Consider the following 70,192-nt stretch of genomic DNA (forward strand, 5'->3'; position numbering starts at 1 on the left):
AACTTTACATAAACTTGTATTCCAATGCTGAAACTAATTGACTCTGTTGAAAAAGATGAAAAGGGTCAATGAGAAGAAGAATATTAATCGCGTGCGAGCCCGGCACGAAAAAGGTCTCTTTACACGGTCATTGCCGCCATTCCAAATTAACTTGAAAAAATAAATGTATTAAGTTTTCCCCCTTAGTATACCAAGTAAACCCTTTGTAAATCCCAGCAGCTGTGAGTAGCAGCCTTTGTTTTATATGACAATTATGAGACCAATAATGTTGTTTTCCATTACCAGGTGTACCCCACGCAGTATGAAACTCTTAATGCTTAATTGAAGGCACCTGTGCATCTCCAGAAAAAGATGTTACATAAGATCTCTAACACAATCAACAGAAATGTGTTCATCTGCTTCACATATTTTGTTTACAATAGAGTGTTTTATTTTAAAATACACGTAGCGGCGATGAGGCAAGAGTCGTCAAATCGATCAAAGAACTGGATTATTCTGCTGAAGAAGGTTGTAGTCAAAACAACTAAAAATTTCAGCTGAGCCACTTTTAAAGTGTTGTGAACAAAAGTTCGAATCTTCATTTATTGTTCAATTGTTCATAATATGTGATGTGATCAAGCAAAATTAGTCGGAACTCGGAAATATTGATTTTGAGATATAGCCAAACAAAAGTAATATTTCCTTTTGTTTCCTCCTGTTTTGGAAACTCTTTAATTGCTCATATCTTTGGAAATGGTTGTTTAATTTCAATGGGGTTTTCTGCAAAATACAGCTTTGTAAATGCTTTTTACTCTCCTACCAAACTGAAAGTTGATATTTTACCTTCGAACTGGTATAAGTAGTTTGTTTGTGAAAAGGTATTCTGTGAGCACCAACGCATAATTCACTCGTCTTCACATATTTTCATGAGAAATCCTTACACATAATTCTATGCTTTGAAGAAAGTAATCCTTAGATATGAATTTCCTGATTGACCGGCCAATTATCAAATCGGGAATATTAAAAAAGGAATCTGACTGTCTATGTATCTTTGAGGTGATCTCAATGTTTATCAACAAAGGCAAGGGACTGGTATATCGATATGTTTGACTAAACCCCGTGCAACCACTACACTGTTCAATAGCCTTATTGTGATGTCGGGAGTTCTAAAAACACAAGCCCTGAACAAAATATGATGCGCGCGCATACTGCCAGGCAGGGGCGTAACAAGAGCATCAGGGGCCCATGGACAAGGAACAGTACGGGCCCTTTTAACCAGGACGGGATTTAGCCTACCTTATGGGCCCTGGGCTAGGCCAAAATTTGGAGGCCCCGCACTCACGTGCCGAGGAAGGCATGTGCACTCAAGTCAGTGGCCAAGTTTTGGTTTAACTTAAAGGGGACTAACATATTTTGTTCAATTCAATTTCAGACTACTTTGGTCCCGGATCAACATAAATTTTGGTATTTGAATGCGCGCGAAGCGCGGAAAATTTTGCAATTTTGCCCTATTTTGACCAAAAACATGATATTATTGGGGTTAAAAGAAAGATGCATAGGGCAATTTTGGGGGACCAAAATTGCCCTGGACCCGGGCCCATCTGGCCCAATGGTATAAAAATCCGGCCCTGCTCTCCATTATCAGCCCTTATTTAATTTTTGCTTTTGTGCTCGGGGCCCCTGAACCCTCGGGGTCCATGGACTTCGTCCACCCTGTCCCACCGTTTGCTACGCGCCTGCTGCCAGGCAAAAAACACTGGAAATTGTGATGATGCGTCCGCATACTGTCAGGCATTGACGTCAGAAGTCAACCTATCTACAGACGAATCCAACGAGCCAAGTCATGGTCAGAATTTGGTCGGCCATTATTGGGTCCCCGCATGCACCCAGGCGCGTAGCAAGCGGGGGGACATGGTGGACGAAGTCTTGCATCTAAGTTTTGCATCTCCCGAGCAGAATCCTCAACATGGGAGGTTCTTTCCTTTTAAAATGTGAACACGAGTGAAAAAGTGAAGTAAAATCAATCAAAAATGTAATTGGGGCTTTAACTGGATTGTCTTTGCTTGAATTAATATACATAAAAAACATTGTAGAGTAAAATGTGAACGCGAGTGAAATAGTGAAGTAAAATCCATCAAAAATGTAATTGGGGATTTAACTGGATTGTCTTTGCTTGAATTTATATATCTAAAAAAACATATCAAAAATAGCCCAATTCCGTGAAAGAAACAACGTACACAGCCATGTTTTAAATTGTGAATACGAGTGAAATAATGAAATGAAATCCATCAAAATATGGGGATTACAAATCTTTCTTTTACCTTAAACACTTTAACCAACAATAGAGGTTATCCACTTCACTTATGTGTGACTTATAACAAAAGGCGCTGGTTCCTGTAGTATTCCTCATTCAAACCAATTCAATGCACGACCTCGGAGTTACCTGCATGACTTTGGTGGGTTATTTTGAAACAGTCATGGTTGCACAACTACTATAAGGTATAGTATACTGCGCCAAGAAAGTATCCTTACTTTTGGAAAAATAATCACAATCTTAAAACTGTTTTTTTAATATATGTACTATCTAATCCTGCACATTATGACACCACATTGAATCCAATGTGACCTCAAGAAGTAAAGTTACAAGCATTTGAATAGACGAAGGACCCGTTTTAAAAGTGACAAACTGGCCTATACAAGGCGCAAAAAGATTTCAACAAGCGAAACAAAGAGACAACACAGTTTCTTCAATGAAGCGTTATTTAAAGCAGTTTTTATTTCAGTTTTTACTTCTCTGTACTTTTCAAAGCTTTCATTTTATTTGTCAGTTCTTTTTTTCAATTTTCTTTTGTTCCTTTTGTTTTAAATTAAAGCCAAACGCATAAATTAGCCATTCACCACTCTCAAACCAGATGTCTAGTCTGTCGAGTTTTGAATAGGCCAGTTTGTCACTTTCAAAACTGGACCTTCGTCTAATCAAATGCTTGTAACTTTACTTCTTGAAGTCACATTGGATTCAATTTGGTGTCATAATATGCAGGATTAGACAGTGCATCTATTAAAGAAACAAATTTACCCCAATATTGTTGAGTTCGGAAATTGTGATTATTTTTCCAAGTGTAAGGATACTTTATTGGCGCAGTATATAGTTGTTGATAGGATATGCAGCTTATAGAACACGGATAACCTCTATTGTTAGATTTTAACTCTTTTCTGAGCAAGGTGCATTTTGGCCACCCAAGTTTTTCATATTCGTTGAGATTAGATTATGATATTTATCATATTAAAACTGATTCGAGACCTTAATCACAAAACTTACGCGGGATTTTGCTTGCTTCTTAACTAGATCACCCAGTTGCCCTATAGAGGAATCCAAATACACGCATTCCTACACCTGACTAGCAGCCTTTAGTTGGGTCCCCTGACCGCTACAGAGCATCCAAAATGTGTAATGATTCGGCCTTGGCGGAAATTTTAAACTGCATTCCATCACCCGTTTTACACCTTCAGCGAAAACACAGGTAGACAAAAGAAGTTTACAACTCAATACAGTTCCAACAGTTGTGCAAATAAAAGCCGCCTTACACCTAGAGAAGGTCGAGGAGGGTTAATAGAATAATACAATAGAGATAATTCCGCAGGTAATCCCGTAGCATCTATTCATAGATGTACAAATGGATGAACAAAAGGACTATTTATGAATAGATGCGACAGGATCACCTCTATTGTATATTATTATTCTATTAACCCTCCTCGTCTTTGCATCTTTTCTAGGTGTTAGGCGGCTTTTATTTGCACAATCGGGTGCTCAAAACCCCAGGTTGGTGCTAGCGGGAAACCAAGGATGGCCGACCAAATCCTGACCATGACTTGGCTCGTTGGATTCATCTATAGTAGCTCTTGGTCCTGATTCAAAACTGGGCGGTGAAGTATTTTTTTTTCTTACAGGTTCTTTACACAGCCGTGACGTTAGTCACGACTGTGTCTTTTTTCTTACAGGTTCTTTCTTCTTTCTTCTTCTTTCTGCCGACCACTACATTTGCTCTACCTAACTTGGTCACAACCATCATTGACCATGCCTCTGCATGTCATATGAAACTCGTGTGGTCAAAGGTCACGCAGGGGTCATAGGGGTCAAAAACGTAATTTCAACTCAAAATGCTTCTTCTCTCACAGATTACGTAGGACAGTGACACCACTTGCACACATACATGCATTGTTATTATGCAGTGTCTATGGGGTCCTCACAGATTTGGGGTCAAAGGTCATTAAGGGGTCACTTCCGGTATAAAACGAAAATCTTCCAAAATTTTTTATTTGCTAAGAAAAACATAGGACAGTAACGGTATGTTCACACATAGATTGTAGTTACCCTGTGTATATGTGGTATATTTTTTATTTACGGTCAAAGGTCAAGGACTACAACTACTGCACTGGAAATTTTATTTCAGCACAGACAACAGTCTGTGGAGTCAAAAATAAGGGAAAACCAATATTTGATCAATAAATCAATAACTACTTGCCTTGAATTGCTGAATTTTCAATGCAGTAGTTGCAGTCCTTGGCCCTATAATATAGGCTACACATCTTACTTGTCACCAATGCGCTATAATGTTTGAGAAAAATGCAAAAATAGGCAGAAAATTGGCCAGGGGTGTAGTACCCCTTTAAACTTACAAACATATAGTTACATAAGGAATAATTAGCGCCATGTGGCAAGACTGCCAGGCATGTCTTTCTAAGTCGCTTTTAATCAATTAAATATTTCGCAGTATATTTGTTTTGTGCCTATTCATTAAAGTCAAATGATGTTTTTTCCACGAATTTCCATTTTAAAAACCAGGGGAAAGGGAGGGAGTGAAGAAGGGAGGGGTGAAAAGAGGAAGGGAGGAGAGGAGATCGAGAGGGGAGGAAGACAAAAAAAGAAAAGAAAGAGGGGTGGGAGAAGGGGTGAAGGGGAGAGAGGAAGAAGGGGGAGAGAGGGAGTGATAAATTGTAGACCTATACAGAGGAGAGACAGAAAAAGAAAGAAAGAAAGAAATGAATAAAACAATAATTATTATATAAACTAATCATACAACAGCACTAGGTAGCCATTCGATGAAGCTAAAGCCTTTATGAGTTACGTAATTAAAACGTCCAGTCAGATGTATTTTATACCTGCCTCATATAAGTCACCTAAATTCGAAAACTGGACGTTGATTTGTGCTACTCTCTCATGAATATTGATTGGCAACATTTTCCAATATGTCAGCGCTCAAAGCGGACACAATACATGGCGGTGCCCAGCCGATTTGTGCTCCTTCGTCGCTAAACAAACAATCGCATCCTGTCGCACTTCGTGCGCAAAAATGAAAAGAGAGAAAACAATTTTTTCAAAATTTTGTCGATAGAATAACAAAATACAGCTTTAGAATGAACAGTTATCATGGTTAATTGACATAATTCAATTACAGTTGTTGTACTTTCTGTGCGTAGAGATTCAACTCATCCGCACAGACTTTTAATTCGGCATAATTTGGCCGCTTAAGTATTGTTGCATGCTACCGGAATAAATTTGCGGTTACGTCAAGTGACGAGCGTAGGGAATCTTGTCAGGTAAGTTTTTTTTTTTTTTTTTTTGCTTTACATAATGCAATTTTATTGTCAGATGTCTCAAATCAGCCCCGGAAATCAGCTTGGCAGAAAAATCTAGATTTCTACAGAAGAACTTGTAACCAAAGTAACTCTTGAATACTTGTGATATTATACCGAGCTGTTTCGTGTAAGAGTCGTTCCTGTATTGTCATCTTTCACCTATGCAGTACCCAACTCAATGAGTGCTAATGGTAAGCATATATATCTTGTTATATATGTGTTACTTTTTTCTAGGGATGGGGCGCAGGCCGGTATTACACGATATTGAATACACACATTCAAAGTGAGGACGCCTTAACGAAGTGCAGACAAAAGTGGTCCTCTCTACGTTAAGGGGGTGTAAATATACTCGCTTATTGTGCAGGTTTTGGTGTGTCTCAATTTGTATGTGTGTAAATTTCCCCCTCACTAGGTATGTGCTATATCACAGACACCTCCCTTGCTTTGTATGGTGCTCCAAGTGGGAGACGATGAGGATGTGTGTGTGAGGCATGGGTTGTATCTTAGCTTTACTGGTTTTTCTCGTTCTCAAAATGGAAAAGTCAGCGAAATGACCGGTAAACAGCACCATGCATTTACCTGTATTTTATGCAAGATGATATCACTCAGGAATCTCATCTGAGAAAACGTACAGTCATGTAAAATATAGCAGAATATCAGGGCAGGCAATCATTTGAAATGCTGACGAGCCAACTGTACACCGCAGCAACAGGTTCAATCTGGACCAATCAACTTGATCAAAAGTTAGCTGCTTTGTTTTTGGTACGTGTGGTTGTTTGATTTTCTATTTGTTTTGTTTGTATTTTGCTATATTTTGATTTGGTTTATCTTTCGTTAGTTGTTTTTGTTTGTTTGTTGATTAAACTTTAACCAACATTGAAGGTTTACCCAACCTGCTTTGGTTGTTCGAATGGTGGATAAAATGAGTTACCCAACGAATGTTTTACACATTGTTCTAACAGTGAATAGAGGTTGTGCATATGACGTATCATCCTGTAAATATGACGAACTACTCAAATGCATTCAACAAAAGCATGATTGCAATCTACCGCGACATTTCGTCTCACACACATAACTAATGCACTACGATCAAATAGGTTGATGACAACATTTGATTGAATGGACTGTACTGCGCCATGATTACGGTGAAGGACATCGGTTCAAATCCTTTGTTTGGAGCCAATCAATAATTTCATGCACAACCTCTATAATGTATTCGCCAGCGAAGTGTTATGTGTAATCCGATTATCACCATGCCATCTGGATCACGCTTTTTAGTTCTGCACCACGATCGAAATGATCGCAATCCAAAGTCTATGGCATGTACTACCAATTCCAAAAGGTGTGTGATCCAGTTACTAGAAAGTTACGTAACCACTTCGCTGGTGAATTACCCACTGGTGGTAATTCAAAAACTTTCAAAAATGATCATTGGCGCAAATCGCAAATCTTTCAAAATCAGATTTATGCAGATAGCTTTCATCAAAATATCTTCTAATTTCAGATTATGTCAAAAATGAAATTGCCAATATTGATATGCTTCGTCCTGACCATGAATGCTGATGCGATATTAACTGTAAATGATACCAGTCGGATTCCTCTTTATATCGGGGCTTTTCTTGGATCAGATTTAACTATTCAGGCGACTGAAACTTGCGTCAAACACGCAAATGAAATAGAAGGCATATTAGACGGATATGAATTATTTTTACGTTGGACCGACTCACCTAGGGTAAGTACAAAGCAATGAGTGGGGGTAAAATTTCCAAAACGGCGTGCCAAAAGGTACACCCCTCTTGACCTGCCAAAATACGGCCTTCCTTTTGTACATGCCAATTTTTTGGGTTTCCAAACTTTAAACAACGGCGTAGATAATATGATGCGAGCGTAACGAGCGTAGCGAGTAGGAAATATTGCATATTTGATTGTTTTCGTTTTCCTGAGCCTTTGCAAAGCACAATTTTTAAAAGGTGCCTCGTAAATGTGTGTTGCCCCCCCTTGACCTGCCAAAATCCTCGTCATTAAAATCCCTTTTGAATTTTGTTTGAATCCTTGCTAAGGCGATAAAAAAACCATGTTTCACTTGCCCGACCTACCCAGATTTTTCGTTTTAGGAGATTTTTATAATTTTGCTGAAATCATGTTAAGTTGGTAGTTTTGTTTGGCCAAAATATGTTGATTTTGACTGAAAAATATTTCTAATATGTTTGCAAAAGCTGATCAGATTTTGTCAAAATTTTTCAAGCTCTTAGGGTCATTTTAGCTTTCCGGAAAAAAAACCACCGACCGACCATATTTCAAATATCTTTTTTCTTGCATATTAAAAGCACCTTTTAATTCATGTGAAAGCAAATGTAATATCCTTTGAAGTGGATAGTTTGAAAGTTTGAAAATTCATACGACCAATCAAGTTTAAGCATTTCGATGACGTCATACATTTTAAAAATTACTTTCATCAAATTATATGTGTCCAGAACTCCCCAAAAATGAAAATTTCGCCTTTCGGTCATCAAGATAATACATTAGCATTGAAAATTTAACCGACCAATCAAAATTCAGCAATTTGATGACGTCATATGTTTTCATAAATGGCTTCATTGAATTCTGCGGTCACCAAAACCCCTAGTATAACATTCTTTTCATTTTTGTATGACGATTATGTTCCTTTGCTACTTTTGGCACACTTTGAGGTGATTGTGGACCACTGTGCGACTGTGCGAAGTCGCTTAATTAACCAATACTGAAAATTCTGTACGTACGAAATAAACGTTCAGACAACGCAGAAATTAGATAAAATCTGTCCGTTTTACAATACATTAAAGACAGTCAAGGATATTGAACATACGAAGGTAAGTCTAACTACATGATCCACTTTGTCAGAAGCAACAGCGAGGTGTGCACATTCATACGTGCGGTTTATACCCGGGGCACATCAAAAAAATTTGGTGGGTATGTTCCCCCGGAATTTTGAGATAGTGGGTCTTTGTGAGCTAACGGCGTACTGGTAAAAGAGTGTAAAATGGGGTCTTTTGGAGCTGCGAACAAGTAATTTGGGGACTTTTGGAGCTGCGAACAGTGAAAATCAAGGGTCTTTCTTGGCTTTCTGGTTGAAAATCGCCTGAAAAAAAACCCCAGAAATATGAGGAATGAGCAATTTTGGCGTTGTTTAGAGCTGAAATTATATAAATCAAGGGTATTTCGGAGTTCTATTTTGGCAAAACATAGGGGGTATTCGGAGCTGCGAAATCCAAAAAAAAGGGGGGGGGGGTGGTCTTTCCAGATGAGCATACCCGTATGGTCATTTGTGTTAAGTACCCCCCAGGTTTATACGTGCAGACTATCCATTGAAATGCGTGCGAGGTCGGTGTATAAAAAAAGAGGACGTTGATATTGACAGTTTTGAACCGCGTCACGTGGTTCATGCAACACGACGAAAAAGTATAATTTTGCAAACATTATGCATGTAGTGGTCGTTAATCTACTGAAATATGTTTTATTTATCTATTTTTTAAAAACCCTAATATTCAGATATTTGATATTTTGTTTAATTTTTGATATTTAACACTCCTCGAAGTAAACTTTATAAATCTAATGATATGTACTGAAAGTATATGTTGTTGGGAGGAAAGGCCGACCATCAATTGAAAATTCTAACCTTTCGTATTGAAGATATACATCCCCCCCCCCCAAGACCTAAATTTCAAAAAAATCTAAATTATTCCTCGTATTCAGAATACATTTTGATATGTCTGATGTGCTCTAATGTCCCACAATAAATACTGTGAAAACGTTGCTACCCATTCCCTTAAAATAGATTTACTCAACGTTTCAACGATATGTCTCACATTTATTTCCATTTACTTGTCTTGGCATTTGCAGATGATCAAATCACTAGCACTTGACGTATAATATTGATGAAAGTGTCATCCGAGCAAATAATTAAATAATTGAAAGACTTTGATCTCTAGTAAACGTAATAAGGGTTGGATAAGACAAGCGAATACTATCTTATTTGTAACTACTCGGGTCTTGTTAAGATGACAAACATGTAGCTATTCTACTCAATATGACTAACAAATAACTTGCACGGGAACAAATGATATGGCCTATTTAACTAACACGCAAATAACTAACACTAATAAGCATTTTGGGGGCACTGACGAAAAATTTCCCGGTTGCCTTATTTTATCCGGTATTACGGTAGGGATGTTCATAAAATTTTGAAGTTCAATATTTTTAGCTGAAAGCTCTTTCATGTGAAAGAGAATTAAATTACCTAAACAATAAGGGGTCAATCATGTTTCTAGTGCATATACTTTTGAAGTTACAGACAAAAATAGTGTCATCAAATTGCCCAAAATTTTGTGTGTGAAATTGTGACAGCAGGCACATGTACAATGCACACTACTGTATGTGACCCAAGATGACCTCCTATTCTTTACTGTAAGAAAGCTGTTTTGGATGGTCTTGATTTACACACAAATTGCTTTTGAGCTAAATCGAGCGTCGACTTGGTGGAACATGGATTGCACTATGTGATAGTCTATGAATCCAGTATCATGCCAGTACCAACATAAGTCAACATCACTTAGGTTTTGGTTGTCAAAATAAATTTTTAGTGATTTTCTCCATTGAGCCCCACAGTAAAGCCATTTTTGGACCGTACATGCACATTCCACTTCCCTATGGACGAATAGCGCCACCTATAGTGTGTGATGTGAGCTAGCCTAATTCCGGTGAGATATATAATACAGGTGCCGTTATAATTTCACACCACCAAATAGAATTATATGGTTTATAATGGTTGTGCGCTCTTAATTTCAATTCTCAGAAAAACACATGGACAGCTAAATTAAGCATTAAAATGAGCAGTAATTTGCATAATTTTGGCAAAATTTGGATTGGTCATGATTAGTAATGTTAAATACTGCAAGTGTACCTCAGATGGGAGAGCTCGAATAATTTTTAATGATTTTAAGCAGCCCGTTTCTTTACAGAAACACTGGCATGATTTTGCATGTAAATTAGGCGATTCCCGGACATCGTAGACTTCGAGGGCCAGACCCCAATGTTGTACAAAATGGCCCAGATAGAATCACACACTCTTAGAAATTGTTCGTTGGCATTACTCAGTAAGTTGATGTAAGTCGTTGCGTCAACTTTCCGAGTAATGCCAACGCGTACAATTTTGAGTAACGCTGACTCGATATCATTATGTTGGTCGCACTCATTTGCACTTACTTTATTGAGTTGTTACAACTCAGAAAATGAAACTAGCCTAGGTTAGCATAATTTTCTAGAGATGTGCTATAGTATACAAAATTTTGCACTGATTACAAAAATAAATATTTGAATACTGCTAATTGTGCAGAAAATGATCCAAGTACCAAAGTACCAAATTGGAATAACTCAAAACAATAAGTACCAGTAACTTAATATGAACGAGTTACATCAACTTACATGTTGAGTTACAATAACTCAACTAATTGGTTCTTTGAACCTTGTTTATTTTTCTAAGTTCCCTGAACTTGAATTGGCATTACTTAAAAAGTTGACGCAACGACTTACATCAACTTTTAAAGTAATGCCAACAAAGTTGATTAGTTGACGGAACTGTTTGAGCTTTTTCAGCATTTTTTAAGTTCGGATAACTAAAATGAATGTTGTTTTGGCAACTTTTACACTATTTTTAAGTTGTCCAAACTCCTTTTGAATAATTTGCGCCAACAAGGCGAACAAGTCATTTTCTATGAGTGCAGTCGAAAGGTGTAAAAAGAAATAAAATAAAACAACAACAACAGACAATGTATTAACATCTAGAGTGTAGATTGATTGCAGGGAATTAGAATCTTAATCCTAATACTATTACCGATTTGTGCATAACTTGAAATGAGCAATGTACATGTATTTAACTGGATTAAGTTTCAAATAATGTTTCAAGTCTATTAAAAATCTTCAGTTTAAAAAATATGTATGAGATTGTTTGTTTGAAGACCAAGACCTAGAGTACATTTTAAAGAATAATTCTGCCAATTCTCAGGTCTGTAGGGGATGTATTTTTGAAGTCACATTTTTTGAAATCCGAATTTTCATGAAAACTTGAACTGGTAGATATGTTAGAAAACATAATTGTTTCAATTGGAAAACACCGAAACCATCAAATTTTACTTTCAAGATAAGGGACAATACTTTATTTGGTAAAAATATCACTGTTGTATTTACAATGCATATTTTGTCTAGTCATGTCTAATTTAATTTATAAATCGTTGCTTAAAAACAATAGGATAAGAAATTTAATGTATGAATTTCTGTATAAAGTGAAAATAACAACCCGGCGTCTCAAAAATATTGATTCTGAAAAATTCTGTAGTGATATTGTTAACAGTCTTTCAAACACTGATTTTTCAAATAATGATATTGATTCTTGTGTGGAAAGTTATGAAAATGCGCTCCTGCAAAAACCCGTGCTGTCAAACTTTGCACTGAATCTCCGTGGTTCAATGATGATATTCGCGCAGCCAGGAAGAAACGGCGTCAGCTTGAACGAAAGTGGCGCAATAATGGAAAACCAAACTTGAGGTTTACAGGCTGGAATATCAAAATCAACGTGCCCTGGTGAAAAACATGATCCAAAATGCAAAAGTGGAATATTATTCTTCACAAGTTAGTGAAAGTGCGGGTGATCACAAGAAACTGTTTAATGTCATTGACAGACTTCTTCAAAAATCTAAAATAACTGTGCTACCGTCTTCTGATTCTGATGAATCACTTGCAATCAAATTTGCTGATTTTTTCCGTGAAGATAGAAACCATTCGGAAAACTTTCATTATAAAACCTATTTGTGCTACATCAAATCCGTCCTGCTCGTCTGTACCAAAATTGAATTCTTTCGCACCCACTGATAGTGATGAGGTTAGAAAAGTCATCATGAAATCGCCATCGAAATCATGTGAATTAGATCCTCTACCTACATCTCTAATTAAGGACAACATTGATATTTTCGTGCCAAACATTACTGACATTGTCAACAAATCGTTTATTACAGGAATTTTTCCACAAAGTCAAAAAACTGCTTATGTTCGTCCTCTTATTAAAAAACCTACTTTGGATAAAGAAATGTTCAACAACTACAGACCTATATCCAATCTCAAATTTCTTGGAAAGACAATTGAAAGAATTGTTTCTAGCAGAATTTCAAACCATATTAATACATTTTCCCTATCAGATCCTTTACAATCAGCATATAAACACTACCACGGAACAGAAACTGCTCTTCTTCGAGTTAACAATGACATCCTTACATCACTTGACAATGGCCAAATCACAGCTTTGATTCTTCTCGATTTAAGTGCTGCATTTGACACTGTTGACCATAATATTCTTATCTCCCGTCTTCACTATTATCTCTCGGCATTCAAGATCTTGCCCTAGAGTGGTGCAAATCATATCTTACAAATAGGCCGCAATTTGTTCGCATTGGCAATGCTACTTCTCATTCTACCATTCTTGATTACTCTGTGCCTCAAGGCTCTGTACTTGGACCTCAGTGGCTTACCATTTACACCTACCCTGTACGGGACTCTTCGCCATCAATTGAATTATCATGTTTATGCGGACGACACACAACTTTATTTATCATTTGAATCTTCTCAACATAGTGCTAATTCTGCAATTGCTTCTCTTGAAATTTGTATCAGTGAAATCCGTAATTGGATGAAATCAAACTTCTTGAAGTTAAATGATGATAAAACAGAATTTCTTCTGTTTGGATCCCACCAACAGCTCTCTAAAATCAACATTGAAAACGTTTGCATGTTTCCAGATCGAACCGTACGGGTGGGAACATAATGTGAAAGGAGTTTAGATAAATATGACGGAGCAATATCATTAATACATTTATATACAATCAACATAAGTTTAAAAACAATTCTTTGTGCGAAAGGAAGCCAATGCAGTTCCTTAAGGATTGACGTGATATGGCAATATTTTCTGGTAAGAATTCGAGCGGCAGTGTTTTGAATTGTCTGAAGGCGATAGATTTGGTTTGCTGGTAATCCATAAAGAAGTGCATTGTTGTTATCCAAACGAGAAGAGATGAATGGGTGAATAATTTGTTCAGTAGCATCGCGACTTAGGTTTTTGCGGATCCGGCTGATATTACGTAGTTGAAGCGCTGAACAACGAATGACATTAGAGATATGAGGTTGCATGGTCATGAAATGAAAATACCACTGGAAAGATCAAATTCTACACGTCTAAATAAAAAAAGAGAATTGTTGCAATTGCTCACAGCAAACTCAAGTTATACTCATTTGAATACAAGCACCCATTTTTGCAGCTGCACACGGTTTCACTTACCAAGGCACGACATTCACATGCAAATAAAGACTTGAATCGTTATCCCTACAAACTATAGTACCGTCATGGACTTTGTTGAATATTAATTAAAAGCAAAAGTTGTCTTTTCAACAATAAATCCTATTAGCACTTTGCTGATTCGTCGAAATTGAAATGGATGAAAATCAATCAGCCGTGTGCAGCTATAAAAATGGGTGGCTGTATTCAAATGAGTATAACTTGAGTTTGCTGTGAGCAATTGCAACAATTCTTTGTTTTTATTTAGACGTGTAGAATTTGATCTTTCCAGTGGTATTTTTATTTTTAGCAGATCTTTTGCAGATTACGAGTTACAGCCCCTCAAACATGAGAGCACTTCTTTTTGACTCAGCCTGTACGTCATTAGCTGCGTGAAGCTCCCGATAATCATGATCATAATAATCAACGCGCTAAATACACGCATTGTAGGCGCTGGAATGAAATACCAATTTTCTTCGTTTTACCTCATTTGTTTGGCTCGATATTAAAAGGGGAGTTTAGGGGACAATGCGATCTGTAGCTATCAGTGAAAACTAACATTTAAATAGGAATCTATTTTTATGCAAGTCGCACATTATTGCTTTAAAGTCCTCTATCGTCCATCCACATCGTTAAAATATGAATGCTACACTTAAAGGCCATAATATACGATGTCCGTCAAATTTTAATTTTGTTATTCTCTACCCAACATGTTGAAATAATATTAGTAATAACTGTAAGGAATGGGTTCTGCCTATTTTAAGCAGAAATGAGGGATTAAATATCCGAATTATGACATTATGTCAAAATGGCTGTTTATCTGACAAACACAACGAATTTGGCTGATTCCATTTGAGGTTTAAGTTAGTGTATATTTAAACATTACAAATAGCCTAACAAAATCAGGTTTGAAAAAAAAAATCAATTTGTACATTATGACTTTAATGAAATTTAAGTTTGTTGAAAAGCCGAACACCTGTTCAAAGAAGCCAGATAATGTGACCAGTGTTTCTAAATACGAACATGTATTTGTTCAGAATTTATTGAACTGACCAAATTATGCAAGTAATGTGACCTTCGTCCAAATTATTTGATATAATCGACAGCTGATCAGACTTTTGAGCAAAAAGAAATACAATACAAATGACAATGGGACAAAACAAAAGGGCAAGACATATATGGATGGAAATTTCGAATTGAATCACAATACGGGACCTACTATTTTTAGCAATGCTACGTTGCGTGTGATACCATCACACTTCATCAGACAACTGACCCGCTGGACTGGTCATGTGACATCATAGACCCTGGTGACATACAGCTAGGGATCGGCTTGATGGGTCTGTCCCATGCGTGAGATAGGTTGTATCGAAGTCCTCCCCTTTTGAGTGATGGTGATTCTACTCTCTTCCAAATAGCCTCTCCCAAAGAGCCATCAAGCCGATCCCTAGCCGTCTGTTGCATGACCATTCCAGCGGGTCAGATGCCTGATGAAGTGTGATGGTATCACACGCAACGTAGCATTGCTAAAAATAATAAGTCCCGTATTTTGATCCAATTCCAAATCTCATGTTACTATTTTTTCACTGTGACATGGAAAAAAAGTTTAGTCATTTTCAGCATTTATCCGCAAAATAAATGGCGACGTCAGACGAGTACACCGCCTATTGCATTAATTTGTAGATCCCTGTCCTTTAAGTCACTTTCCTCTCTGCCACTGCCCTGTCTTAAATTATACTTTATAGTATTTGGTGTTTTTTCTTCAGGATGTTCCCGGACTTATGCTACAACGTCTGTATGAATTTATTTATAAACCACCGGTTGTTTTGGGAATAATTGGTCCAACGTTTTCAAGTCTCTGTATTGAGATGAACGAAGTAGCCTCGTCTTACGGTTTAAACCAGGTAATGTACATGTATTGTATACCACCTCCATCACCAAAGATCACGAGATGATGTAATTTGATTATAGCCAAAAGCAGCCCCACTCATCCCACAAACCCGCATGATGGCATATCACCATAACAATAGGATCCCAAGTTTCGATATTGGAACTAAAAACGAGACCCGAACACCATAAATGACAGGGAGTACACCGCCAGGAACGTAGCAGGCGGGTGGACAGGGTGGGCGAAGTTCATGGGCCCCGAGGGTTCAGGTGCCCGCGCAAAGGCGAAAATGGTATAAGTGCTGATAAAGGAGATGTTAAGGCCCGCACTGCTCCTTGTCCATGGGCCAGAGGCTCTTGCTACACTCCTGCACACCACCATGGGAAGATAAAGCTACCGTTTTTGTTTGTTAATACCTTGTTTTTATATCGAAGGTAATCTATGCATTAACAACAGTTTTCTAATATAACGCTGACGGGTTGACGCCTAGATAGCTATTAACCTTTTGAAGCTCTGCCAATCTTGATTGGTAGCTACATGAGCTTTCCAAATGCCTGCAGGGCATGGCAGAAATGATCTTCTGTGGGAGACATTTTAAGATATGTTCACGGCAAAGTTAGAGCGCCTTAAGCGAGCGTTTGCAGAGGCCAACTGGAAAATGTGCTACCAAAATGAGCTTCTCCCTGCAATTTTTTTTGCAAAGCGTACGCGATAGTTAAAGCACATAGCACACACTTTGCGGGTAAAACCTTGTTTTGAGATGACTGTGCGATCAGCGAATAAATCTATGCTAGAAAAGTAAAATAAAGTTATTTGACGCGCCGAATTATTGTTTCAAAATATGCCATATGACTTCATTGCAGGTAGTCGGTGCTACTTCACCATCTTTAAAGAACCGAGATAAGTATCCATTAACGGTTCAAAGTAATTATGAAACCTCCATAGTTACACCTGCGAAGGTGGCATTCATAAAGTCTATGGGATGGAAACGAGTCGCTATGGTCAATGAAAGAGTAGACTCCTTCTTACAGGTAAGAAAAACTGAAATAAAGTACAGAACAGCTGAGTATCGACGGATTTCAGTGAGGTGTATGTGTAGGAATCCTGGTACATAGCAATGACGTCAAATGCGGCCAACAAAAATTTGGCACATTTTGGCAACTGTTTTACATATCGTCAGCCTACGCTTATTGCCTAAGTCATTTTTTGCAATTTTGAGAGCAATGAACAAAATGTGGTTCAAGCATGTGAAGCATGCAACAAGTTACGTAATCACCCTAGTTATTTCGGATCATAATTATGTTCCTGTGAAACAATTGGTGAATAAATAAAATTAAATGCATGCTTGAACTATATTTTGTACTTTGTTCTCAAAATTACAAAAAAATGAGTTAGGCAATTAGCGTAGCAGGCTGACGATATATTTACATTAATTTCTAGGACATGTTATACACAGGCTGTATTAAAATGGAGTTTTTGAAAAGCCTACTTCTTCAAAATTCACCAATGGAGCCACTTGAAATGACCAGACTTTATACTTTATATTTAAAGGTCTGGTCATATCGAGTGGGGGGGGGGGTCTTCGAAAAAAAAAATTGATCAGACTTTCGGATGCTGACTTTCTCTATACCTACTTTTTGGTGATTAGTGCCAGCCACAAATTTGCCATAATTGGGCGCTTTTTAAGGGGCACTTTTGACCAAATGCGCCAAAAAAATGGGAATAGACGAAAAACACTAATTTTGATACACTGCGCAAACTACGTGACTGCGTGAACTACGTGACTGTTTTCATGATAATTATGTGACTTGTGACTCGTCTGGAGATATGTTTCATGAATTTATGTGTACTTAACAGCGTGTTTGCCTTGCCAAGAGGGAATACAGGGTGTCCCAGAAACAAAATACCGAGCGAATACAATTGAACGTAAGTCGAGAAACAGACATCAGAATCAAAAAATTTAAAATGTAACGCATAGCCTATTTTATTGTGCATCACATGTGAAAATTTTATTTGATTCGGTTGACTGGGTGCTTAGAAATTAACGATTACATAATGCGCGCATTAATCCAGTTCATTCCAAGTATGATCAACAGTCGTTTTTTTCATACTCGCTCACCGCTTCCTAAAGTTTGTGTATCTCATTAAAGTGAGATCACATTACATATTTTATAATCCGACGGTGTTATGTTATTCATGCTTTCATTGAAGATGAATAACAGTTTGACCGATAAAACTTTGATTTTTGCAATTGGAAGCTTTACAACTGTAATTCTTTAGGTTGTGCAACTATATATGTTGTATTTTAACTTTCCAAAGAACATTTGAGCCAAGAATGACAATGATCAGTGCTTACAGTTTTACGTGTGATCTTTGATACTATGCAACATTAATGTTGAAGTTTTAAAAGATTTAAACTTTGCATTACAATTTTTTGGAAATATTCCTAAAACATTAATTAATGTGTGTGGGATTTTTTTAAAGCCAGCTGGAATTCTTTATGCAATTCTTTATGCACCAGTGATATCAACACTAACGAAAAAAGATATTTACAAGTACCGACCATCATCTTGCATACAAGCTTTCATTTTCAATATCGTGCAGGTTTTCAAATTTGAACAAAACCTAATTAAATGTTTTTCAAGAAATAGAATGTTTAAAAAGAATGAAAAGGATTTCACAGAACAAATTATACAGTCCATTGATAGCTTAATTTAATTTGTGCACAATTGATAGATTTTCATAACTGATCTTTTCAGTCACCGTACTCCCATGATGTAATTCATCTTTAAATGGATCTGGCTTGTGATTGGTCGCCCAGATCGCGTTATGGTTTAAATCCTCCGGGCACCTGCCAGTACCATTAATAACTACAAGGTACACGACTATGCGGCCTTTGCTTAGAGGGAATAGTAGGTGCATGAGCGCGTCTTGTACCATGCTTGTATTTCCAGGCTTTGTGCGTGAGGTTAAATTGGATTGATAAACAAGTATGATTGACAGTGTTTGTGTTAGGGACTTTGCCCGATCAAAGTCCCGTTTAAAATGATTTTTAACTCGGACTTTCGCGATCAATAAACTGGTAGATTCTGAAATCAGAATTGTTCAGTATTGAAGTGCTAATATAATTATGACATTATGATATGTTGCATTCAATAATAATTATAAGCCTACGTATACTTTACTTTTACTGTTACTAATATAATTATATAAACTTTTTCATAACAATTTTATACTAGAAGTAAAAAGATTAAAACTTTCAACCGCACTCACCAGGTTATTTTCCCCAAATATTTCAGAACCAACTGGTTCCTTCCTCAGTGGGTGATGGTGTGTGAGATGCTGCTGAAATCAGTGTTTCTAGTCGATCTTCTACTAGAGTTGCCAGTTGGTTTCACTGATTTCAGCAAGCTGTTGTAAACTGGAGATACTAGTAGTTCGTACCCCTGCGAGGTGTTGATTTTGGGCTGCGGGTCTCTCCTAATGTGGATCGCTTCGCGAATTTTCCTTGTATCGTTCCTGCTGTCCTTTTCCAAAATAGTAACTCCGTCCCAGTCAATATTGTGACCGGACTTGGTATGAGCAGATGCAGGAGAATTGGCACTTGGAGCAACTGATTTATGCTCCTTAAGTCTGAACTTGAGTTTCCTTCCGGTTTCACCAATGTAAACAGAGCTACAATCCGTGCATGGAATGTGGTATATAACTCCTGTTTGATCTTCTTTTTCAGTGCGGTCCTTAGGTGCTACCTTAGGTGCTACCAGATTCTTACGCAGCGTGGTGAGGGGTCTAAAGGTGGCAAAAACCCCATACTGCTGAAGTTTCTCACTGGTACCCTTGACATATGGCAAGTTGATATTAGCTTTGCATTTGGTGTGAGCATTCGGCGCAGAAGAGCAGAGATGTATCGTTCGAGTCCGGACTCGGACTCGAGTCCGGACTCGAGTCCACTTTTTGTTGGACTCGGACTTGGCTCGGACTCGGACACGAAAAGACTCGGCTCGGCTCGGACTCGGACACAAACGGACTCGGACTCGAAGCCGAGTCCGGTCCGAGTCCAGTCCAATTAAATCCATGTGAAATGATAAATCTAAAAATGTCAAAATAGATCTCAAATTTGTTCAAGTTGACTTTACTTATTTGAACATTTTCCAAATTAATTGGGGGCTGTCAAATCTGTGATCTGTCATATATCCTACATATCCAGCAAATTATTTAGATTTATCTGTCACTTAGCAGAATCATAATTATTATTCTTATCATTAATTTAGTAATGAAATAATTGATAATTAATTAAATGCATAATTTGAATATTTGGACTATAACAAATATCTAAGAGTTTTTTCATGGAACTTTCCAATCCATTAAAATTTAAGAGAGAAACATGCACTGGACCCTACATCTCAGCTTCCACTCAGTAAATTGGTAGGTCCATGACAAGGCTACGGTGTCTGTAGTTTGTGTGTGCTCATCTACTACTCACAGCACATTTGTGTGGGACAATTTTGAAAAGATGTTTAGAATTAAAGGTGAATTTCTGTTAGTATGATTATTATTGTGATGATGATGATAAAGATGATGACGATGATGATGCAGAGATACCAACATTAACATCCAGAAAATAGAGAGGATTCAAACAAAAAATAGGGAGACTTTCAATGTACATGCAACTTCAAGGGCACAAAATATGCCAGAAATAGGGAGGTTGCCAGGGCAAATTTGGGTGTCAAAATGGATAAAAATGTTTACAATAATAGGGAGCCTCCCTCTAAAATGTATTTGAATACATTGCAATTCATTAACACATCTTTATGCTTCACACAGGCTACAAAGCCTAGTGACATTTCTCTAGTCCTGAGTTTACATGTAGTGTGCCACACACACACAAATACCCCCACATGACTGCTGTCTGATACAGGTGGTCAGATACATGTAGTTTTTACCTTCAGGAGTGAGGAGTTACATAGTACATGTAGCTGCTCATGGGTATGGGTCTTTGTATTGAAGTATTGTGTGTACCATGTGTACTGTTGGTTGGTTGGTTGACCTGGGTTGAGTCTTTGAAATGTCAACTGTGTGGGGTGGGGTGGTGTTTGGTAGGGTGGGTGTGCATAGGGAGAGCGGTGTGTGGTGTGGTGTAGTGAGTGACCTTTGACCAATGACCTTCTCTTTCTGCAATTTTATCATCAAAATGCCTTAAAATTATGCGGAAACTTTGAAATTCAGCAAATTTGTATTGTAAATTTTCAAATTAGAAACAAAATATACAATTTTGCTCCATTATTTGGAATAATGACCCATTTTTTCAAAATTTTATACAAAATGACCCCTTCTTTCAAAATTTTATACCCAATTACCCTAGCTTTTTCATTTTGTTATACCCAATGACCCATTTTTATACAAATTCCTACTAAGCAATGCCAGTAGGCAGATGCATGTCACATTCAAGTTGAATGACCCCCCCGCCTCCACCTCTGGTCATGGACTCTGACCGAGTCCGGACTCGAGCCGGACTCGAGTCCGGACTCGGGTCTTATTTTTGTTGGACTGTTGGACTCGGCACCCTGGACTTGGACTCGAGTCCGGACTCGGACACAAAAGGACTCGGACTTGGCTCGGACTCGGATACAAATGGACTCGGCTCGGCTCGGACTCGGACAAGCTGGACTCGGGTACAAGTCTGCAGAAGAGTTATCTGTTTGTTTTTTCGGTTTGCGAGCTTTGTGAAATGTCCAACGCTCGTATCCACAATTCTGGAGCGCGGACTGCACATGCGAGATTTCTTTCTCTCTGTCTAAATGGGTCCGTAACTGCGAAATCCGCCCGGTGGAACAAAGTCCTGATTACGCTCAACTTATGCTCTAGCGGATGACGGCTGTCAAATTTGAAGTACTGGTCAGTGTGTGTAAGTTTACGATACACACCGACCCGTAAAGAACCGTCCTCGGAGCGCTTGACCAAAGTATCTAAGAAAGGAAGCTGCCCATCCGCCTCCGCTTCACTTGTGTACTTTATGTGATCAATTTGCGAGTTGATATGCTCTGTGAATTCGCTGAAATGCTCCCGTTTAATAACTACGAACGTGTCGTCCACGTAGCGAAGCCACACTCTGGGTGGATGTGGTGCAGATTCAAGGGCTAAGCTTTCGAACTGTTCCATAAAAAGATTGCATGTCGTTGGTGAAACAGGACCACCCATGGCGGCGCCATGTTTTTGTTTGAAGAATTGTCCGCGGAAAACAAAATAAGTTGTATTTAGACAAAACTTTAACAGTCGAAGCACTGTTTTATACTAGTATTTTGATGTAACAAAGCACTATTTTATACTAGTATTTTGATGTAATAAAAATATCAGTATAAATTCGAGTTCAACTGAATGCTTTCATCATGATTTAATAATAACATGTTTTATTTATCAAAAATCGACCATGGCATAGTCTAATTGACAGTTAACCACTAGTGCCCATTGTGTTAAATGATCTTTCTTTCAAACTTGGAATGAAGTGAATTGAGGCATGCGTTATGTAATCGCTCATTTCTTCCCAATCAGTCAGCCGATTCCAGTAAAATTGACATAAGATGCAGAATAAGATGGGCTACACGCTGATGTTTAGATGATTGGATTTTGATGTCTATTTCTCGACCGGTAATTTTTTCTGGGACACCCTGTACAAAGACTATACGTTAAACCGATTTAATTATCAAATCATCAATTGAGATTACTTGAACATTTCAAGGTGTATCACTTTAGTATATAGAAATTATGTATAAAAAAAATCCCTTGTAATTACTTTGGGTGGAAGGCATTTTTAGAATCACGCTTTTTAAGGATCCATCATGTTTCATTACAGTCCACCAAACCATCAATGATGAGAACATGCACACAGAAACAGCGAACTTTTTGTCTTTTCTGCCTTTTACCCTTACTCTCTAAATTCCAGGACCTTATTAAAATGACAAAACTTTGAAAACACTTAAAATTCAAATCTAATGGATTTATATTATACTCTGATGAAGATTTGAATTTCAAGTATTTCAAAAGTTTTGTCATTTTAATAAAGTCTCTTAGACCTTTTTTAAATCTTAGGAATTTAGAGAGTAGCTCATATAATATTAAGAAATTCACTGCAGTTTTTAGTTAATTGGCTAAAAACTGCCAGTCTACTTGCAATGTAGAGTTGACTATAGCACATTATAAAATGTATAAAGATTGATTACTCACTCCAATCTTAACTTTTTAACTTTTTAAATGTGTTGATTGTTAGTGCGATACTCCGGCGAAGCTATGAAAATGGCATCTTACCTACTCCATTCTATAGTCTGCATTGTGTGTTTTCTCTTCAATCATTTTATTGAATGCCATAATAATTATTTAATAATCAACATGATAAAATAAAAAAGGTGGATTCACTTTATTTATGTGTCATTTTATTTATTGATAAAATAATACAATAATTCATTTGTTTACCTACCTATTTATAATACATGTCAAATGGGGTACATGTATATTGTTCAATAGGCCTAAGCCTATATGTATAAATTATGCCCATATCATAGATAGGCCCTGAAATAGCATTGCATTTTCCTCGTTGAAAAGACAAAACTGATGTTTAAGATATCAATTATTTTATTCATGACATTTTGAGTTATTTTTATCCATAAAACGATATAGGATTTTTTTTTACTTTGACTTTTATATCCATAAAGGTTTTAATTCTGTTATCAATACACTCACATCTCATGCTGTGTTGGTCTCCAGGAGGTCTGCAAATGTAAATCTAAGAACCAGGGGCGGCGGAACGATTTTGAAAGTGGGGGGGCAGTCAGGGTGATGTAAGAAATAAAAATAATGGCCGCGAGGCGGCCATCCCGTCGCGCTTGCGCGATGCAGGGGGTGTCTGAGGGGGGATGTGCCCCCCTAAGTGAGAAACTTTTGCAAAATGAAGGCCCAATTGAAGCCATTTCGTGCATCATTTTTAGAGATTTTATTATTCTTGTTCATCCAGACATGTTACACACAGCACATTATGGGTTAAAAGTGGGGGGGGGGGGGCCAGGCCCCCCGGTCAAAAAAGTGGAAGGGCCACTGGCCCCCCTGGCCCCCGGTTCCGCCGCCCATGCTAAGAACGCTTGTTAAAATGATACTAAACATGCTAAAAATTTCTTTCGTTGATATGCTGTATACTATTACTTATAGGCCTGGCATATAACTTTTAATGTCATTCCTTCAAACCATAACTTTTGAAATTCTCACTCGTTTTCATTCGTTGAAACAGCAAAACATACTTCATTTTTCTTACAAATCAAATAGTAGGCCTTACATTATATTTTCACCATAAAGGTCCGCAAAGTAATTCAAACCAATGCTAGTAGGCCCCCCCCCACCATGTAATCTCTTTAGCAAACAAAGACGATCTCCGAATTAAATAGCCAGCTCTTAGCTGGCGAAAATTAGTCAAACGGTCTTGTATAAAGATAAGGGGATATTTTGCTGAATATCTGAATATCTGATGTTTTTGAATAATTCCAGACATCCCAGGAGCTAACATTGTTGCTAATTCGCGAGGGTATAAATGTCCTTGCCAATGAAATTGTTACCGATTTTGACGATGCTTCGGAGCAGATTAAAAGCCTAATTGTGAGTAGATTTACAAGTGTCCTTATTGTGATTCAAGTCATGAGACTTTGAAATATATTGTTTTGGTATCATAGCAATATCCATGTGACGAGTAAAGTGACATCAGAACTGTTTGAGTCTACAGCTTACTAAATAATTAGAATAATTGAGAGAACTTCAATGGAAGTCAGAGGTGTATCGACGGCGGGCAATTTACCCCATCTAAAAATATATTCTACAAGGTGTGTATGGGAGAAAGTTACCCTACACATATACATTATGATTGAATTTAAAGAAAAAAGAGAAACCATGGGCACATTTTGAAGTTGGATACTGAATCTGTGGAATGATTAAAAAAATCAACAAGTGTGTGATCTGATTAATTGGTCATCTAGCAGAGGAAATACTTCTTGCTACGCCGGCCATTAATAAATTTCACTTCTCAAAAATACTTTTCGAACGGATTTAAGTGTATAAAATACGACATGCGCGACCAAAAAGGTTGTGGCTCATGCATTGGGAATATTTTACAACGTTCGAATATCTTAAATGAGATTATTTTTTGTCAATAATTATTTCTGCAACATTATTTACCGTAAATTAATAAGACGACAATCATTATCATAAGAAAATTGTTTTATAATAAAGAAAGTGTTTTAAAATGTTTTTATTCTTATTCATTTTAATATTTATTGGAATAGAGACATGATGCAAGGATAATATTTACAGAGATGTATGCAGGTAGTCGAGCCAAACTTATGTGTCAGGTAAGAGAAAACTATAACGAAAGACAAAGATAAAAAGACTTGTTTGCGTCTGACATCATCTGTCAATCAAACTCGAGCCCATTTTGTTTACAAGTGTCGTGATGATGTGAGTTGCTGAACGCGGCGGTAAAACCGGGTGCCTTATTGTTAACTTTGCACCTTCAAACATACAAACCATCTCAAAAGTTAGGTATTTATAGCAGGAAACTTTCTCTCGCGAAGGCACCATGTCAACAATGCCTAGAAAAGTTGCTTTTTGCCTTGTAAAAGTACGTCATTTTTCACCATTTTCTGCTATTCCTTTTCTCCGATCGGCACCAGATAAATCGACCATCCCTGTACGCGCTATTTAACCAATCAAGGATCATAGAGAATTTGATTGACAGTGACGTCAGATGCAAACGAGTCTTTTTTTAAATTTTTTATCTCTGTCTTCAATTATAGTACCTGAATAACATTTGAAATGAAAGTAAGAGTAGTCATATTAGTGTATTGTGTTGTTGATTCAACAATAGTTTAATGGGCCTGTTTTCTATTGTTCGGTTAAACCGCCAATCGGCTCTGCCAGACTGTATATCCACATCACTCTTCGTCATACATACATTCTCCCAGCCACATTTCCCTAACATAATATGAAATTAAAAAAAAAAAAAATGGCGGGGCTCGAACCCACGCTGCACTGCACTGCTATCATGTAGGCCTATACAGTATCGACATATCACCAGCGTCTTAGACCGCTCGGCCACAAGGACTTCTTGTGTCATCGTGAAAATCTAAACATATAATCGCAACTTCATTACTTCAACATACCACGTGACAAGCAAATACAGAAAACGTACCATATTTTGGAATTTTATTTGTTTAAAAACATTAATGTGTATTAATAGCGCTCAATTGTTGATAACTGCGTGTTTTACATACAGAAATCCGACAATAAAATGGGCAGCTATTACATGCACAATACATTATCGATTTGAACTCGCTAGGCTGTTCTGGCTGCACGTGCTATACTCCTATATTCAACCGGGTATAATATGTGGTTCAGCCATTTCTCGTGTATACATGGTCTGGATTTTTGCAGTTTATAGGATAATTCCACGCAGGTCCCCAAAAGTTTCTTCCAAATATTGGAGATTAGATTCCCATAAAGACGAAACAGTAATCTTTAGTCGGGACCTACGTAAAATTTACATACAATTTTTGCCATCAATTGAGTGTTAATTTTGACTAAATTCAGAAAATATTTTGGCGTATATAAAATTGAAATAAAATTCTCTGCCTCCTAAACCACATAAAATTTAGCACGATTGGGTATTACGAATCGTTATATATGATGTACAGTTAATATTCAAAAAGGTAACCACGCTTCCATAGAATGTGCAATAAATTAGCATTAAGAATTTTCTTATTTTAGCAGCATTCTAGAAACTCTGGCGTACGATGAGTACTGTTATACTGTATATCATAGTTTTTTCTTTTTGTGTACGATCATTACAAAAATAATACTTTAGTTTATATAATATTTCATACATCCTTGATCACCCTCATGTATTGTTTTCATGTACGTTAGGCTTACAGGTTTGGTTTATGGGGCAGAAATTACGTCTGGATGTTAACTGGCTTTACCTCCGCTGACTGGTGGATTGATCAAGTCGAGGTTACTTCGTGTACATTTGAGGAGATGGACAAACTTACATCTTCATCACATTTCATTGGCTTAAAACCTGCCATTTACCCAAATCCAAATTTAGCTTCAATAAATTTCAACGGTTTGGTAAGTACGTATAACACTATGGTACTACTGTTACCACTAACACTTCTACTACAACATGTCCTCCAATAACAACTACAAGAACAACAAGAACGACAACAACAACACCAACAACAACAGCAACAACAACAACAGCGTACAGCCTCTGTGGCAGCTGAGATTACAATGTTAATCTATCTTGACCTAATGCCCGCTGTATATTTTTTTATTGGACGAAGAATATTCCATGCTACATGTCTTCGTTATTTAATCTATTCCCATTCTATTTCTAAATAATAATGATAATAATTATGATAATAATAATAATAATAATAATAATAATAATAATAATAATAATAATAATAATAATAATGATAATAATAATAATAATAACAATAATAACAATAATAATAATAATAATAAATAATAATAATAATAATAATAATAATAATAATAATAATAATAAAAGGCCTAATAATAATAATAATAATTAATGATAATAATAATAACTAGTTACCCGGCTTTAGCGGATGGTTGGTGGAAGATTTCAGTAAGTTTAAATTGCTTGTAGAATTTCACGAACCGGTAGAACCGGTACACGCGATTACCGGTGCAAAAGATTAGTTGTAACAGCTCCATGTGAAGTTGAAACCAGATGACCCCAAAACGATCGTTCCCATCACATTTCATGAACCTACAACAATCTATGACGCAATCTATGACGATTTGACCTCGGATGACCCGAATGACCAAAAAACGACATTGACCTTTTTTGTTTCGCTTCGGTAGTAGTTCCCACAAAAATATACTATGATTTGACCACAGTCATCGCAGTGACCTTCAAATGACCGTGACACTTGACCCAGATGACCCTGATTTGACCTTGACCTTTTGTCTTGCTTCAGTGGTAATTTTCCCACCAAATTTAATGAACCTGCAACACTCCATGGTGATGGCCCGAATAACCCCATTGGTCGTTTAGTTACACCCGGTTTTATGGGCGTGTGACGTACCTGTCACCTCCGATTCTATTATACTGGGACCCATTCAATCACCGTGACTCTAAAGCCGGTTACTTCAAAACCGGATGTTTGAAACTCCAATAATAATGATAACAATAATTTAATTTAAAAATAATGATTTAAGTGTTAACCAAGCTGTCAAAATAAAATTGGAAAGGCACTTAAAACGACAGCAACCGATGCAAACTATTCGGTAACTCTTCACAAAGCAAAGTTTTTTCTGTATTTCAGAGGCCTTCGAAACAGCAAATTACAGACATGTCTGAGCTACAATCAAGTGCATACATTGGCATCTTTTACGACTCCTGCATGTCCTTAGTGTTGGCCCTCAACAGTTCAGCAAGAGATCTAGCAGCCTTGAACAAGTCCCTGGAAGACTTTGAGTATTCGGATTTTCAAATAGCCAATATCATTAATGACAATCTGATCAAAGTCAATTTCATTGGCCTTAACGTACGTATATATTTTGTCTACTAAGGGGGATGTCATTTTTTTCGGAAGGTGGGAGGGGTCATAAATATGTTGGTGACCGGAGTCGATTTTTTATGCCCCCTATCATGGGCTAATTTTGTATGACCTCCCTATTTCGGGTCGAAAATTTTTATGACCCCCCTGTCCAGACTCAAGAAAAATTAGTCTTTGCCGGAACGCCCCAAAAACTTCAGCGTGAACAAAGTACGCGAAGCGTATTAGAATTTGGATCGTAAAGTGTAAAGAGGGCTCGCGGAGCGCGCTAAAATTTAGCATTATATAACTAAAGATTGTGTGCACATTTTGATCGTAAGTTAAAAGAATGCGAACGCAGCGCGTGAAGATTTTTAGTCACCAACCCTTAATAATTTTTGGTGTAAAAATTATAACCCCCGACCCCCGTATATCCATGACCACACCCCCATTCCGAATAAAATGACAACTCCCTAAACCTTAAGTGTCAGGGGATCACCTATGTACGCACCATTTGCTTTTGTGTTTGTTTTTTAGCTTCTGGATTTTTTCGTAATTTACTGACTCTCAAGCCCGGGGGGGCACATCATACATTTTTGGTTGGTACGCTCTCCCGGAATTTTCAGATGATGGGTATTTGGGAGCTGACGGCGTACGGGTAAAATTGGCCTTATGGAGCTGCGAACAAGTAAAAGAGGGTCTTTGGGAGCTGCGAACAGTTATATTCAAGGGTCTTTCTTGACTGTCTGGTTGAAAATCGCCTGATATCTGAGGAACAAGCAATTTAGGGGTCTTTTAGAACTGAAATTACCAAAATCAAGGGTATTTCGGAGCTCTATTTTGGTCAAATTAAGGATGTGGGGTTGGGTTACTCTTCCTCAATATTGGTGTGTTTGACCAATTCCCATCACTATGTGTCGACACCATCAATACACATCGGTCAAGACTGGAGACAGATAATAATCTTGCGATCATGAGACAGTGGCGGCGCCATGAGCACATGTATAATATGTTCGACCTAATGAAGGGTGCAGGTTTTTAATAAAGGGTAAAGTTTTTCCATCTTTTGCTTTTATGACAGTGTTACTTTTCAATAATGATCTATTTTCCTGAAATTCATAAGATTTACGGGCCGGTTTACGGGTTAAGGTCATGTCATAATATATATGCTATACATTGTATAGCAGTCAAGTTAGCTCAATCGCTGAGGCGTTCGACTATGGTGCGAGTGGTTGCGGGTTCGAACCCTGGCGGTGTCTATACGCTCACATGGAAAATTGAGTTAGATTAAAATTCCCTTGGACAAGGAACTCACTGCTAATTTGTCTCGTTGTAACCCGTTGCGATGGTTATTTGTGGAATGTCTAGGGTGTACGCTCTTGAAGCAGCAAAGTCCCTGAATTGTTGTTTAATGGTTTGTGGAATGATGTGGGGCCGTAGTGGTCAGCGACAACCTGTAAAGTGTGCTGAGGCTTGTGGATCAACGTCTAGGCGTTGTGCCTGTGCGTAGCGCACTATAATCACTGCGCTTTTTATAAAAATATGTTATTGTGTTTAAATGATTAAAAAAATTAAATGAGTTGTTTGAAATGATTTTACTTTGAAATATGTTTACTTAAAGGGTCATATGAGTTTCAACAGTGACGGAACAAGGTCCTCTAATATTGCCATCAGACAAGTCCAGTATGCAAACGGAGTTCACGGTAAGTTAAGTTGTAACATACAGCCGAATCCGGATTCTTCTTTTCCTACACACACACTGACACCTATCATTGCTAAACCCTTCTAAGCACGTTCCTCTAATGCCATAAAATATACAAGAAGGAAATAATAAAACGTAATGATGTATTATAGTATCAAAACCAAATAGATACACAGAATTGTTTCGTTTTGATCAATGTCGTTATAAATAATTATTGTCAATTAAATCAATGATTGCCATTTCAGTATAACAGTGTCTAAAGCCAAATTGTGTACCGTTTAAAATTTAATACCTTGTACAATAAGTTCGTTCCGCCCCCTCCCAAAAAGCATTTCTAACGTGTTTAAAATGAAACACACACAATGCATTTCAAGGCTATTTGTTATTTGTTATGTTCTTACATTAGTAGAGAAGTCATAGTATCCTTGGTGGTCAATCACCATGATCACCTCCAAAGCACGCTTTCCCCATTTACCGTCCACTAATGGCACAAGAAATTCCTCATTCTTGTCTAGACTTAAGCAGTTTTAAAAATCCTTTCTTTTAGAATAGACCACAATATTTCTCTATTGGGTTAAGACCTTCTTCCTCCAATTTCCTCATCTTGAACCAGCCATTGTCGGTTTTTTTGGACGCCATCTTTAAATTCTCTGAGGTTTGTGGTTCTTTAAATTCCTCAAGACACACGTCTGTCCACACTACAAGAAAACTAAATTGGCTGGAGAATTTATACAGCGTGTATGCCTTAAGAACATTCATAGCAAGTAATCTTGAGGGCAAAAGTTGATGGTGCTCTAACTATAGTGATAATATGCTTAGAGCAAACCGGACATTAGGGCGGAACGAACTTTTTGCACACCGTATATATCTATCCATAAATGACAGATATCTGTTGAAAACAAGCCTCTCTAAATTAGTTTCAAAACAAGGTAGAAATTAAACAGGTTGATATTTCGAATATGATTGTGGATCAACTTTTTTTAAAATAAATTGGAACAACTTTATGTAGTTCAAGATCTTTTGGGATGACACCTCATGAGATTGATGAGTTTTCACCCGGGGGCGGGGGGCTCCCTGGTTAAAGGTATACGGGGATGTGTCGCGGTTTTGGGGTACCTTTTTGGTATATCGATGGGTGGGTATTCAGTAAAGACCAATGCGCCCAATTGGGGACATTTTGGTGAAAGTGTTCTTAAAAACGCCCAATCAGGGCAAATTTTGGTGTTTTTTGTTGAAAATCAGTATACTGATGGGTAGCAAAAACTGCAAAAAGTAGGTATAGAGAAAGTCACGAAAGTCTGCGTGGCATACCCCTTCAATTTTTTCGAAGACCCACATCCCCCGGGGGGGGGGGGTTATAAACATTTCTACATGAACAGTTACCATAGGGTATTAAATAAAAGGCACTAAATTCAATACCCACGTGACCCATGGGCGCCGCCATACCAAGACCACCAAATGATCAGTAGATGTGCTACAATGCTAAGAGATTTTTCAGACAAATATCATCAAAATTTCTGAAAATTTAATAGGCAACTAAACTAAAATTTGGGGGATTCTGTTTTTCAGTATGTTTTCAAGAACTAAATTTTGAAAGTTTTGGTCGACGGAAAGAAAAAGTTATCGACGGAAACTCTTACAATAATACTACAAAGCTGCAAAAAAAATGACAAATTTGCTACAAAATTTGGACATGCATCCCGCGTTTCCAATTGAAATACACAGGAAGACGACCTGCTGTGCCAAAGGTCACTTTTCCAGACATCCTGTCTAGGCGCTGTAATGTCTGCGCCCATCTGGTCATTAAATTAAGGGCCTTTATTTAAATGCATTAAGACAACTGATGAACTGGATTATTACAATCAACATGATCAAGCTTATCAATGATTCTTATTATTTCATGTTCTGATATAGATGACATAAACACACTATTCTGTAGAGGATTCAATAAATACTCATGATAGTCTTGATCGCTCTTTCCAATTTAAAAAAAATTTAAAACCAATATTTACACGCTGATTTAAAAAGAAGTAAACTCATGTTTGTGACGCTTTTGAACGAAATCTAGAAGGAATCAAGTGTAAATGAAAATATCATTGAAACGAGCAGACTTTGAACGTCCAAATTAAAAATCAGAATTGTTGTACACCACCAACTCCGAGTTATACTTATTTGCATAAACCAACCATTTTTGTAGCTGCACACGGTTTCACTTTACCATGTATTGATTGGTATGGCGCAATATTCAAATGCAAAATCCACGATGGTGTTGTAGTTCTTATGGATACCTCCTAGTATAACCATGATAATTCTTATGTAATTCATTGTCTTCTGGATGGTCGGACTAAAACTTGCTTTGGAAATGATGTGAAGGGGGTTGAGTCTAGAGCTGCTGATCTGTGGGTATATTTGCAACGCCATACTCTATTAATGCATACTTGTAATCTATAGCAGTTCGCAGTCTTCCGGACCCTGAAGCTTCCATTTGGCGTATTTTATTTCAGAATGGCATGATATTTTAAAATTCAGCATTTCGACAAATAATATCACAGTAGTGGAAAACGAAACTTTCTTCTGGCAGAGTAAGTCTTCAAAAAGTAAAACATTTCATTGATTGTCTGTTTATTGTATGATAATGACCCGTGTAAATATTTTTTTTTATCGTGGGATAGAGGCTACATTTTGTAACGAGCAAATGATAATTGCAAACACTCGTTTAGACAGTCTCTCATGATCTGAACCTACATTAAGGTTAGCAACTATTTTAAACTGTTGCGATTTGGTAGTTCACAGCATCTTGCGAATGGTAGTGAGCTTTGGCAGAAATTACATTGCTAATTTCATAGCGAGTGTGTAGAAGAATTCAAATACCACAGATATACTTTTGTAGGTACTGTGGTTCTTGAGTTATGTTGTAAAGAGGGCTGAATCAACAGCACTTTTGTAAAACGTATATAACTCATCAATAACAATAAATCTAGCAAGTTTTCAAACTATATGATTTGTAGAATAAACTTTTGCAAAACAAAAAGTGTTATTTTTGAAAAAATTAAAATCGACTTGTTTATGAAATGAAAATGTTTTTCATTCTGTTTGACTGTTTGCTCATCAGAGGGGTTCACGCCTGTAGATGGTAAGACAGAGATTCTCAAAGTGGTCCAAATAAACCGATTAAGCAGAATTACTTTGTATACATTGACATCCTTCGGCATCTGCTTATCGCTTTTCTTTAGTGTTATCAATGTGGTGTACAGGCATAAAAGGTAAGAATCTGATCCAGTAGTCATAGAACACTGCTAAATTTCTTTCTTATGTGATGTTGTGAACTAAAATCATTATAAAAAAGTCATAAACTATATATTCTGCACATTTCGAGAGTATTCAATGTTGCATTTGGAATATGTATGCTTCTCAATAAACGTAAAAATGACGGGTACCAATCATTTTGATACGACAGCCTGTATGACCTATCTTGCTTTCCTATTCATTTTTTATGGAGTAAATGCTTTAATATTTTAGGTAGGATGTTGTGTAATGGCTGCGCCCATGTGAATTTATAAATACGAATTATAAATATGGAATACAGAGCTGTTCATATTTGTTACAACTTTTAAGATCGCTCTGTTGTTTGCTGCTGCTGGAAGTAGTATGATCAATATGATAGGAATATGGTACATTTTGTCCTAAATACGGTACATTATGCTTTGTATTAAAAGATGAGTTCATTATTTTCAATATTAAACAGGGCAATAAAAATATCTTCGCCTAAGCTCAACAATTTCATCTCCTCTGGTAGTTTGCTGCTGTATACGTCGATATATTTGTTTGGACAAGATACATCGAACCTCTCTGACAGTTACATCTTGGTGTTGTGCAAGGTTTGTCTGCTATTAAAGCCATATTATAACATTTGCTGAGGAGGACGCCCTCAATATTTTTCAAAATTCTGTTTTTTACACGATTATATTGTACTTTATTAAACCAATATACGCTGCAAAAAATATAACCCTAGGTGCTGCAGTTTTGTTAAAATCAGAGATTTTGAATAAAAACGCAGGAACCGTTGTTTTATTATTACGATGGAAATATAAGTCGATACGCGATGTTCATAACACACTAAAACACAGTACGTACATTATGGCGTGCGGAACGGATATACACAACAAAGGATCGTACCATAAACACGAACGAAGGAGTGATACGTATTGGCGACATCGGCGCTGGTAGTAAATTCCAAGTTTCTTTGCTTTGCCTTAGTTGTTCAGCTGAAAATTAAAAGGGGCCATATCTGACAGTAAAAGCTAACATTTTGTGGCAAAGAAATACTAATCTATTTTGTATGAAAATGTTATAATATGGCTTTAATTAATAAAGTGAAATTGTATCTTCTTAAATTACAACGCTTTGTTTATTCGCATTTTACTCCTGACTAGTGAATGTTTAAACTTTTTCAGGTGAGATTGGCGTTTATTTGCATTGGATTTTCGGCGACGTTTGGGGCGCTGTTCATGAAAACATACCGTATCCACGTAATTTTCCACAAAGCCGTTAAAAAGTTTAAACGTGTGGTAAGTCCTCATTATTCCAAACACCGCTAGAGTATAGCTAGCGTTATCCCGACACTTTATATTCTGAGAACGAATTAAAAAGATCAGTTTGCGTCTGACGTAATGGCAAAGGTGCAGCCCGGCTGACAGCGCAGTACGGCACCTCTGGTTGACAGGACGTCATACACAAACTAGTCAGATTATACCCTTTATTCTGGTTTTTTTTCTTCTTCGCGGTCCCGTATTGCATCCCCTGCGTGTCCCGTACGCGATATTTTTTCCGTACATCAATATGCAAATTTGGATTTTTTCCGGTTTTCGTGGAAATGAGAGCTCTGCCCCAGTTGCCCCCTCCTACAATAAAGAACAGATTAATTACCTAAATAAATAACATTTTGCTAAAATAGAACAGTTAATTTCAAGCTCTCAGAACGCCACCTCCACCCCGTTGTTCTTAATTGCTGGTTGATGAGATTACGTTTTGTTTGTTTTCAAGAGTGTGCGTGACATAGGGCCTGCACTTTGGCTCGTTTTTTGCAGGTTTACATGGTCCAATAATCACAAGATGACTGACATGTGGTAACAAAGGAAGCAGTCACTGCAATTTGATTATGTCCCATATGATTGGCCATTCAAGACACCCCTGTGAATATACTATAGCGGCCTTTTCAAAATATAATACCTGTTTGCTTGACTGTATTGACAATACCCGGGAACAATACACACAGTATATGCATTGGACAAACTTTTTACAATAAGCATGATAAGTGATGATGATAAGTGATGACCTCCAGATTTATACATCGTTCGTCTCGCACACTGACAACATTTGATTGAATGGACTGTAGGCTACTGCGCCGTGATTACGGTGAAGGACACCGGTTCAAATCCTTTGTTTGGAGCCAATCGATAAAAGCATGCAGGGCCTCTATACCCATGTACAGTGTATCCCTACATAACCTATGTCTTGAATACGCTGGCAAAGTTATGTAATAATCGGATTAATACTATATAGCAGTAGGTAAAAACAAGTTTTGAATAATCCGCGCTATTAAGTCCCATTCAGTGATCCCAGCGAAAGTGAAAAAAAAATCAAATTGTTACTTTTATAAAAAATTTTTAATGAAAACATTTGGCAAAAAACAAAACAAGAAAACGACAGTATTGACGAAGTTGAAGCCCCATTCAAATACATGTAGCTAATTTATATACTGTCAGTACCGGTATATAAATTACAGACTCACGTAAATGCATTATTTTTTGTCACACGGCGCGGCTTTCGGCTGAACCACTGCACTAGCAAGCTATGTTAGCACATCTATGACAATGACGAAAGGTACAAAATCAGCCATAGGCCTTTAGATAGCAGAAGACACAAAAGTGGTGTTTTATGACCTTTGACATTCTTTTGTGGCGAGTGACATGGTCTTTCAATTCACGCCGAGTGTCCTTGACAGGTTTGACTATGCTTCAGTGGTCATGAAAGAATTCAAAAGATAACCTCTGCCCCAATAATCCCAAGCAATTGTCTGAAACTGCTCCTCGGATCATAAGAACTCATTCCTCAAATGATAGTCATAATAATGTCCAATTACTGACTATCATTGAAGACTGAGTTCCGCAGTCTAGTATCCAAAATCTGAATTTTGATGATTTTTACGATCGTCGGGATGAAAAAAAATCAAAAATCACTGAATGGGCCTTTAGTTCCTCCTCTCCTTACCCTGGCAATATAAATCAAAGAAAAATAAAGAAAAAATAAAGAAAACAAGAAAAGAAAATTAACCAAATTAAGGGATCTGTTTTGAGCGTTTCGATAGTATTTTTGTGGGACATGAGAGCACATCAGACATATCGAATTGCATTCTGAATACGAAGAATGTCTTTCTGATATCAAATAAATTTCATTGTTTGAAATTCACGATATAATACAAATTTTATGACAAATTATTAACATTTGATATTTTTCACATTTTTGATAAATAACAGTCCTCGAAGTAAATATCATAAATCTAATGTTATATTCTTAAACAGTCCCTGGCATACAGATACCATACATGTGTAGGCCTATGTATAGTAAATTTGTCTGCTTTATCTGTTTTGTGCTGTTTAAAAGGGGACTCGATCTTTTGTGCGTAATTATAGAGGGCCAGGGGATTCACTCTATCATTAAAAAATCATTTGAAGAAGTCAAAGAGCCCTAAGAATAAAAACTGGAGTGTAATTCACACCAGACACAATTTCTTTATATGACAAAAATTAATTTTTTTAATCTATCAAAAAACAAACGTTTTATATCAATTTTAAATTTAGCCTGAACCCGTAAATATGGTACCTCTCGCCCTTTTTTAGGTCAAGGCTGTTTTTACCATTATGCAGCGAACCATTGTTGAAGCTATTTCACATACATGTATAAAACATTCTAGAGAAAGAATGATGCCATATACTGTTGAAATATCTTTTGTTGATTTCGAATGATAATGTCATGAAGTCGTAAATTTTAAGGTCAAATTCCTAAAACCAAAACAAAACATTGCGACGCATGTATTCCCCGACTTACGCAATTTCATCATCACATCAGTGTCTTTATTATTTGTTTGAAACCTTTCCCAAACGTTCGTGCTCTTTATGCATAAAACGGGTAATCTATCTTTACAAAACGCGTCTTTATCATTACACTCCTCCACTCAACTGCCACCGTGGCCGAACGGTAAAGCGCTAGACGCGTAATCGAAGGAAGTTTCGAATCGCTGGTTCGAATCCCAACGAAGCCTGTGGAAACTTTTTTTTTCTTCAAAATTCATGATCGCATTCCGAAATGAGTCACTTGTCGGTAAATCATGTATCGTATCCTTAAGCAAATAGTTAAACATAATTTCCATAAAATGTAAGCTTTTACTGTCAGATATGTCCCTTTTAATTTTGAGCAGAACAAGTGAGGTAAAGCAAAGAAAATTGAAATTTACTACTACTAGCGCCAATGAATGTTATACGATTGTAAAACGGTACGATCCTCTGGTGTGTGTGGGGTGTGTGCGTGTGTGTGTGTCCTGCACGCGTATTTTTTTCTGCAACTATAACGGGACGCAATACGATACCGGTATGTTATAAGAATCAAACTTACAAGAAAGATGGCTCTTGTCAAATCCTACAATTCTGTCAGAGAAAATATGCATATTTGCATTAAATTTTAATTAATTGACATAATTGATTAATTAATAAATATTTTATTTAATGATTTACCATAATTCCAAATATGTCAAACAATATGTCAAATTAAAGCTAATGAAATGCTTTATAAATTGGTCAGAGCGCATTTTGCAGAATGCATTTAGTACTTTAGTTACATGATTCCAAACATTCTATTCCAATTTTTTGCTATACACGCATAGGAGCTGTACTTTTAAAATCCGCGCCTAATCAATAATAATAGTCTTTCACTCCATTGTCAAAGTACTGTGCTCCCTGTAGCATTATGGAGTGACCAGGTCCTAGAGTGTAGTCCTACAGTGTGATTTTTTTTTGTAGCAGATGACAGTGCTCATTCAAGCCTGTCAAGGTCAGTTAGTAGCCACTTGCTGATTGGATGGCCATGATCAGCTATCAAAGAGATGCCTTGTGCAGCTGCCAATCACAGTAGAGGTTTGATAACATTTTGTTAAAAACCCAAATGTGATATAAGGACAAAGCTGTGCATGTTGGTACTTAATTGTTTGGATTCTTACGTTGAAATTCCCTTGTATTAGTATTTTTATGTGTAGTGTATAGTGGTCATAAATTATATAGCTTTTAAATTTTGGGCATTTTTGCTCTGTTGCACTGTACCATTATGGAATTTGAGCAAATCAATTACCGACACAAGCAGGTATACAGTGTATTATTTTATTTTTATTTCGTATCTCAGGAGCACAGCTCACTTGGTAAGGCATCAGAATTTGGTACACTAGCGCTTCGAACTTTAAATCGGAAGGTGGAGAGTTCGAGCCTCATCATGGTCACATTAATTTTATAAACCAAATATTGTTCGAACTTTTCATATTTGTTTTTCTTTTATTGTTTCTTTTCTTTGTCTTTTTTTTTCTTGTTTTCTTATTTTTTTATTTTTTTTTTCTTTGATCCATATTGCCAGTGTAAGGAGAGGAGGGAACTAACGGCCCATTCAGTGATTTTTTTTCATCCGGACGATCGTAAAAATCATCAAAATTCAGATTTTGTACAAGACTGCGGAACTCAGTCTTCAATGATATAGTCAGTAATAATCTTTTGGTCATTATATGACTATCATCATTTGACGACTGAGTTCTTATGATAAATCATCCGAAGAGCAGTTTCAGACAATTGCTTGGGATTGTTGGGGCAGAGGTTATCTTTTGAATTCTTTCATGACCACCGAAGCAGAGTTAAACCTGTCAAGGACACTCGGCGTGAATTGAACTGACCATGTCACTCGCCACAAAAGAATGTCAAAGGTCATAAAACATCAACATGGTGTCTTCTGCTAGTGGTTCAGCCCTAAGCCGTGTAGGCCTATTTAAGACAAAAATAATGCATTTACGTGAATCTGTAATTTATATACTGACAGTATATATAAATTAGCTACATGTATTTGAATGGGGCTTCAACTTCGTCAATACTGCCGTTTTCTTGGGTTTTGTGCCAATTTTTTCATTAAAATTTTTATAAAAGTAACAATTTGATTTTTTTTTTCACTTTCGCTGGGATCACTGAATGGGGCTTTGCAACGCGATATATTCAAAACTTGTATTCACCTACTGTTATAGCATTAATCCGATTATTACATAACCTCGCCAGCGTATTCAAGACATCCAATGCAAATAATCACCTAGATTATGACGTATCATACCGTAAATATGGCGGAGTACTCAAATTCATTCAACAAAAGCATGATTACAAGCTATTGCAATCTACCGCGACAGCTCGTCTCACACACATAACAAATGCACAAATACGATCAAATAGGTTGACGACAACGTTTGATTGAATGCACTGCATTGTGCCATGATTACGGTGAAGGACACCGGGTCAATTCCTTTGTATGGAGCCAATCAATAATTTCACGCACATCCTCTATTATTGCCCAATTATTGCCCGGGATGATTGCACACTGTAAAAGAGCTATTGTTATAATGTTTGATGAAATCGTGTTTAACTACCGTATTTGCTTAAGAACGGCACAATACAGATAAAGCAGACAGGTTGACTACATGTGGTACATGTATATACATATAGGGAATGTGTGTGAGTCGAGTATTACCTAATTATAATAGGGGCGTATCCAAAAATGAATTCACGCCCCATTCAAATGTCGAGCCAAAGTGCAGGCCCTATGCTCTAAATTAATACTGGGTGTGCTAATCCCTGTCGTGATCGACGTGTTGATTCTTGGAGTTCTAATCATAGTGACTGACCCGGATATATCTACTCATCGATTCGAGGCTCAGGTAAACATGGTACAATTAATCTAATACCTTAAAACCATAAAATCTTATAATATGAAATTGGTTAATTGTTTTCAAACCTGATTTTGTTTAGCATATTTGTAATGTTTACACATGTCCCAACTTGCACCTAAATAGAATCGGCTACATTTATTGTCTTTGTAGGTCAACAGAGCAAAGTTCGACAAAAGTTATAAATTCATAAAATTATGACTTTATGTCCCTCATAGAACTGCATGTTAAATGGCCAAAATAACAGTGGGATTTTTTTAAACTTTATCTTGTTACTTCAACTTAAAAATGGACAGGAATCCTTCCCAGCAGTTATTACTAATTTTATTTCAACATTTTGAATGAAGAATAACAAAATTAAATGTTGACGGAAATCATACATTAAGGCTTTAAAATGAGATATTATTTTATAAAAGTCAAAAAGTTTCACTATTTTTCTCAATAACCTATTTAAAAAACTTCCTAGATCATGATTTTATGATTATGATAGCAGTATCATCAAGGCTCAGGCCTGAGCTACGTCTGCAGCTATGGGTTTAAGGCACGTTTGTTCGGCAATATGACGTAGGTTCTTCAGTTTTCATCAGCGCCGAGCGTGAGACTGGTGTACATCATCAGGTCGTGGCATTTTTGACCTCAGACTTGTTCATAGTCTCGTAAAGTTTGTACCGTTGTTTCTTCGAAATCTGAAGTATATCAAACCACACCCACATTGAGTCCCGTGGACATTATTTTTGTGAACTTGAACAAGTCAAGATCTTGGACAGAGACCACAGATTGTTTTAACGATGCTTCAAGGCGATAGTGCAAATCAAGTTAACCAGTGTCAACACCCTGTATTATAAATATTTTTTCCATACCATACAGCTCCATACTCCGTTGGTGAGATTTGAAATCAATATTCTATTATTGACACAGATAAAGAAAGTTTACATATGCATTGTGTTATAGACTAGCACTATACAAGCACCTGGATCTTAACTGAATGGGCTAAACGTGTTCCTTTATACCTATAAAGTATAATTGTAATTCTCAAAATTAAATATATCACAATTTTTACGGCGATTTAAAAATCTTTACGGATAAAATGCAGTAAAATATATACACAACAAACAGCAGTCGCCGCTAATTAGTGTATTGCATTTTAAGTTAGTGTACTGGAAACAAAACCTGGGTTTTACCTGAAAACAAATCGAATTTTTCTTGTAATAGCAACATCATATGGGGTACTAGAGCATGCGCAAATCGTAATAATATGTAGAATAGAAACTCTGTGGTATCTCATATGATAGTCATATGGTGTAAATGGTATGCTTAGCCTGAGTCGCTCGGCCTATCTCGAACAAAATCGCCACGCGTAGCTGTTGAAAAACGAGAGGATTCGCTGTACTATCACGGCAATTTTTGACACGAAGCTATAGGGATGATGACGACGTGCCAGTCATCTCTCAACGACGACGGGGACAGGTACAAACCTCCAGAAATCTACGAAACTGTGATCAAGTCTTTAGACAAAAAGGTCACGACCAGATGATACACATCACAGTCTCACTGATGAGCGATGGAGAGTCAGGAATAAAATCAAAAGTTTAAACTTTAATCAAATAATATACCAGTACATATAAACTATCATGAACGTAAACCAATTTTGATGTTGAGACAGGCACTAAGTTGAGACTGCGGTTTGGGGTGGTATCATAAAGTTGCTCACTTTGTGCAGATATAAATCAAAAAGAAAGAAAAAATCAAACAAACAAATAAACAAACAAATCAAAAAATGTTACACTCGAATAAATAAAGCTTTGGCTCAATAATGAAATTATTCAACCCAGTCTCTCTATTATTAAAAGCGACAGTACTTCTCAGCAAACACAGAACGTTTTGCACAAAACGTTTAAATATCGGGTTAAATAAATGATATAAAACGTTTCAATAACATTCAAAACCATATTTTAAAACTTGCTGCCAAACATTATGACATAATGTTATGTAAGTGTTGACGAAATGTTGTACAGAAATGTTTCCCAAAAATATTTTGATGTTGTTGTAATGTTTTTAATGACATACCCAACATTTAAATGTCATTAAAATGTTTATACCAAATAATAACGCGTTTATAAAACGTTTATAACGTTTTAAAAACATTTTCGTGCTTGCTGGGTTTATACAATAAGTCATTGCTCATATTGAGCACTTCGTTTAAATACAATGTAACCAACCAATGATTTTTGTAGTTTGTAGCAGCATGTATTGTTGCATCTCTTTATTACTCTTTGTTTAGCTTGATATAACAAAACCTGATGCTGAAGTCTACATTGTTCCGGTAGTTGAATTCTGCACCTCATCCTACCAGCTCTATTTCAGTGTGGCTATCTATGGGGTTAAAGCGGTTCTGTTGACGTTTGGTGTATTTCTGGCTTGGGAGACCCGAAACATAAGAGTATCGGAACTTAATGATAGTAGGTCATTTATCTATTGTTCCATATTTTGTGATACTATCGGGAATTACAGCAAGAATTGTCGTGATTTGCTATAATGAATTCAGGTTTCCTTTCAGTGTTTTTATCACTATTAACTCCAATGATTGAAGACGAATTTTTGTGTCTGTAATTGGCCAGACATGTCTAGAAATTGGATTGCATATGTTTTTGTTTTTGTTCTGCATCCATAAAATGTCAAGACACCAACACCTTGTCATCATTGTTACAGCATACAATAAGCACTCTAACAACTCACGTTTTTGGCCCTTATTTCCAGAAAAAAATATTGAAATGTGACTTTCATTGCCAGTTAGCTATGTTTCGTTTGGCAAAACATTTTTTAATCCAAATATATAGCTCTGTATATTTTTCTGTAATGGAGTGTAGTGCTTTTTTTTTTTTATCAGGAAGAGCAGTCGGACACCGCTATCAAATTTGAGGATAAGGAAGTTAAGGAATCAGATAGCAACGTTTGCACAGTATTTTTGTGGGACTTGGGAGCACAGCAGACACACCAATTGGCATTATGGATGCGAAGAATATCCTTCTGACATCTAATAATTTTGATTTTTTGATTTCGTGATTTTATACAAATTTTATGGCAAATTATTAAAAACTTATATTTTTGATATTTAACAGTCCACAAAGTAGACCTTATAAATATAAATATGCATATATAATACATGTATTTAAAGTGTTTGTAACTAGGAGATAAAGCCTTCCATAATTGGAAAATTTTGACCATCCGTATTTAAGTTATACATTTTTTCCCAAAAAGACCTAAATTGTGTAGGTCTTTTTTGGGCGGCTTTTCCTCCCAGCTACATACACTTTAAGTACATATCATTAGATTTATAAATTTGATTTCGAGGACTGTTAAATATCAAACTATCAATTTGTAATAATTTGCCATAATATTTGTATTATTTATCACGAATTTCAAAAAATCAAAATTATGTGACATCAGAAGAAATACTGTGCAAACGTTGCTATCCAATATTCCTCAACTAGATAATGTATATCACTCATTAGATATCAGATGTCTGCAAGTCTTTGTAACACATTTTTTTATGTTTTTTTTAAAAAATAGGTAAATACATAGCGATCTCAGTGTATACTGTGGCTGTCATTCTTGCTGTCTTGATCCCTTCTCTTAATCTGATATTTCTTGACGTCAATTTGTACTTCATCATCCTGGCAACTGCTCTTATCTTCATTAACACCACTGTACTCTGCCTAGTGTTTCTACCAAAGGTAATTTATACACATAGAGCCATGTTGTTATTGTTTTGTTCGATAGCAAATAAGACCTGTGGGCCTTTATCATCAATTTTATTCCAAAACCAGACCCAAGCAAGAATGCAATATTTTCATTCAGTCATGATTTATAGTGATTGTGCGCATTTTTAACGCTTTTTATTGTTCTTTGTGTATGTTGTATTCATCGTAGTGACGTAATAAGATGATTAACTACTATAGCAATAGATGAATACAATTTTTGAATATATCGCCCTTCACTACAACGTTCACGCGGTATCTTTGCATTTAAACCATAGATGTCAAAGAACAGGAATAAAGACCTGGATCGTAATTCTATAGAATATTCTATTACCCCCACGACCCATTATTCAAAATCGCGCACTGTGATTTGTTGAAACGCGTCACGTGACAGACCATTAATTAGCGATAAAGTGTCAAGGGCAACGAACTTTATGTTCTTCTATCATCACAGCGAACAGCAGAGTGCACAGCACACCTGCTTATGTAGGGGAGAATGGAATGTCAGGGGTGTGTTATTGTATGTGCATACCTGCTTATAGGGGAGAATGGAATGTTAGGCTGTGTTATTGGAATGTGCATACGCTTTGGCTACGCGTATGCGCTCCACCTTGAAGTAAACAACTTGAAATATTTGGGCAAAAAAATTGATATTTTCTCTTTAAATCACACTATTTTGTGGTAATAGAATAGAAATAAAGGGTGCAGCATTATCCTTTACACGCAAATAATGTGTCCTTGTCAGTAAAACGTTTAAATAATGGGTTCGGCTGCGCCTCACCCATTATTTACGTTTTACTGCCTTGGACACATTATTTTTGTGTAAAGGATCATGCATTACCCTTTATTTCTTAATTCATTATTATACTGATCACTCGCACCTGTAAGCTTTGAAAAGAGCGGTATTGTATTTAATCTAAACAGGTGTAGGTGATTAGTGCAACCTGCTTGCTGCTTGTAGTGCAGGGCGATATATTCAAAAATTGTATTTATCTATTGCTATAGGTAAGTAATCCTCTTATTACGTCACTTCTACGGCGAATATAAACCGCTTGCATGGATCCGCTATCAAAACGTGGTTCTCCTTGCAAAACTTCGTGCCTTTCTAGCAACGCGCCAGAAGACTTTTGTAAAGAGTACGCGGTAATTACGCATGAGTATAAAAAGCTTTTGCAAAAACAATACGCACTTTGGGGATAAAACCTCGTTTTGACATGACTGTGCAAATGATCAATGAGGGTGTGTGTGGTGTGAATTTTGTGCTCACGAGTATGTTACGGACAAGATTCTCCCAAAAGAAATAATATTTGTTTGTTTTAAATTATTTGAAAAACAGACGTTACTGTTGTGGAAATCACAAGGCAAAGACATTCGTATAACAATGATGACTGATAATAATATGACTTTTGACACAACAAGTGGAGTAGCTGTCAACAAACTGGTTAATAATAGGAACAAAGAAGAACACTTGCAAACAATATTGTATGAGGTAAAGTGATTTTAATTCTAAAGAAATGTATCAATGATTAAATAAAATACAAAGATAAAATTACACGTTTTAAATAAATTTATATTAGCAAATGGGCAATCTTGGCTGGTACCTTTTGGAAAATAATAATATTCTTTTACAAACTGCCCTCGTGTGAAGTGCTCTTGAAATTATCTCATTTTCTCTGGGAGTGAGTGGATGGGACATGGGATGGTTTGTGGTTGATAGCATGTGGATGTTTAGGGGCTTTGCAATAATTATCTGACCTCAGGCATGCAATTTTTGACATGGCGGGGGGGGTCAAGCTATTTTTAGCATATATTTATGGGTGAAAAGGCTCTAAACGGCTAACAGGAAAACTGTACGAAACATATCTAATAATGTAAAATGTCCTTTTCGCTACGCTCGCATTATTTATCTAGACTATTTAAGTTTGCAAATTGGGTGGGGAGGGGGAGATGAGCATACCCAGAGGAGGAGCAATGTTTTGTTGGCATGCCGAGAGGGAAAAAGCAAATGTTGATAGGCCATTTTGAAATTGTCCTTCCCTCGGATAAATTATTGCACAGCCTCTTTATATCTTTATTCATTTCAGAAACAACAACGTCTGAAAAATCTGCAAGCCGCTTTGCGGACAGGAAAGAAAGTGTAGCAGTGAAAAAGTCTAAATTTGGCTACCTTATCATCATACATCGTATAACTTTCCCCGGATCCCGCGATTATGATCTTCTCTATTAATTCATAATGTACTACTGTAAATATGTCAGTCGTTCACGCAGAACAGGCAACTCTGAAAGTATTAATCTCTTAGTAAATCTCTTAGCACGGATGAACACATTTGAATGTCCCCCATGCAAAGCGGCCAAAGCAAATAACGTGTATGTAAACTGGTCGCTTTCTTTCTTTCTTTCTTTCTTTCTTTCTTTCTTTCTTTCTTTCTTTCTTTCTTTCTTTCTTTCTTTCTTTCTTTCTTTCTTTCTTTCTTTCTTTCTTTCTTTCTTTCTTTCTTTCTTTCTTTCTTTCTTTCTTTCTTTCTTTCTTTCTTTCTAAATCCAAATTAACCCAACTTCGTCCATATAATTACACGTGGTAGTTCATATTGGGTGAATTTGGGTAATCAACTCAAACAAAGCTATGTTTGAAGAAAGCATTTGCCTTTTGATGTCAATTACAGTTAATGAGGCATTGTTTTCATTACTTAATAATCAATATATTATATTATGATGTGTGTAGAGTAATTAAATTTGATCATTTAGCTTTGTTTACCATTTAAAGCTACTGAAAGTTGGGGACCCCCTTTGCCATGTAATCACAATAAACAAAGTCAGGACTAACCAAGAAAATTTCAACGGAAACTGAAGACAAATAAATAAATATTTACCTGCTAATATTTTCGGTAACTAACTGTTACCATCCTCAGGCAGTAATGACTGACTGACTGTCTTCTTCACACTTGGATGATTTTGGTGTTTCTAGAAGACAGTCGTAAATTCTGGGAAGATCCCGGCCCCGTCTCTGTTGAGCTTGACTCTGTTTCTCCTGTCTGATGGCTATGGACTCCTTTATCTTGCGATTTAGGCAAATAGTTAGGACTATTTATGGATGCAGAATCCCCGAGAATGTAAATTGGATATGGCATCATTTGGAAATACCCGAGAAAGTGTTGTAATGTGAAAGGTTATTGTTTATAATTGGGCTTGGGAATTTCCAATTTACATCATAATATGTTGTCAAGGTGAATGAAGTAATGGACTATTAATAGAATGGGACATTTTGGTGTTTAGTGAATAAGAAAATGCACAGGATTTTTGGCAGAGATTAACACAGTGCTGTCGTGGGTTAGTTAACGTGCTAACAATCCATATGCCTTCAATGAAAGGAACTTGAGAACCAGACATATCTTATGTAGTCAATGTATTATACAGTAATAACGAAGATCAAGAATACGGCAAAGTGCGTACTTGTTCCCAGAAAGGAATATATCCTTATGTCGATTTGCTGAAGTCTGGTTTATGAAACACCACATCTGTCAATGTAAGTGGAAACAGTGAGATGCAAGGCAGACCTGTTTTCCATTAGATATTGTGTGAAAGGTGAAAATAGCACCATTTTGGATATTGTCATCTGTGCGAAGATTTTATATACAAAGGATTATAGTATTATTGAATCAGGATATACATCAGAACTTTGTAATTAAGAACAAGAAGAAGTCTATATTACTAAACAGTGTATTTGATTAATTCTCAATGATTGTATGTATTTATGCTCATTAATAAATGGTAAATCATACTTTACTTTTGATTAAAGATTATTATTAACTTAATCAAACAGTGTGTTTTGCTGTGCATTGTAAACTGAATTTGGGAAGAAGGTGTTTTCGGCTTTGAGTCTCTAACGACTCGTAACAATATTGTGAGTATAATTAATTAAAACTACTTCTCAGTTACCTCTTTATATTCATTGGATGGGGCGAGTGTGGCACAGGGCCATAAATGACAAACCACATTGTCAAAAACACTGAGGGATAGTATATAAGATATACAGTAAGCCAAATAATTAAGGTACCAGTTATGTTCACCCCTGTATATCCTAAATAAAGAGAAATATGTCAAAATAAAAACCGGCAGCCAATGCCTGTACTCTTTAGCTATGATTTCAGACCTTATTTGTTGAAATTGGTTGAGAATTAAAGAAACTGTGCACTACAAATATTACTGTATCCAAATGCTTGTTAAATTACTCGCGCATGCTCCAGCCGCTGGACCAATCACAGTCGACTCAGCGAGATCCTGCCGATGTTTGCCGAATGACCAGCCGAACTTTTAATCTTCGTGTGTTCGGCACGGGGATTCTAGAAAGGTCTTTGAGGATTGAATGATGTTTTGAATCTGACAACTTTCAACTCGCATTTAGACAAAATGGCAATCTACACGAAGTTTTTTAAACCTTGAAAATCGGTGAAGAGATAAGGAAGATAATGACATTTTTCAGCGCATATGTTTTTGATCATCGCAAGATTTACAATTTCTTGGATTTTTTCGATGAATACTTTGATTTTTTTCATCATCGGAAAACTACACAGTATAACACTGTGCAAGTTTTAACGTGTTACATTTTCGAGTTTTGTGTTACATTTACGCCAAAGTTGGACCAAATTTGAGTAATATTTCGGATTTTCCCGTTTCTACTGCACGGAAGATCATAAGGCCGAATAAAAATAAAACATGTTTCTCGTCCCCTCCCGCTTCCTTTTTTGAGGCCGCTTCAAATTTATTTTCAGTTTTTAAAATTCAGTCAAAACTTTTGAAGAAAGATGTCTTGGAAGTTGAGATGTTTTCTATAGCCTTGCTAATATGCAAGAAACAATTCTGGATGGTTCTGTGATTACTAGCGGGGGCGTACCTACCAGAATAATAAAATAAAAAGGACCTCAAGCCCCTCTTCCTCCTTTTTTTAAATCCCGGACGCGAAACATGTTTTTATTTTTACTCGGCCAAATCATCCTCCAGACACGCTCCAGAAGACATGCAAATGCATAGAGTAAAATACCAATCACCTGTTTAAGGGTAGATGCGGTATTGTTGGTCGAAGCAGCCAAAAAAAAAAATCGATTTTTATTGTCTAAATCAATATATTATTGAAGAATAACACTTTGATGTTTTGCAAAAGTTCATTCTACAAATCATATACTTTGAAAACTTGCTTAATTTATTGTTGTTAATGAGTTATGCACATTTTACAAAAGTGTTGTTATTTCAGCCCTCTTTACAACATAACTCAAAAACCACAGGACCTACAAAAATATTTCTGTGATATTTGAATTCTTCTACACGCTCGCAAGGAAATGAGCAATGCAATTTTTGCCAAAGCTCACTACCATTCGCAAGATTTTGTGAACTACCAAATCGCAACACTTTAAAATAGTGTATTACCTTAACTGGTATTGATCATAGTAATTCTTTGTACTCCATGCATTAGCATATCTTATCGAGCGTGTCTGGAGGATGATTTGATTCACGGCGGGAAGTGCAGGGCAGCGTGAGTGAACACGGGTCACTGAATTGGCATAAAGGTCACACAAAACAGCTTCCGCGCAAGCGTGGTAACCTCACAGTAAAAAATGTGACCTTACAAAGCTGTCGAGTATTTAGATACAGCGGTATAATAGTGTGTAAGTTCGTAGTGCGGTGAGCTAAAACCTAATGAACATACAAAATTAAAAGTTGCACTTTTGTGTTGTAATCAATGAAAGCACGACGCTAGTTTTGCGTGCTAATCAATGAAAGCACGGCGCTAGTTATCTTGTTCGCGAACGCTTTGTGTACAAATCATTAGGGCATGGAATGGGGGTAACCTGCAACTTTAAATCCCGGGTTTTAAATTTGCATCTTCTTTGGATTTTTGGATTGCCGTGTCTTTATTTCTTGAACAGCTTCAACGAATGAGGTCTTAAATTTGAGCTAAAAGATGCCGCTATTGGTTCCAATTATGGTATATCTGCCTTTATTTAGAATATACAGGGGGTGAACGTGACTGGTACCTTAATTTTTTGGCTTGCCGTAGATATTACATTTTATGCTTGAATACAAACACTTGCAACTGCAATCCGAGGTCCCTGGTACAACCATCTCTAAATTCTACCAACCGAATGCTCTTTGAAACTTTTATACTTTCATCACATCTTTATTTAACAAATGAACGCAACTCATTCCAGTTTTACTGTTCTTCTACTATTAATTTTTCATGAATTATTTGATTCGTTCTTTCCAAAACAACAAGATACATTCCAACTGATTGGTCATTTCAACTTTTCATCTTAGACACTGAGAATAATTTCAGCCTGACGCGACCACATTCGGAAGAGCCTATTAGAATAGTTTTAAGTAATACCTTAATTTCATTGATACTCATGATATCATTAAATCAGGCTCACGTACGTATTGCATGATGCGAGGATTTTGGTACTTTTAGTCCAGTATCTACCAGGGTTTAATGTGCACCCCCAGGACTCTACTAAACCAACTTTTTAACTTCCTTTTATAGTCCTATAACACATTCAATGTTAACAAAATTATTTCTCGGCACTCCGGCCATATTCAAGGTTAAAGGTCAATACAGTGGTCAAATTTCAAAGTTGCTTAAATCTGGTTAGCAAGCACACCAAATTATTTCTGTCATTGCAAGAATTCAGAAAAAGCATAGTTTGACCTACCTGCGACATACCGTTCTTGAGTTACAAGCAAAAAGGTCAAATTTTGGGGGTGGTCAGTTTTTTTGGCCACACAGGGACCAAAAATTAAAAATGTTCCGAAATTGCTCGTAATGCAAAAACAAGTCAAAAAAGGAATCGTTTGCACTATCTAAAATGCTTCGTTATTGACAAAATTGGTCAATAAAGGTCATTCCCCACTACAGCCTACCGGGGTATTGACCACAAAAGTACAGAAACAAATTAGTAGTAATAGGATTTAGTGGTAGTCCCAGCAGTACTGTTTCACTAGATAATCACAGGACCAGGGGCCGCTGCTTATTTCCAGGCTTGATTGGGGTTTACAAATCTTTCTTTCATTTCCATTGCTTGTATTTATTGCAAGAGTGCACAGCCACGTTAAAACCCGTGATCATTTCACCTCGACATTCGTAAGGCTCATGTTTCTGTACCCTTGAGAAAAGGGTGCGTGCGAAGAAGAATAGTAATAACATGGAATGAGACTGATGAACATTAAATTAAATGCTTATTTTGGACAAAACTCATGAATTTTATGCAAAATTGTATTCCAATGACACTGATTTTGATAAATGATACGATAAACAAACGTATCAGTGTTGTATAGTCCTCGAGTACCGTCCTTGTCCATGGCCTTGGACGTGTAGTCCTTGGCCTCGGACGTGTAGTCCTTGGCCTTGAACCTCGACAACAAGGACTCGACAAGGACAAGCAAAATCATCAAAAATGCAGCAAATGAATAACATTTCTTTGATCATTCACTGTTTCTGTGAACCACCTACATGTACCACCTTTTGTATCGATTATTTGTTTATTTACCTTATCTTAGGCTTGTAACTTTTTTCCATTTTCCAAATGTGTAGCTCCTGGTCCAGACCTGCTTATTTCCAGGCTTGATTGGGGTTTACAAATCTTTCTTTCATTTTCATTGCTTGTATTATTTTATAGACAGCAATCACAACATTACAGCCTGAGACCATAATAATATGGTATTAGATTGCAGCCACATTAAAATCCGTGATCAATTCACCTCGACATTCAAAAGGCTCATGTTTCTGTACCCTTGAGAAAAGGACAAGCCAGAAGAAGATTATTAATTACATGGAATGAAATTGATGAACATTCAACAATTGCAGATTAAATGCTTATTTTGTGGACAAAACTCGTGAAATTTACACAAATTTGTATTCCAAGGACACTTATTCTGATGAATAATACGATAAACAAATGTTTGAATCCACTATTTGTTTCAAAATTGTCTGATGGTGGATAATCGTTACACACACTTGTATTCCTATGCTAAAACTACACTGCAAAAAATATTTTACTCAACATTGAGTAAAAAGGTCACAACTCAACAGTTGAGTCAAAAGATTACTCAACAAATGAATAACAAATTACTCAACATTGAGCTCATGTTGAGTAATTTTTTACTCAACTGTTGAGTTGTGCCCTTTTTACTAAATGTTGAGTAAAATATTTTTGCAGTGTAGTTTTAGCCTTGGAATACAAGTTCCAAAATAGGGTTTATATATAGTATATGTTGCCTATACTGTTAGAACATGTAGAACAATGATTGTAACCAACACGGATTACCAGGTGAACCACACGGTTGTTGGTCAAAATTTTAAACAAACAAGTTTAAACTTCTGTGCGTTAATAAGTACGCTGTTTAAACTTGCTGGTTAAACATTTTAACTAACAATTTTCTGGACTCTTTTCGTTAGCAAGGTGTATTCTGACCAGCCAAGTTTTTCATATTCGTTGAGCAGATCATGATTAAAATGATTCGATATCTTAATCACAAAACTTACACGGGATTTTGCTTGCTTCTTAGTCAACCAGTTGCCCCAGTAGCATTTGGTCCTGATTCGTAACAGGGCGGTGAAGCATATTATACCCGCATGCGAATCATGGACGGGTATATTTTTATCCTGTGGTTTCTTCTTCTCCTCCTCCTCCTTCATCAAACACATCATTCTGTCAAGGCTAGCGCTAAATCTACAAGGGCCCCAGGGCCCATATGTGGTACACTTACGAGCCCTACCCCGTAGATTTATCCTTTGCCCATCTTGGCCCCAGAGGTCAAAGGTCACGGGCCCCAGGGGCCCAAATGTAAAAATACAAAGCCTCAGGGCCCCGAGTTGGTACACTGATAGATATACTCTATATAATACAAGTATACACGAGCCCCCTATGTCATATATTATGGGCCCCAAGGCCCCAAATGTTAAAATAAGGGGCAACAGATTGACAAGGCAAGGCTAGCTATAAAACTACAAGAGCACTTGGGCTCATATGTGGCACATGTATGAGCCCTAAGTTGTAGATGTGGCTTTTGCCCATTGGCTCCAGATGTTTAAGGCTAGGGGTCCCAGAGGCCCAAATGTTAAAACAAAGGGCCGACCGTTTCTCAGCAAATAAAGTAGCTACAGGATTCAGATTTGATACACTATACACGTGTGGCCGAGTGGATAAGGCGCCCGACTCATAATCCATAGGTTGCGAGTTCGAGCCCCGCTCGTGCCAACGTGTTGTGTACTTGGGCAATGCACTTTATACTCATTGCCTACTGGGGGATGGGATTGGGTTGGATTAGATGTTTGTATAGTGGTTTGTTTCAATGTTGCAATATTGGCACTGATTAAGCTGCTGCCTGTAAATTGCATTGTGTCTGTTTAGGTGTGTTTTATGCACAATTCTAGCAATTTGACCTGCGGGTCACCATTAGAGATTGAAATAAAACCTTCCTTGTTTTACACTAATAGTTTTTCAGCATTATATTGTTATATTTATGTCACATAATACGGGCCCCAGGGCCCGAAACGCTAAAACATAGGGCGGGCCGTTATATGAATTTCCTTTTAAGTGTTCCGCTGCGCGCGAATAAATTTAGGTTCTACAAAACGTAAAAATTGTAAAAATATGGACTTATATTAAATAAGATTCGGTTCCCACATCCACAAACAAATTGATGAAAATAGAGAACTTATAGTCAAATGCAGCAAACCTTTGACGAGCGCGACTACCGTGATGTTGCAAATTCAGCGCTAACAACGCGTACAGCGCACGGTTCATTCATAAATTTCTACTCAGCAACAACATATCGCCTTAGCAGCCAATCAGAGACAAGTGCGTGCAACGCAGTAAATACGCGATGTATCCTTACAATACGCGCTCGTCAAAGGTTTACTGCATTTTAGTATAGGCCTAACGATTAAACAAAAAAAATGCGAACACGAATGAAAATTCATCAAAAATAATTGTAGTTAGGGTTTTAACTGGATTTTTTTGCCTGTACTTAAAAAAACAACATTACAAAGTACATATCGAAAAAACAAAATCCCGTGAAAGAAACAACGCCTAGAGTGCACAGCCATGTTAAAATTTGAACACGAGTGAAAGAGTGAAATGAAATCCATCAAAATCTTTCTTTCATTTCCTTTGCTTTTATTTGTAAACAACATTGCAAGAGTGCACAGCCATGTTTCTGTACCCTTGAGAAAAGGGTGCGTGCGAAGAAGAATAGTAATAAGAAGATATAAAGTTGCGGTAGCAAGTTTAATAATACTGTCCAAAATAGGTTTTTTGTCTGTACACTGTTAAAACACATGTTAAAATTTTAACCAACTCGGATTACCAGGTAAATCACACGGTTGTTGGTTAAGGGTACACGACGTATTGTTGGTCGAAGCAGCCAAAAAAGAAATCGATTTTCATTATTTAAATCAATATAGTATTATTGTTGTTATTAATAAGTTATGTACGTTTTACAAAAGTGCTGTTGTTTCAGCCCTCTTCACAACATAACTCAAGAACTGTGCCAGGGAAGTAGCTGGAAAGGAACTGAAAAGGAGCAAGAGAAACTCTCAGAAACCACTCTAAGGATTCTCAAGAAGAGAAGGGAAATGAAACAACAAACTAACATGTAAGTATGTAAAACCATCAAAAAACGAACGAAGGCAGAACTAAGGGAACACAATGTCAAAAATATACAGCGAACCTTGGAAGCAGGCAGAAGCTACAAAAAGACAAAACAAGCATTAACACTTGGGAGATCTCAGATGGTTGCCCTGCAAGATGAGGATGGGGAAGTAATAACGGACCCGGATGGAATTGTATCCAGGGTTTAACATCTCTACCAGGACCTTTACAGCAGCAATATCTCAGTAGAAGGCCCACATAATAGTCACAACCAGTAATCACAATATACCACCCATCAACGCAGATGATGAAGTAGGATCTGCCCTTTAAGATTGAAGAAAGGAAAAGCACCAGGATAGGATGAGATACTGACTGACGTGTTGAAGGAGGGAGGTGAAGTTGTAAGCTATGCGATCTCTTCCCACAGTGTATCCGAGAAGGCAGAATACCAGACAATTGGAGCAATGCCATTATCATCCTTCCACGGTTGTTTGATGTATATAGAATTGTCTTCATTATTAACTAAATGCAAACTATAGATGGCGCTTTCTACCCTAAACCATATTTCTTTATTTTCAAGGGTAGGTGATTAATACTGCCATTAAAACAGCTGGAATAGGTGAAACAAGCAACAAGGGAATTTTATAAACATATTTTATCAAACAATAAAAGGAATTAATTGTATTAAAAGCTTGAAAGAGTAATTTCCAGTAACTAAATAGCGCCACCAATCTTGTCATAAATAGATACATTTTATATCCCAAAAAGCTTTAAAAAATACTAAAAAAGTGAATAATTTTGTAAAAGAGGGGAAATTAAAGTTGAGAACGACTCAAAAGCATCTGTATACATTAGCACGATATCACTTTTAGCTGTTTAAGCATAAATTTTGGTTATACATGATGTTTTGTTTGAAAAACTAATAAATGATCCCATCAAACAACTGTGCTTCTTCATAAGAAAGGCAACATGACAGATCAAGGAAACTATCACAAAAATCATCACCAATAGCCTCACTGCTACCTTGGACGTCATCCAACGCCGAGAACCAGTCGGATTTAGAAGCGGATTCTCTATAACATATCACCTACATGAAGTTAACCAGATCACAGAGAAAGCAAATGAATACCAGCAACCACAGTGTTTGGCTTTCGTAGACTATGAGAAGGCTTTCGACAGCATTGAAACTCCAGCTCTACTACATGCACTGGTTGATCAGCGAATCAAGAGCACGTATGTCAACATATCAAGGATATATACAGTAAAGGAACAGTTACATTCTGAAAGCAACAAATTCAACATTCACCGGGCTCGACAGGGAGATACCATATATGGTTAAGGGTACACGACGTATTGTTGGTCGAAGTGTTGTGGACCATAAATGTCCTCAATACTTTCCACAATGGTTTCTAGGACCCCCACTATATTTTTTGGATTTCTTGATATGTGAAATAACATGTTGTGACATTTGAGAAGTCAAGCATCCTGACACCTCTGAAGTGGTGACCTTAGGTCAGTGCCAGTCCTTGAATAAATGCATTAACCACTGGTCACAACTTCAGATTCTCATGGTGTTTCTCTTCAAATTTGTCATCAACAGGTATGTTTATAGTTCAAATGTTCTAATATGAATTTTCTATTAATATCCAAGAATACATTGAGCTGTGTAGAAATGATAAAGTCTGCAAGGGACTCTTAAAAAGCCAGTTTTCTGAGTCCACCTTGTGGGATGCTCCGTTATAATATGGTCATCTATGAGTGCACATGCAGGAGATAAATCATCAGTTATTCATGCCTCTCCTGTGCTAGTTTTCACATAAGACCAAAGGTATGTGTTCAGATATATTGCATTAAGTTATATTATGTTTCACAAGGAAGTAAAATAGTTGTAGTTTTAAGGAAAATAGTAAGAAAATCAGGGCTTCATCTATCAAGAGTGTTGCTAGATGAAGCACCCAAAAAGCACCCAAATCACTGTTTAAGGAAAGGGAGCCACGCTCGATTGCACCTGTTTGGGCTCCAAAGGAGGGAGTCTGGCAACCCCCAAATGGACAGTGCACACAAAGCAAAGAGATAAGGAGCACATGGTCCTGCACCCACGTGTGAAAGTTTAGTTGCCATGACAACTCTCTAGATTCCACAGTATGGCCTATGCACAGTTTATGGTATATGTAAAGAGACAGGAATCATAACAAAGGTCAGCTGATTGAGATAAATATAGGAAATTAGGATAGCCTATTAAAGAGTTTTTGGTACATTAATAAATGTATGTGCTGATCAAAATATATGTTCAAGTAAACATGACAATTTACCCTTAAGTATATTATATTTTGGAATGAGTTGTTAAAAGTTGGAAATCCTATTATAAGTGTATAATAATAATAATAATAATAATAATAATAATAATAATAATAATAATAATAATAGTAATCATAAGGATAATAATAATACTAGTGATAATTAGAGAAACATGTATTAAGGGTAAATGATGTAAACATCATAATAGTAATGAGTAATGATGGAGATGTATATGATTGAAAAGATTCGGCTTATCATGCTAATTAATAATATTAGTTTCACAAGCATTCAACAGATCATATTAGGGCATAGATTTTATGGTTTATGATTAAAGTATTGTTTGGTATTGCTTGAGCATGACATGCGATGGTTAAAAGTTAAGGATTGATATTTAACATTGCATAAGATACTAATATTCATATTTTATAGATTGAGGTATGAGCTTAACAGGGAACAAAAGTATAGTTGTTGAATTCGCAGTCAGATGCCCGTTAATTAAGAGGACAACTATACCAATGTTGAAGTTAAGGTCGTAACTTTCGTAATATAGATATTTTTAGTGCATTTATTATGTTTAACCGATCAGGCCAGTCCTTGAATAAATGCATTAACCACTGGTCACAACTTCAGATTCTCATGGTGTTTCTCTTCAAATTTGTCATCAACAGAGTATGATGCCCTCTCGAAACCTGGCCCCGTAACATTTTGGCGATCCTGCCAGGACCCATGCTGTGAAGATAGATATGAAGAGCAGATGAGTGACTACCATATCCCGACGGACAGTATCCATGATTGGACAGGAATAGACGAGAGCGACCAGATAGGTGACGAGGTTTTAACAGATTTTAACAGTCCCACCAACTAATCATGGATGCAATAGAGGAGACCTTGGTTAACATTCAGGGATCCTTGTACCAGCTCGATCTGGAAGATCTGGTCAAGGTAACTGTCTTGTTGAAAATGGAAGTTGGTGCTGATGTGGCCAATCGTCTGAAAGTCATCCAGGCCATCGTGACATACCTTCACAGCACTGATCTGTCTGAGACAGAAGACAAGGGCATGTCAGTTTTGATAATGGTACAAGAGCAGATAGAGGGATGGCTACATCCGCCTGGTGATAAGGACAACCCCAAACAAGATGCCCAAGCTGAGCTGAAAACACTGACGGAAGCGCACTTGCTCCAGGTAGCAGCTTTGGAAGCGGCCTTCAAGGAAAAGATTGAGCTACTGGAAAAGAAGTTGGGAAATGCAACAACGTCCACCAAGGTCACGCTGCAGGGAGTGAGGCTACACAAAGACTGCAGGATTAGTGGTCAAATCGGGGGAGTAACCCAAAAAGACAGGCTAAGTTTCTCTAGTCTCAACCACCAGATAGGGACAGCCCTAAAAAAGGGCTACAAGGAGGCTGAGGTAGTGGAGGCCGTGATCAAGGCAGTGAACCCGGGGATCCCCCTAAGATCCGTGTTAGAAGGAAACGTAGACCTAACCTTGGAGAGGATGAGGGCAATAATTCGAGCCCACTACCAGGAACGGGATGCCACTGATTACTACCAGGAGCTCTCCAGCCTGAAGCAAGAGAAGACAGAGACCCCGCAGGACTTCGTCATGAGGGCAATTGACATTAAACAGAAGATTGTTTTCCTCGCTGCGAATTCCGTGACTGGGCCTAAATATGATACCCAGTTGGTCCAAGGGATGTTTCTGCGCACCATGGCGACGGGTTTGAGCGACGATAACATCAGAGCAGATGTCAAACCTCACCTCATAGATGGTGTCACAGATGAGGCATTGCTTGAAAGGATTAATGTGGCTGCGGGACTGGAGACTATGAGGCAGCAGAAGACGGAGGTCAAGAAGAGTATACACGTCAGCAAAGTTGATGCAGAAAGAGTACAGCCAGATAAGTCCAGCAGGCAAGACAAGGCTATTGAGGCGCTCACTGCGGGCCTTGCTGATTTAAAAGCATGTGTGATGGCCTTACAGGCGAAGTCCCCAACGGAAAGGAGAGATAATGGGCGTGGTAACCATAGAGAAAGAGGGTGTCAAGGGTGTCGTGAGCAAGGACTGGGTGGTCAGTGTAGGTACTGTTTCAAATGCGGCAGCAGTGGACACATTGCCCGAGGCTGCACCAGTGGAAGCCCTTCGCACTACCAGGGAAACGGCTATCGAGCACCTCGAGAGGACAGAGTGTAGCTTACCAAACAAAGTCCTCAACCATGTCAACTGTAAATAATGTAAATAAGATAACACCGAAAGAACCATCAACAGAGCATAACCACCCCAAGAGGAACAAGTTGATCAAGTTAGTTGGACGACGGTGTCTGGTAAGGGTTGCCGTGAATGGGGAGCAGACCATCGCGCTGTGGGACTCTGGAGCGCAGGTCTCCATGATCTCGCGACAGTGGTGGAAGCAAAATATTCCACACACTGAATTACAGTCCATCAAATCTCTCTTGGAACCCAGCCTAAGTTTGACAGCAGCCAATGGTACCGATATTCCTTTCGATGGATGGCTTGAGGTAGTCTTAGAGTTTCCCACGGCTGATGGAAGACCCCCACTCCAACTGATAGTCCCTGTTCTGGTCACTTCAGCATCATTGGAAGAACCAGTGATTGGTTACAACGTCATTGAAGAGATCATCCAACGAGACGCCAGATCACCATCAGAACAAGATCAAATCTTCAAGAAACTCTTCCTGACCGTCAAGGCAGATAAAGTAACGCAGATCTTGAACGTGATTCGGGCAGGCGATATGGATACCATTTGCACAGTGAAGACTGGGAAGACCTGCACCGTCATTCCCAAGGGAGAGACAGTTCTGGTTACCTGTAGAGCGCATGCTAATGCAAACCAAGAGACAGTAGCTCTGTTTGAACCAACACCTGTTAGTTCACTGGAAGGCCTGCAGCTGCACGAGACACCAGTAACAGTACCAAAGGGTTCTTCATGCCGTGTGGCTATACCCGTCACGAATACATCCTCCCGTGATATTATCTTAGGAAACAGAACGTCCCTGGGTACTCTCACCGTAGTGAGATCGGTCATTCCGGGTAACTTACAGGAGCCAAGAGCCGATGGTCACGATGATGCTGCTGATTCAACCGTGCGAGTCAATTCGGTAGGATCTGAGACTTCTCCAGATTGGATACCGCCAGTTGATCTGGACCACCTTCCCTTAGACCATCAGGATCTGGTGAAGAAGATGCTGCGAGAAGAATCCGCATCCTTTGCACGTGACGAACAAGATATGGGAAAAATTACATCGCTAAACATGCACATCAACCTGACTGATCAAGATCCCGTACAAAGATCATATATATCGGTACCCAGACCACTCCACCTGGAAGTGAAGGAGTATCTCTTGGATCTAATCCATCGTGGCTGGATTATAAAGTCCCAGTCCGCATACTCTTCACCACTGGTATGCGTGCGGAAGAAGGATGGGAGTCTTCGCCTGTGTGTTGATTACCGTGCCCTGAACGCCAAAACCACTCCAGACAGACAACCGATCCCCAAGATACAAGATGTCCTCAATGCCCTTGGTGGAAACACCTGGTTTTCCACCCTCGACCAGGGAAAGGCCTACCACCAAGGTTTTATGGATGAAGAGTCGCGACCATTAACAGCCTTTGTAACCCCGTGGGGCTTATATGAGTGGGTACGGATTCCCTTCGGGTTGAAGAATGCACCAGCGGCCTTCCAGCGGTGCATGGAGGATTGTTTAGGAGACTTTAATTTTGACATTTGTACCACATACCTAGATGATGTCCTTGTCTTCAGTTCCACCTTTGAACAACATGTGGAACGGCTTCGGAGAGTACTTCGCAGAATGCGAGAATTTGGTATGAAACTCCGTTCAAGTAAGTGTGAGCTGTTCCGGAAAGAAGTTAAGTACCTGGGGAAAGTCATCTCACCTGAAGGATACCGACCAGATGAGAAAGATATCGTCGCTCTTCAAGCACTAAGGAGCAGAGAGCCAAAGACTGTCGGAGATCTCAGACAACTTCTCGGATTGGTAGGCTATCACAGGAAGTTTATTCCACAGTTTGCTCAGATAGCGCAGCCACTTTACCAGCTACTTGCCAGCCCAGAAGGCACGAAGAATCATCCCAAATTACCGAAGGGCAGAATGCCGAAGAAGGGAAACAGAAAGACTAACAATAGCATACCTTCAAAGACCCCTATACTGTGGAATGAAAAGCACCACATGGCTCTTACTACCCTGCTGGACCAGATGCTCAATCCCCCTGTGATGGCATTCCCAGATTTCAACCTCCCATTCCAGCTGTTCACTGATGCTTCAGCAGATGGACTGGGTGCCGTCCTCTACCAAGAACAACATGGGAAACCCAAGGTGATCGGTTACGGATCCCGGACACTCAACACGGCTGAGAAGAATTACCATCTTCACTCTGGCAAACTGGAATTTTTAGCCCTCAAGTGGGCAGTCACGGAACAGTTCAGGGATTATTTGTACTACGCACCCTCCATCACCGTATTCACAGACAATAATCCCTTGACCTATGTAATGTCGACAGCACGGCTAAATGCCACCGGTCAGCGGTGGGTCGGCGAGCTTTGTGATTACCACCTGACATTGAAATACCTCCCTGGAAGAGTGAACACAGCGGCTGATGCATTGTCCCGGATGCCAAAGGACATCAACCAATACATGAAACAATGCAGCAAAGAAATAACTCCTCCTGCTTTCCAAGCAATTGCTAGAGCTTCCAAGCAAGCAACAGACCCAGACAACACATTAATTGCAGCTGTTACCACCAACCCAGCTACGCTTCAGCAACCATGTGATCGTCTGGATTTGACAATCAGGTCATTAACGGATGATGAGATCCTCAAAGCTCAGAGAGAGGACTCAGAGATTGGAAGTATTCTTAGAGCTAAGCAGACAGGGAGCCGACCCCCAGCAATAAAGGAGAAGTCAAGAAATCGATTACTTCATGAGTGGAAGAATCTGGTGATCGACAGTAGGGGTATTCTACATCGCAAAACCACCAGTAGATATCAGCTGGTAATACCCAAAGAGTACAGACCAATGATATACCGACAGCTACATGGTGAGATGGGTCATTTAGGCGCAGATCGAGTAGTTAATCTAGCAAGAGACCGGTTCTATTGGCCGGGCATGCAAGCAGACTTTGAGCACTACATCGCCCATGAATGTTCATGCCTTAAACAAAGAAGACCTCACCGTCCACCCAGAGCTCCGATGCAGCCAGTAATCACCTCAGAGCCCCTGGAGCTGATCAGTATTGACTTCCTTCATCTTGAACGAAGCAAGGGAGGCTATGAATATATCTTAGTGGTAGTCGATCACTTTACCCGGTTCGCTCAAGCGTACGCTACAACCAACAAGACAGCTAAGACAGCAGCTTCAAAGTTGTTTGATGACTTCATCCCCCGGTTTGGCTTCCCCCAACGCATCCTTCATGACCAGGGTGGAGAGTTTGAGAATAAGCTATTCGACCAACTGCAGCGCTTGGCAGGAATCCAGCACGCTCGGACTACACCATATCATCCCCAGGGTAACGGCAAGGCAGAACGATTTAACCGCACCTTACTCTCCATGCTTCGTACCCTACCAGAGAACCAGAAGAGCAACTGGAAAGAATCCCTAAACAAGATGGTACATGCCTATAACTGTACGCGAAGTGAAGCCACCGGATACTCACCCTTTTTCTTGCTCTTCGGACGCTCACCCCGACTACCAGTAGATCTTCTATTTGGCACTGAAGGTGAAATGAAAGGTGGTGCAGACCATGCAAGCTATGTAGCCAAATGGAGAAAACAGATGCAGGCTGCCTATGAGATTGCATCAAAACATGCAGAGCTTTCTGCGGCTAAGGGGAAAAGAAACTACGACCAAAAGGCCCACAGTAATGCTTTGATGCCAGGTGATCGAGTTCTTGTCCGTAATGCAGCCTCTCCAGGAGGCCCAGGAAAGCTAAAGGCATACTGGAAGGATGCAGTCTATGTGGTCACAAAGAAGATGGGCCCAGACTTACCTGTCTACGAAGTCAAGCTTGAAAACGGCAAGGGAAAGATGCAGGTTGTCCACAGGAATATGCTTCTACCGTGTGACTACCTTCCAAAGGAAAACTCAAGTGGACTTGACATGACACAACGGGGAACTGCTCCGAAAAGGCCCAAACCTGCCATGACCAAGCCCCCACCACCTGCTTACGAGCCTGTCCAGCTGAATAGTGAATCTGACTCTGATTCAGATGAGGAAATGATCCCTCTCAGAGTTTTACGGTCACACAGTAACCCACCTACATCTTCTAGCACCCCTTCCAGTACAGAATCGATAGCTCCCTTGCATACGACAATAGGAGCTGGAGAGGGGCTGCAAACAGCTGAAGATGCAACAGAGAAAGTAGATGATGAAGAAGAAGAGGTAGAAGAAAAGAATGACAGTGAAGAGGAAGAAGAAATTAATGAAGGCGAGGAAGAAGTAGAGAATGAAGATGAGGCAGAGGGAACAGAAGAAGAAGATGATGATACTTCTGCTGATCTTCCTCATGTGGAAGCAGAACTAGAATCAGCAAATGAAGATCAAACAGAGCTGCATGCACATGAGCAGCATCCAGGAAACCCTGCCTCAACCTTCCTCACAGACCAACACACAGCTGAGGGACCTAGTTCAAAACAGTCCCCCGACCCAGCCATCAGTAGTACACCTGCAGTGCCTGACATTGGAGACAGTATCTCACACGAGAATGTTCCTCACACCAGCGCGGAGCCAACTACAACCCACAGTGATCCGGAAGATGACAGTGATGGCGATCAACATCTCCGCAGGTCTACAAGAGATCGCCGACCTCCTCAGACATTCAATTACTATGGGATGGGAACACCAGCATGGCAGAGCCAAGTGAATGGAGTGCAATGCAACGCCCAACAATTTAACCAAGAGTGGATGGCCGACCAATATCATCGAGCAAACAATATGGCTACAGCCCCTCCAGCTAACACCGTAGGCCCGTGGCCACCTCCCCACCCTCTGATGGCATACCCATATCCACCGGGATGGCCACCAGCGTTCATGCCACCTTGGATGACACCCCACCACCAAAATGGAACTCCGCAACAACCGCATCATTGGATGTATCCCCATCAAGTGTAATAAAATTGAATTTGTGAGTTTGGCATAGAAATTGGTCTACAGATAAGTAAGACGACAGGGATAATGCATAGCAGATGATGTACAGCCATGAACAATTCCAGAAAAGGTGTTGATTCGCTCTTTATGGAGAACCAAAATATTATGGACCAGATGGCTGTGAATCCACATGAAAAGGTCTTACGTAACTAGTATAAAGTACAAAATGCTACCAATGCCGAACTGAACTAGCTTGTACTGTGACACCTCCCACAGTTAATGACTATGATGTCACCGAACAAGCAGTTTGAGATAATGTAGAAAATGTTCCATGGACAAGTCACAGGACTCTAAGGATTATAAGATAAATCCAGTATGCAGAATATCACGATGTGAACTCTGACGTTGATATGGAAGAGCAGGTCAAAATATGGTTAATCACTGTACAGTGTAGAAGAATGGAATGCGGGTCACCGCACATCGAGCATTTTACGAATGGAATTGTGATGTGACACCCGACAAAGATTTGACTGCTAATGAACCTTTGAGTTAAGCTGCGCAGCTTCTGAGTAGGAGTACAACGTACAATGGACTGCCAGGCAAATGATTCTGAAGGAATTAGGAAACACTAGCTTGTGGAGGTATGCGCGCACCCTACAAACGCACTCGTTTCCACCTGTCCAGTGACATGGGGTAGCCCTGGAACAGTAATGGATGTTCTTACCCAGTGCCATGGCAATTTAAAATTCCCCACCTCAGTGGTGTGTCAGTACCTGTGAAGTGAATAGTGGAACAACAACTTTCTATCCCGATGTGTGTATAACAGAAGATCACATTGTGTGAAATGACAATGCAGTTTTGCCAATTATGAGAGACTTTTGCCAACTACGAGAAACTTTTGCCAATTATGAGAGACTTTTGCCAAATATGACGCTTTCTATTGAGAACAATTTATAATTACGACAGCAAGTACAGACTTTGCATTTGCTTCCTATAACTGTACAGCAATGGATATATATGTGTACCCGGATGACGACAGCCAGTTGCGCTAATGGTGTTGTGCTGACGAACTGCTTCATTTTGTTGATGTATTAACGGACTGCAAGAATATCATGTCCTTATGGGACAGCCCTTTTTTAGTGGGGGAGGGTGTTGTGGACCATAAATGTCCTCAATACTTTCCACAATGGTTTCTAGGACCCCCACTATATTTTTTGGATTTCTTGATATGTGAAATAACATGTTGTGACATTTGAGAAGTCAAGCATCCTGACACCTCTGAAGTGGTGACCTTAGGTCAGTGCCAGTCCTTGAATAAATGCATTAACCACTGGTCACAACTTCAGATTCTCATGGTGTTTCTCTTCAAATTTGTCATCAACAGGTATGTTTATAGTTCAAATGTTCTAATATGAATTTTCTATTAATATCCAAGAATACATTGAGCTGTGTAGAAATGATAAAGTCTGCAAGGGACTCTTAAAAAGCCAGTTTTCTGAGTCCACCTTGTGGGATGCTCCGTTATAATATGGTCATCTATGAGTGCACATGCAGGAGATAAATCATCAGTTATTCATGCCTCTCCTGTGCTAGTTTTCACATAAGACCAAAGGTATGTGTTCAGATATATTGCATTAAGTTATATTATGTTTCACAAGGAAGTAAAATAGTTGTAGTTTTAAGGAAAATAGTAAGAAAATCAGGGCTTCATCTATCAAGAGTGTTGCTAGATGAAGCACCAAAAGCACCAAATCACTGTTTAAGGAAAGGGAGCCACGCTCGATTGCACCTGTTTGGGCTCCAAAGGAGGAGTCTGGCAACCCCAAATGGACAGTGCACACAAAGCAAAGAGATAAGGAGCACATGGTCCTGCACCCACGTGTGAAAGTTTAGTTGCCATGACAACTCTCTAGATTCCACAGTATGGCCTATGCACAGTTTATGGTATATGTAAAGAGACAGGAATCATAACAAAGGTCAGCTGATTGAGATAAATATAGGAAATTAGGATAGCCTATTAAAGAGTTTTTGGTACATTAATAAATGTATGTGCTGATCAAAATATATGTTCAAGTAAACATGACAATTTACCCTTAAGTATATTATATTTTGGAATGAGTTGTTAAAAGTTGGAAATCCTATTATAAGTGTATAATAATAATAATAATAATAATAATAATAATAATAATAATAATAATAATAGTAATCATAAGGATAATAATAATACTAGTGATAATTAGAGAAACATGTATTAAGGGTAAATGATGTAAACATCATAATAGTAATGAGTAATGATGGAGATGTATATGATTGAAAAGATTCGGCTTATCATGCTAATTAATAATATTAGTTTCACAAGCATTCAACAGATCATATTAGGGCATAGATTTTATGCTTTATGATTAAAGTATTGTTTGGTATTGCTTGAGCATGACATGCGATGGTTAAAAGTTAAGGATTGATATTTAACATTGCATAAGATACTAATATTCATATTTTATAGATTGAGGTATGAGCTTAACAGGGAACAAAAGTATAGTTGTTGAATTCGCAGTCAGATGCCCGTTAATTAAGAGGACAACTATACCAATGTTGAAGTTAAGGTCGTAACTTTCGTAATATAGATATTTTTAGTGCATTTATTATGTTTAACCGATCAGGCCAGTCCTTGAATAAATGCATTAACCACTGGTCACAACTTCAGATTCTCATGGTGTTTCTCTTCAAATTTGTCATCAACAGAGTATGATGCCCTCTCGAAACCTGGCCCCGTAACAGAAGCAGCCAAAAAAGAAATCGATTTTCATTATTTAAATCAATATAGTATTATTGTTGTTATTAATAAGTTATGTACGTTTTACAAAAGTACTGTTGTTTCAGCCCTCTTCACAACATAACTCAAGAACCACAGGACCTCCAAAAGCATATCTGTGATATTTGAATTCTTCTACACACTCGCTATGAACTGATCAATGCAATTTTTGCCAAAGCTCACTACCATTCGCAAGATGCTGTGAACTACCAAATCGCAACAGTTTAAAATACTTGCTAACCTTATAATTTTTAACCAACAAGTTTAAACTTATGTGCGTTAAGTACACGTTAGAACACTGGTTAAAATTTAAAATTTAACATAATTGTGGGTTAAAATTTTAACAAGTTTAAACTTCTGATAACGTGCGTTGAAAAGTTTAAACTAACAGTTTACCAAACCAGTAAAAGTATCACTATTAAACAAGACAACAAATAAACACAAATTCCAACCAGTACACAACCCAACTTGAACAAAAAGCAAAGGGTTGTGCAGGTGCGTGATTCGAACCCACAACCACCATTGGGTTGTGTGCCCGGTTGTGTGCCGATCGGAGTTTGTGTTTATTTGTTGTATTGGATGATTGTAACACTATGTGTTAGTAAACTGTTCTTTCTTTCTTATCATGCTTATTAATTATGTTCAGTTATCGTTGGTTATTTTCCACTTCCACTTATATATATACTACACGCGGATACCTTGAACACGATTCGACAAATAATGTAATGGTATATACTAGTAGTCCCATTTGTTCATAATATGAACAAATCGGACTACTATATTATAGTATATGACATTGCTGGAAAGTAAGTAAGTAGTGTAAGTCTCACCAACATGCATTTGTGGGCATGGTGAGTATGCCACAACCTGCAAGTAATTATGACGGCACAACTAAGGACAAGGCCCTCAGTCCCCAGCAGCTTTCAAACCACCAACCACGGGAGCGGTAGGAGAGGAGAGAGAGCAGAGGGTGCTAAGAATCTATGGGTTAGGACAGACTCCCTAAAGGAACTGACCTTAGGAATGTACAACGGAAGGTCCCTTCTGAGTGATGATCGATTGTGCGAACCAGAGAATGAACCAGACAACATAGAGTGTGATATCATTGGACTCAGTGAAGTAAGACGAAAAGGAGAAGCCTTATAATATTTAAAGCGTGAATACAATATACTACATAGGCGCAGAGAAGGGTGGCGCTAGTCAAGTAGGATTCATCATAAGAAAAGACCTCACAGCTAACGTCTTAATCTATAAGAGCACATCTGATAGAGTGGCACGGACGATCTTTAAGTTATCAAACCAACAGAAACTGAGAATAATCCAGATCTACATGCCAACCGCAAGCCACAAAGAGGATGCCTTTGAGGAAGTATATGAAAAAATCAATGGCCTTCTCAACCAAGATAAAGCAAGTCATATAATCATAATGCCAAGGTGGGAACCCAGAGAGCTAGAAAGCAGGTAGCTGGAAAATTTGGCATTGGCGAAAGGAATAATCGAGGAGACAAACTTCTGGACTTCTGGAATCATGAACACATTATTTACGAAGAAACCCTCTCGGAAGTGCACATGGCGAAGTCGAAATGGCACAACAAAGGATTAAATTGACTTCATCCTCTCAGACAAGCAGCACATTGTTACAGACGTATCTGTCCTCAACAAATTCAACACAGGCAGTATGAGAGTAGTAAGAGCTAAGATCCGCATTAACATGAGACTGGAAAGAGCCAAGCTAATGCGCAAGAAGACAGTCAATTTGAATCTAGACAAGCTACATCAACATTCACTAGAGTTCCTGTTAGCCCTACAAGTTTGATGCACTGGAAGATACAACTATAAGGAATCTGAAAAATCCAAAGCCATTACAGACACAATTAGTAGCTGTGCCAGGGAAGTAGCTGGAAAGGAACTGAAAAGGAGCAAGAGAAACTCTCAGAAACCACTCTAAGGATTCTCAAGAAGAGAAGGGAAATGAAACAACAAACTAACATGTAAGTATGTAAAACCATCAAAAAACGAACGAAGGCAGAACTAAGGGAACACAATGTCAAAAATATACAGCGAACCTTGGAAGCAGGCAGAAGCTACAAAAAAACAAAACAAGCATTAACACTTGGGAGATCTCAGATGGTTGCCCTGCAAGATGAGGATGGGGAAGTAATAACGGACCCGGATGGAATTGTATCCAGGGTTTAACATCTCTACCAGGACCTTTACAGCAGCAATATCTCAGTAGAAGGCCCACATAATAGTCACAACCAGTAATCACAATATACCACCCATCAACGCAGATGAAGTAGGATCTGCCCTTTAAGATTGAAGAAAGGAAAAGCACCAGGATAGGATGAGATACTGACTGACGTGTTGAAGGAGGGAGGTGAAGTTGTAAGCTATGCGATCTCTTCCCACAGTGTATCCGAGAAGGCAGAATACCAGACAATTGGAGCAATGCCATTATCATCCTTCCACGGTTGTTTGATGTATATAGAATTGTCTTCATTATTAACTAAATGCAAACTATAGATGGCGCTTTTTATCCTAAATCATATTTCTTTATTTTCAAGGGGTAGGTGATTAATACTGCCATTAAAACAGCTGGAATAGGTGAAACAAGCAACAAGGGAATTTTATAAACATATTTTATCAAACAATAAAAGGAATTAATTGTATTAAAAGCTTGAAAGAGTAATTTCCAGTAACTAAATAGCGCCACCAATCTTGTCATAAATAGATACATTTTATATCCCAAAAAGCTTTAAAAATACTAAAAAGTGAATAATTTTGTAAAAGAGGGAAATTAAAGTTGAGAACGACTCAAAAGCATCTGTATACATTAGCACGATATCACTTTTAGCTGTTTAAGCATAAATTTTGGTTATACATGATGTTTTGTTTGAAAAACTAATAAATGATCCCATCAAACAACTGTGCTTCTTCATAAGAAAGGCAACATGACAGATCAAGGAAACTATCACAAAAATCATCACCAATAGCCTCACTGCTACCTTGGACGTCATCCAGCCCCGAGAACCAGTCGGATTTAGAAGCGGATTCTCTATAACATATCACCTACATGAAGTTAACCAGATCACAGAGAAAGCAAATGAATACCAGCAACCACAGTGTTTGGCTTTCGTAGACTATGAGAAGGCTTTCGACAGCATTGAAACTCCAGCTCTACTACATGCACTGGTTGATCAGCGAATCAAGAGCACGTATGTCAACATATCAAGGATATATACAGTAAAGGAACAGTTACATTCTGAAAGCAACAAATTCAACATTCACCGGGCTCGACAGGGAGATACCATATCAACAAACCTTTTCAACACAGCTCTGGAAGCCAAAATACAAAAGCTTCACTGGGAAAAGAAAGGGATCAAC

The 70,192-nt window shown here is 38.0% G+C and overlaps 1 protein-coding gene across 1 annotated transcript; it reads left to right on the plus strand.

Moving 5' to 3' along the window:
• The first annotated feature begins 7,122 nt into the window (after window positions 1–7,122).
• On the plus strand, window positions 7,123–46,085 carry LOC140156501 (gamma-aminobutyric acid type B receptor subunit 1-like). The gene is made up of 17 exons (XM_072179444.1): window positions 7,123–7,348; window positions 15,739–15,876; window positions 16,724–16,891; window positions 24,390–24,497; window positions 25,178–25,243; window positions 26,814–27,017; window positions 28,247–28,468; window positions 30,081–30,162; window positions 32,666–32,743; window positions 33,274–33,424; window positions 33,907–34,039; window positions 34,616–34,729; window positions 40,051–40,170; window positions 42,461–42,638; window positions 43,750–43,913; window positions 45,274–45,426; window positions 46,022–46,085. Exons 1-17 carry the CDS (start codon window positions 7,124–7,126, stop codon window positions 46,076–46,078), a joined length of 2,361 nt encoding a protein of 786 aa, XP_072035545.1. The 5' UTR covers window position 7,123; the 3' UTR covers window positions 46,079–46,085.
• Window positions 46,086–70,192: the final 24,107 nt, after the last annotated feature.

Source organism: Amphiura filiformis, chromosome 7 (genome assembly GCF_039555335.1).
Source record: "Amphiura filiformis chromosome 7, Afil_fr2py, whole genome shotgun sequence".
Classification (NCBI taxonomy): Eukaryota; Metazoa; Echinodermata; class Ophiuroidea; order Amphilepidida; family Amphiuridae; genus Amphiura; species Amphiura filiformis.

Coding starts and splice junctions, on each gene's coding strand:
- LOC140156501 (XM_072179444.1), top strand. CDS start 7,124: ATGTCAAAAATGAAATTGCCAATATTGATATGCTTCGTCCTGACCATG. Junction 32,744..33,273: donor CGAAACTTTCTTCTGGCAGA/GTAAGTCTTCAA, acceptor TTTGCTCATCAG/AGGGGTTCACGCCTGTAGAT. Junction 33,425..33,906: donor GTGGTGTACAGGCATAAAAG/GTAAGAATCTGA, acceptor AATATTAAACAG/GGCAATAAAAATATCTTCGC.